At 40.0% G+C, this 60,948-nt stretch overlaps 2 protein-coding genes and 2 long non-coding RNA genes across 8 annotated transcripts; 3 read left to right on the forward strand and 1 right to left on the reverse strand.

The window, feature by feature from the left end:
- The first annotated feature begins 3,754 nt into the window (after nt 1–3,754).
- On the forward strand, nt 3,755–30,180 carry LOC105924265 (NACHT, LRR and PYD domains-containing protein 12-like). The gene is made up of 9 exons (XM_036125757.1): nt 3,755–3,833; nt 5,095–5,217; nt 6,166–6,285; nt 7,327–7,417; nt 8,394–10,177; nt 14,985–15,170; nt 18,723–18,896; nt 27,688–27,858; nt 28,520–30,180. The coding sequence occupies exons 2-9, from the start codon at nt 5,114–5,116 to the stop codon at nt 28,533–28,535; spliced, it is 2,646 nt and encodes an 881-aa protein (XP_035981650.1). The 5' UTR covers nt 3,755–3,833; nt 5,095–5,113; the 3' UTR covers nt 28,536–30,180.
- Nucleotides 30,181–34,916: 4,736 nt separating this feature from the next.
- LOC118556871 lies at nt 34,917–40,792 on the reverse strand. 5 transcript variants are annotated; one of them, XR_004927430.1, is made up of 7 exons: nt 40,452–40,786; nt 39,967–40,188; nt 39,603–39,611; nt 38,529–38,670; nt 36,333–36,382; nt 36,000–36,249; nt 34,917–35,073 (listed from the first exon to the last, which is right to left on the reverse strand). XR_004927430.1 is itself a non-coding variant. In XM_036125422.1 (6 exons), the coding sequence occupies exons 1-6, from the start codon at nt 40,706–40,708 to the stop codon at nt 35,025–35,027; spliced, it is 729 nt and encodes a 242-aa protein (XP_035981315.1). In that variant the 5' UTR covers nt 40,709–40,792; the 3' UTR covers nt 34,917–35,024. The 5 variants fall into 5 exon arrangements, 1 of the variants encoding a protein (XP_035981315.1); XR_004927432.1 differs by having other exon boundaries at nt 38,521–38,670; nt 40,452–40,522; XR_004927433.1 differs by lacking the exon at nt 36,000–36,249 and having other exon boundaries at nt 38,521–38,670; nt 40,452–40,522.
- LOC118556880 lies at nt 38,928–39,414 on the forward strand. The gene is made up of 3 exons (XR_004927445.1): nt 38,928–38,967; nt 39,062–39,210; nt 39,291–39,414. It is a non-coding gene; the product is annotated as an uncharacterized LOC118556880 (long non-coding RNA).
- A 12,400-nt stretch (nt 40,793–53,192) lies between the features above and the next one.
- Nucleotides 53,193–56,181, forward strand: LOC118556874. Its single transcript, XR_004927436.1, has 4 exons — nt 53,193–53,590; nt 53,717–53,949; nt 54,043–54,161; nt 55,614–56,181. It is a non-coding gene; the product is annotated as an uncharacterized LOC118556874 (long non-coding RNA).
- The last annotated feature ends 4,767 nt before the right edge of the window (nt 56,182–60,948 follow it).

The raw sequence follows: 60,948 nt of genomic DNA on the forward strand, positions 1-60,948 counted from the left end.
GTGGAAGACTTCAGAACCGGGTCCATGTTCTCTACGTTCTTAGTCTTAGTGAGGACTTCAGAACCGGGTCCATGTTCTCTACGTTCTTAGTCTTAGTGGAAGGACTTCAGAACCGGGTCCATGTTCTCTACGTTCTTAGTCTTAGTGAGGACTTCAGAACCGGGTCCATGTTCTCTACGTTCTTAGTCTAAGTGGAAGGACTTCAGAACCGGGTCCATGTTCTCTATGTTCTTAGTCTTAGTGAGGACTTCAGTACTGGGTCCATGTTCTCTACGTTCTTAGTCTTAGTGAGGACTTCAGAACCGGGTCCATGTTCTCTACGTTCTTAGTCTTAGTGGAAGGACTTCAGAACCGGGTCCATGTTCTCTACGTTCTTAGTCTTAGTGGAAGGACTTCAGAACCGGGTCCATGTTCTCTACGTTCTTAGTCTTAGTGGAAGGACTTCAGAACCGGGTCCATGTTCTCTACGTTCTTAGTCTTAGTGAGGACTTCAGAACCGGGTCCATGTTCTCTACGTTCTTAGTCTTAGTGGAAGGACTTCAGAACCAGGTCCATGTTCTCTACGTTCTTAGTCTTAGTGAGGACTTCAGTACTGGGTCCATGTTCTCTACGTTCTTAGTCTTAGTGGAAGGACTTCAGAACGGGTCCATGTTCTCTACGTTCTTAGTCTTAGTGAGGACTTCAGAACCGGGTCCATGTTCTCTACTTTCTTAGTCTTAGTGAGGACGCGGGCAGCAGGTTCTGGATCAGCTGCAGCTGTTTGATCCACTTTTTAGGCAGACCTGTGAAAACACCGTTGCAGCGATCAGTTCTACTAAAGATAAACATGGATTAGTTTTTCCAGATCCTGCTGAGACATCAGTCCTTTAATAATGGAAATTTTCTCCATGTTGTAGAAGGTCCACTTTGTAATTGTGACTTTGAAATTTAAAAACAGGAACAAACTTGTTAGGATTCCTAAGCTCTTAGCTCAAATGTTCCTGCAAATAACACCGCCCTTGTTATACCAAAAGAAAATAACATGTCTTCCTTATTTGATACATGCTAGTCTTAAATGTTTCAGATCATCTATTAATTTTAAGATAAAACCCGAATAAACCGAAAATATTGTTTTAAACAATGATTTCGGGGGTTAAGGGACTTGGTTATATCAAACCTAGATGTGATTATTGGCTGCTGTTAGATTAGTAAATCCCTCCAATAAAACCTGTAGATTAACATGAAGTTAGATAAAACAGCAAAAAAATCAACATTTCATCAGAATCAAGTTTAATCGCCAAGTAGGTTTGCACTTACAAGGAATTTGACTTGGTATTGATGGTGCAGACAAAAAATAAGAATACAGTAAAATAAGAAGTAAAAAGGATATATATACATTCAGTAAACTGTGCGTTAATGTAACGCAGAAGCTTGTAAGTCCTGAACGGGGGAGAAAGGCAGGGTCCAGATTCATGGGCGGCTCTTGGCCTTGTTCATAAGGCTGGTAGCAGATGGGAGAAATACCATCATCATAACATTATCTGAAGAAATTTGAGAACAGAAGAGAAACAAAGTCACAGAAGTCTGTCGGTCTGGAAAAGATTACAGATTAATTTCTAATGTTTTGGATCCACACATGGACTAAAGAATCAGAATTGACTTTAATAAGTAAGATTTTTTGGTTTCTCTATCGTTCACATCATAATCAACAGCTTAAACAACAAGCAACCTCATTGGGTAAAATGCAAGCTTTTAGATGGTAAGGATAAGATAACAGTAGTATACACCATATAGAAAATAGTGCAGAAAAGAATCTATCTACAGTTAAAATACTAAATATTAATTCAATTAAATTTTATTTATATAGCACCAATTAACACATCATCTCAAGGTTCTTTCCAAAGTCAGACTCCATCAGATCCTCCAGGTTGGTGAGAAAGTTTCCTCTCTAAGGAAACCCAGCAGGTTGCATCAAGTCTCTCCAAGCAGCATTCACTCCTCCTGAAAGAGCGTAGAGCCACAGTGGACAGTCGTCTGCATTGTTGATGGCTTTGCAGCAATCCCTCATACTGAGCATGCATGAAGCGACAGTGGAGAGGAAAACTCCCCTTTAACAGGGAGGAGAACCTCCAGCAGAACCAGAACCAGGCTCAGTGTGAACGCTCATCTGCCTCCACCCACTGGGGCTTAGAGAAGACAGAGCAGAGACACAGAAAGCTCAGAAGCTCACATTGATCCAGGAGTACTTTCTATGGTAGAGAAGACAGAGCAGAGACACAGAAAGCACAGAAGCTCACATTGACCCAGGAGTACTTTCTATGTTAGAGAAGACAGAGCAGAGACACAGAAAGCTCAGAAGCTCACATTGACCCAGGAGTACTTTCTATGGTAGAGAAGACAGAGCAGAGACACAGAAAGCACAGAAGCTCACATTGACCCAGGAGTACTTTCTATGGTAGAGAAGACAGAGCAGAGACACAGAAAGCTCAGAAGCTCACATTGACCCAGGAGTACTTTCTATGTTAGAGAAGACAGAGCAGAGACACAGAAAGCACAGAAGCTCACATTGACCCAGGAGTACTTTCTATGTTAGAGAAGACAGAGCAGAGACACAGAAAGCACAGAAGCTCACATTGACCCAGGAGTACTTTCTATGTTAGAGAAGACAGAGTAGAGCCACAGTAGACAGTGGGAGCAGCTGAAATAAAAGATAAAGAGGGAGACTGCTCCTCTGTGATCAGGGTGCTCTTCCTTTTAAACGGTTCATAAGGAGGTGTTTGGTCTAATCTGGTCATTTTGCTGGCCTGGTTAATAAGACAGCACAGTTTTTTTTTTTTTTTTTTATTTGATCATGAGGATGTTATACCAGGATAAAAAAAAGTCAAGAATTGGATGAAATCTATCAATGATTATATATCAGGGTTAAAATATTCATTAACATTAATAATCTTAGTTTTCTCAGCAGGTAGATGTAGATGTCAATGCCAACTTTATTTATATAGCACATTTGATACAGATACCTCTTTTCAAAGTGCTGAACACAACAAACCATATAAATAGATAAAATAACAAATAAACAACATGAAATAAGAACCTAATCAAAAATAATAAAAGTTAAAAGTCAAAATACTAAAAATAATAGAAAAAAAGATAATATTATCTGTTCAGCTTGAGTTAAAGGCAGTGCTAACAGGAGGGTTTTTAACATCCATCCATCTATCCATTTTCCGTCACGCTTGTCCCTAGTGGGTTTGTGAGGGAATGCTGGGTTTTTAACAAAGACTGAAAAATGCTAAGCAAGTGGGCTGTTCTAATATTCAACGGAAGACTGTTCCAGTGTCTCTGCGCAGCCTCAGCATATTGTCTATATTTACAATATTTCAAAAGTCAATATTGTTATAATAAACAAATACTTTAACTGGAAATACCAAGACTCGTGGTAGAAGAACGGAACAAACTTTAACTGAAGGACAAAATAAAATTATTCACCTCAGTAGTTCTAAAACCAGATACAGATGGTGATGCTTCTAATGTGTCTAATATTTCTAAAATGGCTTACAGATATTAAATAAACTAACTAGAAAAGTATCCCATTGTCTCCCTAAAAGGCTTCATGTTTTTTAAAGCTAAACTTGACCTCTAAATGCCATAAATATTACTGGATGTCTTTGAACACATCATGTTTGGTAACAAACTCACCTGATTTCCTGTAAATGAGTCTGGGAGGGGCAGGCTGCGCACTTCCTGGTTCTCATGTTTACCTGCAGCAGGTAGAGATCAGTAATCAGAAGCTCAGGCTCCATTTTGTCTCAGAAGAACAAGTGGATTAAAACAAGTCTGTGTCAGAATTAAAGGTAAAATCATATTATTCTAATTTTCTTCTGCTCAGTGAGTTTTTCTTTGGGAAGTCAGAGTTCAGTTTGCTCCTCTGTTAACACCCAGGTCTTTGTTACAGAGAGTACTTTATACCTGTATCAGCAGCTCTGTTTAGTGTTTTATTGTTAGCAGCCATAAATGTGTTTTATAATGCTGGTTTCTGGCTGTGGAGGAACAAGGACACTCAGATCTCTGCAGAAACAAAGGTTGTTATGGTGATTTCTGTCCTGACTCTGGTTCCAGCTGCCAACCATAAAACTGTTTATCAGAGTTCAGTTCCTGATAACTGGAACAGACTTGTTAGTGAGGATTTCTGATCGCTGAGCTATTACACTAATGTGGTACATGTCTTATACAAAAATAAAAACAATATTTCTTCCTTATATGACTCTTAATGAAGAGTGGTGATTAGAGGAGGGTGCTTGCACTCTGAGAAGGTCAAAAGTACCTGGTTTGATCCCTGCAGACTGCTACTATGGGCCCCTGAGGAAGACCCTTAACCCCAGACTGTTCCCGGGTGCTTTAATAGCTGCCCAATACTCCCTGTGGGATGGGTTAATGCAGAAGACAAATTTTGTTGGAATGTACAGTTGGAATGACAAATAATGATTTTTTTCTTCTAAATGTTTCAGATCATCTAACTAATATTAATATAAAACTAAAACTATTATAAAAAATATAGTTTTTAAAGCCATGATTTCAGATCAGGAAAAAACTATCCTTGCTATCTTGGTTCCATGAGGAAATACCGTTATTTGCTTTATAAAGATTGAATTAACTCACATTTAAAAACTTAATTTCTCATCAACTTCTTGTTTATACTCTTTTTAAATAAGTGGTGTAAAGTGTTAAAAAAGCTTAATCTTAAAATGTTGGTGAAGATTCTAAGTCATCCAGGTCATGATCCAACTAAAAAAAGCTTTCTCAAATCAAAATGTCTGGAGTAGTGAGGAGTTCCAAGCATCTCATGTAGGAGCTGGAGATTAAACACGATTTTTAGTTTTTCAGCAAAACATCCTGTTAGGACCTAGAGAACAGCTCGCTGCCTGTACTGCTAAAAAATACTGAAGTCAGCATTTAATTTGTGGCTTTCACACTAAATGGTGGCAGTGGCGAGAAATTTTGAAAAACATAAAATGTATAAAACTGTGCATTGCTAAATCCAGATGGAATAAGCTTTACAGGATATTTATTGGACCTGAATCACTGGAAACTGACTGGTTCTGGTTTCTCTCTCAGGCTGACTGAAGTCTAGAAGATGGAGGACAGAGCAGAACCTCCAGGATCCAGCAGTCCGTCTATGAGGAGTGACTGGTCCAAAGGAAGACCTCCAGTCTTCAGTGAAGAACCTGGACTCTCAGACTCAGAGTAAGAACCCAGTTTCTAACTGATCCATGTGACTCCACAGAGAGATAATATCTAGAATATTAACTGGTTAATCTACGGCATCTGAATCCAAAGTAACTTTATTTGTATTTGAGCTTAAAGTTAAAGTTAAACAATCCTGAAGGATGTCAGTCAGGGAACCATTAGTGTTGAACTGAAGGCCTGAGAATCAATGATGGAGGAAAATGTTGTACAAAAACAAAAACAACCAAGACTGAGAGGAGCAAAGAGATTGAGAGGTTGACTCTAAACCTCAGAAAGAGTGGACCACAGGAGGTTCTGTACTGAAACCACCGGGTCCAGTTTACATAAAGGGACCACCGGTTTAGGTAACCCCAGAAAGCTGATGACCTGGTCACTTCCACTTAGTGTTTGCAAGTTGGAACAAAGAGGTTAACAGGTAAAAGCAGAACAAGAGGACTCAGGTCATCCGAGTTGTTCTAAGGTTCTGTTTCATGGTCCGTTCATGGGTTCTGTTCTTTAATGAAGGCCACATCAGCTCCTCAGACCAGATCAACAGCTTTAGTTCTGGTATCAGGGACCAGATCCTCTACTCTCCATCTTCTCAGACTAGATGTGATCAATCGGACCGTGTCCAGAACTTTCTGGGCTTTGTAGTACTAGTAGTGTATACTGTAGAAGTACTTTGTAGAATAATTCATCTAAATCTGATCACATCAGCTCCATTAAACTATGACATGAGCCTGTAGTCCTGCAGGTGTTGGTTGGACCCATGTGATCCAGACCAGTAGAACCCGGTTATTAAGATAATGTTCAGTTTGGTCCAACAGAACCGTCTGAATGTTTCTGGATCTTTAAACTTTCTGCTTCTCTGCAGCAGTTTGTGTTCAGAGCTTCTTCTCTGGTTTTTCTCAGTTTCTCACTGATTGATGTGATCTGAATAACAACATGTTGGTGTTTCAGAGGTCAGAACCACAGACAGAGAGCAGAACCTCCAGGACCCAGCTGTCTGTCTATGAGGAGTGACTGGTCCAAAGGAAGACCTCCAGTCTTCAGTGAAGAACCTGGACCCTCAGACTCAGAGTAAGAACCCAGTTTCTAACTGATCCATGTGACTCTGCAGAGATCTAAAAAATACAGTATTCAGTCATCTGTAGGACTGGGTAATAATTCAAATTTCAAGAATCAATTTGATTCTGATTCTCAAGATTTATTCTTGATTCTTTTTGATTTGATTCGATGTAAACTCAAAATGGATTGCTTATATTAAAACTATTTTTTTAGCTGTCACTTGAATTTTATGTAGTTATGTGACATATTAATTCTAGTATCGTATTAACATTCAACAGCAAATTAATAAAGTAATGGTAGCGGCTATAAGGACCAAATTCTCTCCCTGAATGTTGAGACAATGGTTTTCACAAACATGCTGTGGGGCAGAAAACCCGAACAGATCCAGGGTAGAAAACAGAGACACCAGAGAAATCTACAGCTGCTATTTCTATTCAGTTCAAAAACACTTTATTAAGCCAAAGGGACACTAAATGTGGACAATGCGGCTCACACATTTAAGTTCACAGTGAAAGTTATTATTTTTAAATTGATCTTTGCTTATATGAACTGATCATTAGGAATTAAGATGAGAATTGATTCATAATTAACAAAATTTTTTACACAGCCCTAGTCATCAGCATATAAATTAAAGAAAAACTTATTTTTTATTTTAATTGAAAGTAAAGCTAAATAATCATAAGGGATGTTAATGAGTAAAGCAATTCAATTAAATTTTAAGGCATTTTACAAAGTCAAAATCAATCAGATTATACAGATTGGTCAAAAATGTCCTATATAAGGGAACCAGTTGATTGCTTCAAAGTCTCTCCAAGCAGCATTCACTCCTGGAGAAGCGTAGAGCCACAGTGGAGAGTCGTCTGCATTGTTGATGGCTTTGCAGCAATCCCTCATACTGAGCAAGCATAAAGCGTATATGAATATTGATTTATTTGTTTGAATCTTGACTTCAGAGCATTATAAACTCATGAGTAAAGTTAGGAAGATAGTGTATCTATGTTAAGAACTAAAGGAAGGAGAAGGGTTATAATGAAATAAGTTTTACTTCTTCAGACCAGGACCTGGACTGCTGGCAGCCAATCAGAGCAGCTGTGCTCCAGGTGAGACTGAACATCTCCAATCAGAACTTCCTTCTATCATCTCTGTTGAACTTATTCCTCATCTTTAGTTGGGATTTCAAGTGTTTAAAATCTTTCTGTGATCGATTATTTCCCCCAAATCTCTGGATTTCCAGCTGCTGTAAATGTAACGTCTGTGTTCAACCCAACAACCTTTTGGGTTTGCTTTGAAGTGCTTCTGATTTCAGCCCTTTGTGCTAAATACATTAAAACTGAACATCTCCTTAAAGCTGCAGCTTAGTTTGATGCATGGAAACAAAAAGGTGGAGAAAACAACCTGCTGCACTGCTGCTTTACAGAAAGAGGGAAGGAAAGTCTGAGAGACAGAAACCTTTATTTCCTCTAACAATAGATCCCAGATTACAGCAGATATATTTGTAGAAACATGGAATATTTCTATCTCCTATTTACTTCTAAAGGGCCAAATCAATCACATGTCATTTCTAATCTGTAATTATTCTCTAAAAACATCCAATCCAGTCTGTGAGGGAGAAAAGCATCTGAAATGTGAACACTAGCTGATCCAAGGAGCTGTTTCTCTGGCAGATTAGAGCATTTCCTCCAGATTTCCTTCATTAAGGCTGAAAATGCTGCCAGGAACCATTTTCTGTCTCTCTGCCTCTTCTGTAGCTGCTGTGTTTGTGGGAGAAGGTCAGATAGAAACAGAGAAATGAGGACAATGGTGACCTGATGCTAAAGAGTTGATGTTGCTGAAAGCTGCTGCATGTTTCTGTCAGCATTTCTTCATCTGATCTGCTTTGTGAATCAGATCCTGACAGTGAACAGATACTGGCCACAAAGCAGAGGCACAACTCTGCTGTCTGACCATCTAACAAGGTTCTGGTTCTAAGGATGGATCCCATTGGTTAGCATCACATCATGTGACCTAAGAGACCTTCTAATGATGACACCTTCTGATGTTCCAGATGTTTCTGCTCCAACTTCATCACTAAATCAGCTTTTTCCTTCAGTTGTCTTTTCTTCTCTGTTCCAGCAGATGTTAGTCTGCAGGAGGTTCTAGAGGAACATAAGATCAGTCTGAGGAGGAGATGTGAATGTGTGACTGAAGGAAGTGATGAACCAGGAAGTAGAACCCTCCTGAACAGGATCTACACTGATCTCTACATCACAGAGGGACAGAGTGAAGAGGTTAATAGCCAACATGAGGTGAAGCAGCTGGAGAGAGCTTCCAGGATCCAGAACCTTGATGACTCTCCAATCAGGTGCCACGACATCTTTAAAGCCTCACCTGGCCAACATGGAGTCATCAGAGTGGTTCTGACCAACGGCGTCGCTGGTGTTGGAAAAACCTTCTCAGTGCAGAAGTTCACTCTGGACTGGGCCGAGGGCTTGGAGAACCAAGATGTCCGTGTGGTGGTTCTGCTGTCGTTCAGGGAGCTGAACCTGATCAGAGGTGAGCAGCACAGTCTTCTCACGCTGCTCCATGTTTTCCATCCAACCCTCCAGAAGCTCCCAGCAGAGCAGCTGGCTGCCCACAAACTTCTCTTCATCTTTGACGGCCTGGATGAAAGCAGACTTTCTCTGGACTTCAGCCACAGTCGGCTGGTTTCTGACGTCACACAGAAGTCATCAGTCGACGTTCTGCTGACAAACCTCATCAAGGGGAACCTGCTTCCCTCGGCACTGGTCTGGATCACCTCCAGACCTGCAGCGGCCAATCAGATCCCTCCTGCATGTGTTGCCAGGGTAACAGAGGTACGAGGCTTCAGCGACGCCCAGAAGGAGGAGTACTTCAGGAGGAGGTTCAGTGATGAAGAGCTGTCCAGCAGAATCATCTCCCACATCAAGACCTCCAGGAGCCTCCACATCATGTGTGGAATCCCAGTCTTCTGCTGGATCACTGCTACGGTTCTGGAGAACATGTTGACCACAGAGCAGAGAGGAGAGCTGCCCAAGACCATGACTGACATGTACTCTCACTTCCTGCTGGTCCAGACCAGGAGGAAGAAGAACAAGTACCATGGAGGACATGGGAGGAGTCCACAGGAGCTGATGGAGGCTGACAGGGAAGTTCTCCTGAAGCTGGGGAGGCTGGCGTTAGAACATCTAGAGAAAGGAAACATCATGTTCTACCAAGAAGACCTGGAGCAGTGTGGTCTGGATGTCACAGAGGCCTCGGTGTACTCAGGAGTTTGTACAGAGATCTTCAAGAGAGAGAGCGTGATCTTCCAAGAAGCAGTCTACTGCTTTGTTCATCTGAGCATTCAGGAGTTTCTGGCTGCAGTCTACATGTTCCACTGCTTCACCAGCAGGAACACACAGGTGGTGGAGAACTTCCTGGGACAAAAATACAGTAAAACATCTCTGGATGACTTCCTGAAGAGAATCATGGAGAAATCCCTCAAAAGTAAAAATGGCCACCTGGACCTGTTTGCTCGCTTCCTTCATGGCCTCTCTGTGGAGTCCAACCAGAGACTCTTAGGAGCCCTGCTGGGTCAGACAGAGAACAGTCCAGGAACCATCCAGAGAGTCATCGACAACCTGAAGGAGATGAACACTGTTGATGAAATCTCTCCTGACAGAAGCATCAACATCTTCCACTGTCTGATGGAGATGAAGGACCTCTCAGTTTATCAGGAGATCCAGCAGTTCCTGAAATCAGAGAACAGATCAGAGAAGCTCTCTTTGTTCCAGTGCTCAGCTCTGGCCTACATGCTGCAGATGTCAGAGGAGGTTCTGGATGAGTTGGACCTGGAGAAGTACAACACATCAGAAGCAGGACGACGGAGACTGGTTCCAGCTGTGAGGAACTGCAGAAAGGCTCGGTGAGTCCAGATGTCTTCATTGACTGATGCTGATTCAGCATTATTGTCGTCCAGTTTATTCTTCATTATTCAGTCGGTTCTGGATGTTTTTGGACCTTTAACTACTTCCTTCATACTTTGGACTATTTCAACCATCAGATTTCTAAATCTTCAGCTCATTCAGGTCAGCTCTGCTGCAGCTTTTGGTATTTAGAGATTTTTATCTTTTAGAAAGATTCAATCATCCAGAGACACATTTTAAACTTTAAACAGCTCTTCACTCATTGGGCTGTTACCCATAATTCACCTCTTTAGAAAATCCCTCTTTAGGTCAGGGCTATTGAACTGATGATCTGTGGGCCACTTCCGCTGGTGATGGTAATCTGGGCCGTAATTGACTTCTTTGTAAAAACTAAATAAATCAGAGAAGATGAGAAACATTGTGTGAAAAACAGCCCAGATGAGCGGCATGGTTGTACAGCCTTGGTTTGTCTGCTGTTCAGTTCCTAACCTCTAAGTAATAGGTTAGCTTTCATTGTTCTCTGAAACAGTCCACAACTATGTTTGTCTGCCAGTGTCTACGACTGTCACTGACATCTTCAACCCTTTGAGTAAGCCCCCTCCCACTGTGTAAAGCCACATAGGTGAGCCCACAAGAAGATTTATTTGCACTTCAACCATTGGTTAACAAACAGTTGTCTGAAGGCAACAGAACACAGGATGTCACTAATCAGAATAGACACAGAACTCATGGAGCAGAACTGTCTCTGTCTAAATCCGCCTCTCCAGCAGCCCTACACCAAGAAACAGAAAAGGAACAACAGCTTCATTTTTATTTCTTATTTAACCAGGAAAAAGATAATTGAGATCAAGAACAATAGTGAACAAATGAACAGTGTCCTGCCTTTTGTTAAAAGACAGCAATAAATTCATGGTGTGAATAAATTACATACATTCATATTTTAAAATTAGTCCAAGTAAATCCAAGCTAAAAAGTAGTTTAAAAGGTTTTGGGTTTGATATTTAATCAGAGTGAGACATCCCGCCCTCGTCAGATTTGTACACGAATTATGTGAGGTAGTGAGTACTCGCACATTAAACTATCTTTGATGTAGTTTCTCCCATAGACATCATATACTCTTATATTATGTCTATGGTTTCTCCGGGGAAAGCAGCGTTTCAGTCCGTAAGCTAGAAAAACTGCTCATATTCAAGCTAAATATGTTCTACACGTTTCCACCTTGGAAACATTCGTCTTTGTCACGATTACTATGTTTTTAAACTATTTTGGGTAAAGAATAGAAAAATGTGTCACTGATATGTTTGTGTTGAAGGTAAGCTAGTTGAGTGTGAAACGTACTGGTGATTTTCAGACATGGGTATTGGTCAGTAATTAGTTATTTTCTTCTGAATATTTCATTTCCAATAAAACCTAATTTGTGAATATAGGTTCTGTATGATTGATAAAGAAGTTTATCTGCTCATTTCCTCTACAGTTTAGGGAAACTAATTAGTTTCAGTGCCCTGATGGGTTAAAGGCTAATCTCATTTTATTGAGTATAAATAAACACTGGCAAAATGTTGAATAATCATAAATAAACAGTGAAAAACTTTAACAAAGAATATTAAATAAAGAGGTGAGAAAGTGTCAGCAGGCTAAATGGTGATCTAGAAGTTTGCTTGTGTGATGCCATCTCCTCGATTGTGATTGCTGTACGGAGCGCTTCTCAGTTTCCAGGCGGTGCGTAAAATCACCAAGACATGCAGAGAAGATGTGATGATCTTTGCTTCAAAGTCGGCTTATTTACGCCGTGAATCAGGGACCAATTTACCTTTAAACACTCCCAGAGCTGTGGGACAGATGCACCTGTCCAGGTTGTTTTTCCACCTTTATTTTATGTCGGTGGTTTCACCAAATCCAGTAGCTTTGAACAAGAAGGCAATGCAAGTAAAATGCTGACAGGTGAGTGGCATTAATATCAAATAAATTAGTAAAATGACTGGAGAGTAAACAGAAGCAATCTAAATAATCATGAGGATGAAATAAGGTTCGTTCAAACATTTTGTTGCTGTGTGAATTTAGTTGAGTTTCATCATCATGACAGGTTTCTTAATCCAGTCTAATTGGTTAATTTCTTTGCTTTGATCACCAGGAGCACATTTGTGTGTTTTTTTTGTACTATCAACCAATCAGAGCTCTTAAAGACAGTGCCACACCTAGCAACGGGGTCAACCACACCTCCTCACTAAGATAAAACTTTTTGTCATTTCCTACCTCAGAGCGGCTCTCAGCAGCATCTGAATCCCTCTGAAGCTCAGACCCCTAGGTAGGAATCTTCAGGCTAAGAAAGGAGCTTTTTGAGAGACTCTGAGGATTTTTGTGAACACAGACACTGGTTTTTAGAAATTGATGCATTTCGCTCTGTCATCCGTCACAAACAGACTCCATCCATATTTCTGATGGACAAGGTGGAGGGTTCTCTGTCATGGCGTAGCTCCACGGAGCCTGTGGGAAATGCCCTTTTGACCAGAATGGCTTTAATTTGTGACAGATGAGGTGAGACATGTTCGTAATTTTAGGTGCGCTGCCACTACATCAGCGCCCATTTCACGTTAGCAGCCAAGCAAAAACTCACTGAGATTTCAAATGCTGAGGCGGTGATGTGAGGGTTGACTGCAGCCTCTCCTGTGCTTGGTAAGCATTGAATTGGCAGCTTCCATACGCCATAGAAAATTATGAACGCGTCTTCCCTGACGCAGCCTCCAGAATGTACGTGTCTCCTTGATTATTACGTTTTCAACCCGCACTACAACACCATGGATGTCTGTCTTATTTAGAAGATACAATATGTAGATTAAATGTTAAACTGGACACATACACTACTACAAAATCAGCCTCTTTACGATTGGTTAATTTGGTATAAATGTATTTATTCTGCCTACCTCAACTATAAAGTTTAGATCACATTTAGGTTTTATTTTGTCCATGTATGAGTTACACAAGAAAGTAAAAAGTACTGAATATAAACTGAAGACAAAAAAAGAGAAAACAAATGAGGATAGATGACAGATAGATAGATACAGAGCTGATTAAATAAGAGGATCACACTGAAATGGGGATGCATCGGTTTAAAGTGGAAGAAAAACAATAAAATGCTTTCCAGGTGAAAATGAACACAGGCGGCTCCAATGAGCCCATAGTGGTAACCATGACAACAAACATTGTACTGTTTAAAGTGTGTTTCTCTAAAAGAAAACAGATTTTATCAATGCACAATTCACGCTCCATACCAGGTGGTGGCAGTAACGCACACTGACAGTTATTTGCCATAAACCAGAGTAATAAAACTGAGATTAACTGTCTATATGGCGCTGCCATAAACTACAGGAACATAAAGTTATCAACACATATTTGGAGGTGGGGGGGGGGGTAATGTGATTGTGTGTAAGTCACTTCTCAAAGGTACACGTAACACAACAGTCTCTTTAGGCAGGTTATCCGTGGCACCATCCACTCACCACAGGTAGCAGCCTGGACCTTACCTGAAGCTGAGCCGGCCTTCTCCTTGGCCTCCATCTGCAGGTGTGAGTGGCTTTAATGCTCAGAGTGGCTCAGAGCTGATAGGTCTGGCTTTAAAACACAAGAGGCCTTTACTCCACAATTTTCTCATCCAGCACTATTTACTAGATAAAGTAATTGTTCAGTTACTTTATGTCATCTAAAATGTCAAAGCATTTGGATGACTTTCCTGTAGTGAAACTTTAAAAATTCTGAGTTCAAGTGTCAAATATAAAATGCATAATAATGGAGTATAAATCTGAAAACATTGTCTACTAATCTACCATTTTAGTGTGTGGTGGCACAAGTGAGTCAAGACATCTATCAATTGTAATATAATTATGTAGATATGATGAATATTATTATACTCAATGTTCATCATAGAAGAACAATAAAATAAACCAAATGTTTCTGAACTTGATAATTATTGCACATTAACAAGCTGCAACTAGCTATAAAATGGTTGTAACAAAATCTTCTCTTGCAGCAATATATCAAGCTAAAACAGACTTTGTAGTAAATGAAATAGGGGTCCCTCCACTGCAGACAGCAGCAGGTAGAATGTACTTCAGCTATTATACCACTGAAGAAGTAAAGTGCTAAACTAAGTCACCCACTGGTAAACTCCTGCAGCGGAGAGCATGCTCTGAAGAAAAGCTGCTTTATTGATGCAGTTGTAGTAACACACTGTGTTCTAGTGGAAGTAACGTAACGCCGTTATCTGTTACATTAAGTCATGACTTTCTTTACTAAATGAAAACTGGAGCCTCATGTTTTCTTTTTGATACATTACCAGTAATTTTACCCAGTTTGGTCACTTCCAGTAAAAGGAAGAGGCGTCACTTGTATGTATAGTTAGAGATGATTTGGAAGTGAGATGAAGCCAAAACAACCATAGTGTATTATCACTAGACTCACATATGTCTAGAGATAATCTGGTGATAATTTACATAGAGGAGACGGCCAAATGCTACCATGGACATCCAGATAGATTTAGTCAGTTCTGTTGTTTTACTCTAGATGATCTTTCTTCATCTTTGTGGTTAAATAAAGCTTTTAACCAAAGCAGAGACACAGCAGCTCTGCAGTAGAACCAAGACCTGAAGAGACTGAAGAGATTCTCTGTGTGGGTCAAACAGGACATTGATGTGAAGAGCAGATGTTCATCTGATGATGACATCACTGTTTACTCATCATCTTTTAGTCTGTTTATCAGTGTTTATTAGTCTGATTTAATTACAACTGATCTGATTCTTTCTCTCATCACAGACTAGTGGGCTGTTACCTCTCACGGACTGAATGTGAAGTTGTGACCTCAGCACTGAAGTCCAACCCCTCCCTGACTGACCTGGAAATAGATCAGATCTATGATGGAGGGAGAACCATTGGAGACTCTGAGATGAAGCGTCTCTGTGAGATCCTGGAGACTCCATTCTGTAAAGTAAAGAAGCTGAGGTTGGTTTTATCTTCACTGCTACTTTAAAACTTATTTTAATTAATAATTTAGTTTTGCCATATTTTCTTTACAGAAAACCTACTGTCCATCTGTTTTGCCTTGTCAATTATTTATTTTCTTATTTGATATTTTCAGTGTTGAACATTTCACACTTAAACTGTTTTGGACTGAAGAACAAAAATTCAGGGAAAAAAAGTCAAATAATGTAAATTAATGATGGAGATGTTTCAGTTTGATTCTGGAAAGATTGAGATGACAAGATAAGATAATTTAGCTTTATTTTTCAATTCTTAGTCACATCTTTACATCAAACATTTTTTGTTCTTAGAGGAATAGTGCCAGGACCACATACAGACACATTATTAAGTTAAATATAATAAAATAAAGAAGAGAAATGCTTCATGCCATTTTTTTCAGATGATAGAAGCTAACTGCTGAGAGATGCTCCTGAGCTCTGAAGGCAGGAGTTATGGTCAGAACCTCTGGTGAACAGAGCAGATGTGTCATGAGATGCTTGGTTAACCTGTGATACTGAGCTAAGCTGAAGGCTAAACTATGGAGCACAGTGGATACCAGACTGTTTCTGATCCAGTTGTTGGGCCCTGATGAAAATCCTGATTGTCCAGACATGTGTTTTGGGTTAAAGATGCTCTAAATATTTTCTTTGTTGGTTAATACATGAAGTGTAAAATGATTTCTTTCAGTTCATTGAGGCTGATTAAGACACAAATACCTACAGTAAATGACAGTGGTATAATTACAGTTCATAGGGTAATCCTGGGTGCGATTTGCTGGGGGGGGATGAGGGGGATTTCCCCCCCCCCTCCCTCTCTCTGGTCATTCATGTTTTATCCCTGGGGGGGGGGAGAGATACATTCCTCCCCCTTCTGATCTGAATAAGTAATATTATCAGGGGTTTAATGTTCTCCGTCGCTGTGAGGGACTTTCGTCATTTGGAAAATAAGCGCAAAATGTTCCGTGTAGACTTTTTATTCAAGATTTTAAACAGAAGCTGCGCTCAACAAATGAAATCTGGCAGAGCTAGGACATTAGCCAATCAGAAAGAGAGTAGGGCTGGTCTTTGCAATGCGGAAATCTACCAGTTTGAGGTTTATCGCTGTTCAATCATTTTGACTTTTGGAAGAAAATCTCAAACGGACCGCAGATGCATGAATGAAAGTTGTAGTGGTCAAAGGTTTTCTTTGGATTTATGCAAACCAGCAAGTCAGAAAGTTCAGTGCATAAAACAGCTGACAACAACTTCCCTCGGTAAGTGTGTCTGTCGCTGTTATGTTTTATTTAAAACTGAAAGAGTAACGCTGTAGCTCGGCTAATTTAGCATGACGCGCTTTTTTTTTTTTTTTTAAGAGGAAGAAGAAGGAGGGTCGGAATGTGAAACGATGTCCCGGTTTGACTGGGTCTGATTCGGAAAAAGTAAAAAAAAAAAAATCATAAATATTATTCCACCTGCGCTTTTCTGTAACAAAGAAGGCCGTGGAGGGGCTGTTGACCATCTCCAGCAGTCAATGAACGGGAGGTGGGGACACAGAGTATATAGGATTGATTTATATTGAATGTTACAGTAGAGTTAATGTACAGGTGTGAAGAAGATGCTGTAATGATGCAAGCTGCTGTCTTTTGAATTAGCTGCAGTTTATGGAGGGTTTTTCGGGGGACAAGGAGGGAAGGGTTTTGAAATTGTAAAGTGGAAAGGTGACTGGACTGTGGACCAGTTTGGCAAAGGTGCAAGGAAGAACTTGCTTGATGCTGTAAATATGAAAGTTAACCAGGTGATGTTATGGATGTGGAAAGTGAAGGAGATTATGCAGAGGGCTGTCCAGGATGGCGCCAAGGCTCTGAGGCTGGAAGGTGGGAGAGATACAGGAATTGTCAATGGAACTACCAGATTTGGTTAAAGTGGACTTGTTACAATAAGCAAATGAGGTTACTAAGGTGGCATGACGTCCACGGCCCGGGAATATATGGGCTGACTAGAAAATGTTTTCAGTCAAATTGATTATTTTTGCTTTAACCCCTGAATATTATGGATTTTTCAAAATTTATATTAAAACATGTCTTGTGTCCTTCACGTTTGTAAATTAATTTGTTGTATTATTACGTTTTCTGCTCAAAGGGGTTAAAGTAAACTAATACCCACTCCCGAGTCCCGACAGTAGATGGTGCAAGTTTAAAAACAAAAGTCTAACCTACTGGATCTAGCTAGCTACCTGAAAGAGCACCTGCTGGCTAACCATTATTAATAAAACTTTTATTCATTAATAAAACTTTTGAAATGATGCCCCCCTCTGGTTTTTTTGCAAATCGCACACTGGGGTAATCCATCAGAGGAGGAAATAGGTTTAAAACTGCTCCGAAACACCAGAAAACTGAAAATAGAGACAGTAATGTCATTGGTTATAATAGGGATGAGCAGCAGAAGGAAGCATGATGTGCTCCATAATGTTCTGGTAGATGGCTACGTTGACTGTGGACTTCAGGAAACCCAGTGGACCAGAACCAGCAGATGACATGGCTCCCTAAATAATCAGACTGTGGAAACTTCACTCTGCACTTCACGCAGCGTAGATTAACTCCACTCTTCCTCCAGACTCTGGGACCATGATTTCTAAATGAAATGCAAACTTTACTTTTATCTGCAACAGGACTTTGGACCACTGAGTAACGGTACGGTTATGATTAACCACGCTAGGACCTGCAGCCCATGTGTAGGATCGGTCTTGATGCTCTGACTCCAGCCTCGTCCAGTTCTGGTGTAGCTTCCCCAAATTATTGAGTGGATTTTGCTCAACAATCTTCTCCAGAGTTCAGTTTTTTTCAGAACCGTTACAACGACTGTGTCCTGGACCTCTGTCCAGTCACCTGCTGAGCCAGTATGATGGAGAACATGTGAGCCCATTAGCAGAACATGGGACCAATGTTCAGTGATCAGGGACTGAAGGAGCAGAACTTTAAGCAGACGCCATGTTTCCTTAGAGAAAAGCCTCCATGCAGGTTGCTGGTTTAGCTTGAAGATGAATCCAGATCAATCTGAGCTGGAACTCTGTTAAATAATCCATGTTTAGAACATTTTGGGTCTGAGAACCACTGTTCTAGCAGAACCCTGAGCCGGACTAGAAGACCGCAGAATTTTAAACAGACGTCAGAGCCATTCAGACTTAAATTTTCAGCAGCAGCAAGTGATCATGGATGGATTTATGTTCAAGGAGAGTTTATTGTTGGCTGCTAATCTCCAAGCTCTAGTCCCCCCCCCCCAACCCTAAGCCCAGAACATCTTCATAACCAGCCGCCACTGCTGAGAAACGTACCTTGATCTGGACCTTCACACATCATGATAACATGTTCTGGTTCTGCTGGCTTTAACTCTTTAAATCAGTTCTACTGGATCACATATCAGACATCAGTTCATCATTTTTCTGGGACTTTTACATTCAGGGACATTATTTTTCTACATTTGATCATTTATTTGTTCATGTTTCAGTTTTAACCTGCATCCTGTTGGCTTCAGCTCACATCTTTCATTCTTTATTCAGATTGATACGCTGCAGTTTGTCAGAGATCAGCTGTGAACATCTGTTCTCTGCCCTGAAGTCCAACCCGTCCCATCTGACAGACCTGGACCTGAGCGTCAACGACCTGAAAGATGGTGGAGTGAAGGAGCTCTGCGGTTTCCTCCAGACTCCCCTCTGCAAACTACAGGCACTGAGGTCAGACTCCATGTTTTAGTTCTGATATCTGTGATGTGAAAGTTGTGTTGACACTAAACTGCAGACATCTGGCTGGTATTCTACTGATCCACACTGAGGATCTTCATGGTAAAGTCTGCTTTCTTCTTCACTGCTTTGCTCCACTTAAAGTTTCTTTCTTTTTCTAACTTCCTGTCAGCATTTATTCAATAATCAGCAGAAAACATGAAACAATGAGCTGAATTTCAGTTTAGAATTGCAGCTTTTATCCAGAACCGAGGAAGAGGAAGAGAGAAGAAATAAAATCCTGATGTTTCATTTATTTGAAGGTTTTTAATCTCTTTAAACCTTCATCAGGTCAGTTTTTCTCCATTTTCTACAAGATGATTTTAAAATAATTGAATAAGTGGATGTAATTGAGCTGAAAAGCAAAGTTCATATCTTGTATTGTAATAAATCTTTGCTCAGTTTGTTCCTGGACCTGGAGCTAGTTTTTAACGTTGTCTCTCTGTGTAACTGAGTCTGAGCCCTGATCTCAGGTCAGAAGCGGACAGCATTGGGACCCCCAGTGTGTAGAAATGCCCCTCATGTGAAGCGGCTCAGAGGGGATTCAAGCCAGTTTAGAAAAGTGAATTTCAGCTTCTGCAATCTGTCTGACAGGAACAAATCTATAATCCCTGATTGATGCTTCAGCACTTTTAGAAGCTCTGCAAGGATTTTACTGACTAAAACACTCAGACACAACATGTCACAGTAGCAGGTTCTGCTTCTGGGAGCTTCATCTCCTAAAGTCAGTTTACATGGAATATTCTCCATCACATCATGTTTTTATGGCTGTGGAATAATTAAAATAGTTCATTAGGGGGGAGTGGTGGCCCAGTGGTTAGAGCACAGAGGTTCTGAGTTCAACTCCCACAAGCTGCCATTATGGGTACCTGAGCAAGTTCCTTAACCCCCAATTGCTCCCCAGGCGCCGCACAGTGGCAGCCCACTGCTCCCCAAGGGGATGGGTTAAGATGCAGAAGTGAATTTCCCCATTGTTACATCAATAAAGTTCAATTATTATTATTATTATTATTATTATTAATCTCCATTTATTCATATTTCCTCCACAATTGCTGCTGACTTGTTTGTTTTCTGTGAAACTTGAATAATTTGGCTGCAGAAGCTGAGTTTGTATTGATTGAGCTGCTGGTGGAGCTGACAGAGGTGAAGAGCTGAAGTCAGCAGGGCTGTCATTTAGAAAGCTTGCTGACACTAAATGGAGCTAAAATGTGCGTACGCCACTTTCCACCAGAAGTTAGGATCTCTAAAAATGAACTTGAAGAGAAAATGTGTGGTCCTCATGCCAGCTCTGACCCAGACGTACGCTCATTTTGGAGACGGGGAAACTGGAGACGCAGATGGTGAAGTGGTGAATTACAGCCAACCTGCATGAGGATTCCTCTCAGACGTTCACTTTCACTCCATATCAGACTTTAATCATAGATCATCTTGATCTGAAGCATTAAAACCTCAGTATTATTCATCTTAAATCCATCTGGGACATTTCAGATAAATCTAAATGCCCATAAGCCATCTTAAATCTTAAATCAAAGTCTGCTAGCATCCTCTCTGGGTTTTCTACCTTCACATTCCTCTCTCCAATGATCACCAGGGTAACGTGTTCCACAGATTATTGTGACCTGGTGAGCAGCAATCACTTTAATTGCTGCAAACAGTCAAACACACTCGTGCGTAATGCTGCTCCCTGGATGCATTGGCACTGCTGGAAGACCGTGCAGATGGAGAATGGCGTACCGCGAGCGAGCTATTTTTAGAAACGTAACGTCACGATGACGTCACATCACGTGGTACGCAGTAGGGCAAGCTTGCATAGTCCGCCGCTGTTTTGCTGTAAAAGAGACGTGCGTTGCCCTTGGTTTTACTGGGTAAATGACTGCTTTTTCCAAATCTAAGACCATGGTTTTTAAACATTGTTGCTATGGAACGTGCAACAGCGACTCGAGGTACGCTGATCGGCCGCATATGAAGGATGTTTTCTTCAAGACTGCCAAGGAGAAATGTGTGCGCTGGGTTCACCGGTGCGGTCGGCCTACATATGTAGCAAGCATTTTATCGGAGGAAAGGGCCCAACCGAAGAACATCCTGACCCAATTCCAGCGACATCAAGTAGTGAACAGGTAAGAGTATTTTGGTGGCCGACATGTTAATAAAGTAGCGCCTGCTACCATGATAGCATATATGGTATCATGGTAGCAGGCGCTAATTTGATACCCTGCTACCAGGATAGCTTACTCAAAAACATTTCAAATAAGACAAACATTAAACATATACCGATCCTTGGACGGTGATTACAAACAAAAAAACGGCCGACGACGCCATGATCGCCGCGCAGGAAAAAAAACAACAAAGCTTACCGTTCATCAACTCGGCCCGTTTTCCGGTTTTTTAAGTCCTCGAACCTCAAGCCATCGTTTGAGCTGAAGGTTGGTGTGTTCTTCGTCAGTTCGACCAGTAAACTGTGTGCCTGGGACATCGTCTTGGGAAAGTTTAACGGCTGTAAAGTCGGTCATATCGCTGGTTCTGTTGCGCGTGTAATAGCTGGTTGCTATGGGCGTTCTCTACCTGTATGTCCTACCTAAGCGGCAAAAGGGGCGTTGCTCTTGAGTCTGTGACGTCACGTGCGCGGTATGCCATTGAGGAAACGCGCTTTCAGGGGGTTCCGGCAAGATGGCGGAGTGAATACCCGTAAACTAACGAGCTCTCGGCATCAAACTGATTTTAATGCACACATTGGTCACCAGTTTCTGCAAATGCAGTTGAAATAATTTACTATAATATATTAACACAAACTCTCAGCGAAAGACGAAACCAACACGCCTATAATGCCTAGAAAATCCGGACAGAAGCGTCCATGCCCGACGCGAAGGGGGCTAGCTGCCTAGCTAGCGACCACGATTATATCAACAACGGAAAGGATTGCAACCAGCAAACAAGCCCTGCAGAAGAATTCCCTCCCTTGCCCATAACGCCAAGTAAGCCTCCGCTCCATAAGAAACCAACTTTTACTAGAGAAGTCGGGCTCGGCTCAGACGACGCAGTGCGCTCCTTGGCGGATCTTATTAACAACAGGAGCGACACCCTCGAAAAAATGGTGGAATCTCTAAGCGGCGACATTAAAGTTTTAAATGCAAAAGTGGTTTACATTGAGAAGAGGGTGCAAAGGAACGAGGAGTCTGCTGTGAAAACCATGAATCGGGTCGGTGAGCTGGAACGATACAGCCGCCGGTGGAACCTGCGGCTCCGAGGGCTGACGGAGGACAGGGAGGAGGATGTGCGGGCTCGAGTAATCAGCGTGTGTCAGGCGATTCTACCGGAGGAAAAGGAAAGTCTCCCTGCTGCTTTAGACGTCGCGCACCGAGTAGGAAAACCTCAACAAGATCAGTCGAAACCTTGAGGCATTATCTTGAGATTTATCTCTCGAAGATACAGGGATGCTGTTTGGAAAGCAGCAAAAAACAACTCTTTTCTCCAAAACAACGGTCTTCGCTTCTCAGAGGACTTAACCCAAGAAGACAGAGAGAACAGACAAAAACTGTGGCCGCACATAAAGAAAGCTCGGGATGAAGGAAAAACGGCCTATTTTGTGGGTGGAAGAGGATTCGTGAACGGGTCAGAAATTCATCTGTGATCTATCAAGCTTCGATCAAAGGGTTTTCTTTTTTATCTGAGAGTTATATGTTGCTTGGATGGCAGGTGTAGTTCCTGATGGTTAAAAAGAAATAATGTTTATTCGTTTCTTACTTTTATGGTTATATGTTTGAATATTATTCCTCTTTTTGGGAGTGATGTTAAGTTTTTATCATGGTGCTGAGTTATAATACTAATTAAGATGCCGATCTCGACAATCTACTACTACTTTTCAACACTAGTAGTATTTAACCAAGGTTTTCTAAGGATAAGTTCTTTATCTTTTATAGTTCTTATCTCTGTTCTTATTAATGTTGTCAATTGTCTCACTAAATGTCAGGGGTCTTCGTAATAGTATTAAGAGAAAAGCTTTATTTTTGTTCGCCAAACAATTCAAATCAGACTTTACCTACTTTCAAGAATCTCACTCTAACGAGGACGATTCTAACTTTTGGAGGACTCAATGGGGAAATACTATATGGCTGTCCCACGGAACGGTGCGGTCAGCTGGGGTAGCCTCTTTAAATAACAGGTTTAATGGAAATGTCTTGACCACACAATGTGACCCCGATGGTCATTTTATCTGCCAAGTTATTGAACAAAATGACTCAACCTACTTAGTTTCAAATATTTATGGGTACAATACAAAGAAAGAAAATGTTAACCTTCTGTTGTCAATTGAAAACATTCTCACAGGTTGGTTGATTAGATTCCCAAATGCATTTATAGTGTTAGGAGGTGATTTTAACATTATTCTAGATGGGTCTATTGATAAAAGTCCCCCTTCTATTCATAATAGCTCAGACTCATACTTGACTGACTTCTTAAGAAGATTCAAACTCATAGATATATGGAGAGAGAAGAATCCTAATAGCAGATTTTACACCTGGAGCAATAAATCAGGCTCTAGGCAATCACGACTTGACTATTGGCTCATATCTGACAGTTTAAATAAGGATTATGTTGATGTTAGTATCTGCCCTACTCCCTTAACTGATCATAAAGCCATATGCATATCTATTAATACTTCAGCTGGTTATACTTCTGCCACACGCTCAAGCTATTGGAAGCTCAATTGTTCTGCACTGCAGAATGAGGTAGTCCAATATAAGATTAGGGACATGATATCACTTATTTGGTCTAAAGCAAATAAAGAAAACTGTTTTGGTATCAATTGGGATCTGCTCAAATATGAGATAGGAAAGTATTTAAGAAAGTTTGGTACTGAAACAGTCAAAGCCAGGAAAGCGGAGGAATTAAAGATTATCTCTATTATAACAAAATTATCCTGCAAAGATTTTGACTCCCTGACAAAGGAAGAAAAAGAACAGTTATCCTACTCACAAATCAAACTTGATGAAATGTATCAGCAAAAAGCAAAGGGTGCTTTTATCAGGTCTCGCTCTAAATGGTTAGAAGAAGGTGAACAAAACTCTCGTTATTTCTTTAGTCTAGAGAAATCTTGTTCCATCAACAACAGTATTAGTAAGTTAAATATTAATGGAGTCATCACTGAAGATCATCGCAAAATTTCAGTTTTGTTAAAAAATTTTATAAGGACTTGTATAGCTCTCAATTTAGCCCCACGGCGTCTGATAATTTTTTAAACTCCCTGTCAGTGAAGATGATAAGCGAAACTGATAGAGAGCACTGTGACATGTCTATATCACTTGAAGAAGTACAGCAAGCTATAAACCAACTAAAAAATAACAAATCGCCGGGGTGTGATGGGCTATCATCAGAATTTTACAAATCTTTTGCTGCTGAACTGTCCCCTTTCTTAATGAAAGTCTTCATAGAATCCATTGAAAACCAATGCCTTTCCACCTCTCTGACCCAGGGAATAACAGTTCTGATTCCTAAACCAAACAAGGATAAATTATTTCTCGTTAACTGGCGCCCAATTTGTTTACTCAACGACTATAAAATTTTAGCTCTCATATTGGCTAAAAGATTACGTTCTGTCTTGGACTCCATCATAGATGAAACACAATCAGGCTTCATGAACAAAAGGCATATAGGAAATAACATTAGGCTCATTTTAGATATTTTGGATTACCCAGAATTGGTTAAGGATGGTGGGCTCATGCTGTTTGTAAATTTTTACAAAGCATTTGACACCGTTGAACATCCATTCATTTTACAGTCCCTTAAAAAATTCGGATTTGGTGAGTTTTTTTCCTCAGCGATTATAAGTCTATATAACAATAGTAATAGCTCAATCAGACTATCAGGTGGTATGTCTTCCAGGTTCAACGTCTCTAGAGGCATCCGACAAGGCTGCCCGGCTTCGCCTTACCTCTTTCTGTTGGTAGCCCAGCTTTTATCTGATCATATTAAATCGAGTGAGATAAACGGCATCGATATATTAGGCTTATTATATCTCAACTGGCGGACGATACCACTCTCTTTCTTAAAAATGAAAAGCAAGTCTCTATTGCAATAAATACCATGGAAAAATTTCAATGGCCTCTGGCCTAAGGCTGATTATTAATAAATGTGAAATCATGTCTATAAAGGACTGCATGAAATCCTCCATTTGTGTAATATCCCAGTTAAAAGTGAACTTGTTCACTTAGGTATCACAATTACTAAGGACCAAAAAAAAAGAACTTCATTGAATTTTGACCCCATTATTCAAAAAAACAGAAAAACGCTGAACCAGTGGCTTTTACGGGATCTCTCCCTCAGAGGCAGAACCCTACTATCTAAGGCAGAAGGTTTGTCACGATTAACGTATCCAGCTCTTTCTCTCCATGTGGACAAAAAACATATTACTGAGATTGACAAGCTCCTAATTAATTTCTTATGGAAAAATAGAACTCATCATGTAAAGAAGTCTGTTCTAGCAAATCCCTATGAAAAGGGTGGATTAAACTTTATCGATTTCTGTACTCTCAATAATACCTTTTAAAATAAATTGGTTGAAAAACTTCTTTAAAAACCCTAACTCTATTTGGAATGTCATACCATGTCACTTGCTGTCAAAACTGGGTGGTTTGAGCTTTTTCTTAACCTGTAATTATAATATCGATAAAGTCCCAAAAAAATGTCAGCCTTTCACCGCCAGGCCTTCCTTTCATGGTCTCTTATTTTCAAACACAATTTTTCACCCAACAAATATTTCATTTGGAACAACAAAGACATATTGTTTAAACACAAATCTTTATTGATTACTGGTTTAATAATAAGATTATTTTTGTTGACCAATTATTTAACAAGGAGGGTCTTCTTTACTCTTATAAAGAGTTTCTAGAAGAATACAAAATTCCTGTGTCTCCTGCAGATTATGCAAAAGTCTTTGGAGCAATTTCTTCAGGTGTTTGCATGTTATATAGAACTCAACCAAGATTGGACTCACAACAATTAACCTTACCATTATTGACTGACACTCCAGTTGGTAAGATTTGTTTTTCTCATAACAATGGTAAGAACAATAAATTAATTAGATCTCTGTTTCAAACAGATTCTATTACAGTCCCATATGTAGTTCCATACTGGAATAAATTTGTGCAAAACATTGACTGGAGGAAGGTCTGGATCTTACCAAACCGATATTTGCTGACCAATAAAATTAAAGAAATATAATTTAAAATAATTCATAGGTTTTACCCATCTAACGATCATATTGTCAAAAAATTTAAAAAAGACATTGATGTTATGTGCACTTTCTGTTCTATGAGTGTTGAAACAGTAACACGTTTGTTTTGGCATTGCCCTTTTGTCCAAAATCTCTGGTCTAACATTTGTAATTTTATTGCAGAAAAAATTGAGAAAGATTTCAAGTTATTTTGGAAGGATGTCCTTTTTGGTTTTTATGACCTCAACAGAACTAGGCCAAATGAAACTTTCATTATTAATTTGATTATTCTCTTGGCAAAGTTTTACATTCATAAATGTAAGTTTGCGCATTCCAAAACATCTTTTATTGCTTTTAACAATGAGGTCAAGCAATATGTCAACACGATTAAATATTCTCTTAATCAAAAGGCAATAAAAACTGTGAATGTGTGTAAACAATTTAATATATTTTTGTAAACTTGTACTTCCCCTGGCAAAATGTGATGATGTAAATCTTCATTTTTGTTTTTTGCTATAACACCCGCAATGGTGGAAACTGCACATTGTATTATTCTTTCATTGGAAAGGAATTTTCATGTAAACTGTGCAATTGTTGAATTAAAAAAAAAAAAATCGCGCTTTCAGGGATCAAAGATTTCCTGGCCAATAATGAGGACTGGCCAATATCCTGCTTCTGACTCCCAGCATGCATTGTGCTGTTCCCCACAGGGGAAAGTGGCTCCACCTCCCTCTGAGGAGCTGAAAGGCAGCTCCCCCCCCCCCCAGAGAAGGAGGCTTTCTGCTCACACCCAGACAGTGATCACCTTTTTGGGGGGGGGGGGGGGGGGGTGGGACCTCTCTCCTCTGAATGTGGATCTGAACCCACAGCCACAGAGGAATTTCAACACGGAGCACAGTGTGGTTTACTTTTTAACAATTTCTTTTAACAGCTTCTTAACTTGTTTTAATGTGGACAACATCTGAGCTTTTACCTCTGATTTCCACATTTAATAAACGCCTCTCTGGGAAATTTTCCCAACGTTTCTTTGCTTTCTCTCCATGGCTGCTATGTCACCATGATGAAAAAATGATCAGCTGACACATTTTCTACACATTAACATTCATGAGTTGCTTTGCATCGAGCGTTTCTGCTTGAATCTGGGCGTGTAGAGGGCAGAACCTGAGCCAGAACCTGGTACCAAATGTATCGCTACAGCTGGGATCTAGAAAGGAAAATGGCTGCTGCTGTGTCTGAGCATGGTTTTATTAATCTGAATATTTTTACCATACTCCATTTTCTTTTTCTTGGCATTCATTTTTAGTACGAATTCCACACAAAGTTTCTAAATGAGAGTCAGGACTGTAAAAACTGCTAAACAAGTTTTAACTGTTGAAAGTTCTGATATTGTTGATTGTTGAAGAGCTGAAGTCAGCAGGTCTTTATTGAAGCAGCAGCTTGTTGTCATTAATATTAATGAGAGTTCTTTAACTGGTTCTGTTGGACTTTTAGAACCTGCATCCTGGTGGCTTCAGCTCACATCTTTTATTCTTTTCTCAGTTTGTGGGAATGCAGGTTGTCAAAGATCAGCTGTGATCATCTGGTAATGGCGCTGAAGTCCAACCCGTCCCATCTGACAGAACTGGACCTGAGATACAACAACCTGGAGGATTCAGATGTTCAGCAGCTGCAGGATCTTGTAAAGAGTCCAAACTACAAACTGAAATCTGTGTAAGTAGATGGTTGGAGTGAGTCCAGCTGCTGTCAGCAGAACTGTTCTGAACCCAGTTGGTACCAAAGCAAAGATCCAGTGTTTCCAGTAAAGCTGCAGCTTCTCAGTGGGAGGAGAATGGTGACAGGCTTCCTGATTGGACACAAAGACAACAATGAGCCAATCAGAGGAGCCAGCAGCTTGTTGTGTTCCTGTCTTTGTGTCCATGTGAAGATGACTGTTGTTGTTGTGTTCATGTCTTCCAGCTGACAGCCTTCCACCATGTCTAGAGACAGTGGTCCTCATTCATCAAGCTGTGGAGCATCAGATCTGATCTCACACTCTTTGTTCTCTCATTTCAACAGCAAACAGCTGATCAGTTTCATCTTAGTCACAGCTCTGAGATCAGTCTGACTGCAGCCTGCAAATCACTGATTTCACAGCCCATCATTCCATTTAGTCACCATGTGGTCTTTCTACAGAGCAGAAGCTCTGCTGAAGTCCACTCTGCACGTCTGGACATGTGTCCTTCTCTCATTAGTTTCATCCAGATGTGTTCAGGGACAGCCTCCATGTTTCTTAGTCAGCTGATGTTTCAGGAACAGATGAGATGTTCATGTTCAGCTTCCAGAGGCTGAAACACTCACTGATCTCCTCTGTTGCTCCTTCTTCTCTCTGCAGGGAGTGGTGGCCCTGATGATCTTAGTAGAGGAGAGAAGCCGAGCTGTCCTGATGATCCAGAGGTTGAAGCTGCAGCAGTTTGAGTTTAAAGAGACTCTGACTGGATCCTGATGATGAACTCTGAGTTTAGAGATTTTGATCCTGTTCATCTGATCATGTCTGTCATTTAGTGTCTGATATTGTTTGTAGTAGTTTAGTTTAATCGATCTTCAACACAAAATGTTATAGTCAACCACCGGTCAACAGTCAGAGTTCAATTGCCTCAATTTAATTTGAATTCAAATCAAAAGTTTTATAAAGATCATAAAGATGTGGAGTGAAGCCATTCAGGTTATGAGTGCCAACACTTTAATCCTTAATTTTTGGTAACAATTAAAGCTCTTTAAAATTTCAATGTAACAGATACTTACAGATACCACTTTCTATTAATGTATACATGAAATGGATACATACACACTTTTCATTCACTCTTTTTCTTTTTTCTCCTTCCCGCTAATTTTACCTTGTTTTCTGAGGACCAATAATCAAGTTTTCTGTAATTCTCTATAAAGTTAAATTAGCACATTTAAAAAATATATATAATTATTTTATAACACTTAAGTTGATCATCAAGGGAATTCGTCTGCTGGATTTACATCTTTTTAAACTTGTCCCCAGCTTTGTGTCAAATACGAGTACGTCTGAGACTGGAACTGGATTTTTTAGTCTGAACAACTGTTTGATACAGCAGGGAAAGGTGGCCCTGTCTATATCAACGACATTATTGATTGGTTGTTCTGATAATTACTACAATTACAATAATTTCCTTTCTTAAACAATATTTATGAAAAAGAGCTGTTATTTTTGAGCAGTCTATTATCCAATACATTTTTATTACTTGGTTGTGCAGTTTAAATTTTAAATTTCATTTATTTTGAAATAAATCATTTTTTTAAAATTTTGTGACAAAGTAGGCCAAGCACTGACAAGGAAGGTGTTTAATGTATCATTTATTGCCTCAGTTTCAGCAATAATGTGGTTATCAGTAAATTCATTTGGACATTCATTCTTTTTTGTCCCATTTCTAATGAAACCATTTAATACTTTCAAGGCACCTTTGATGTTGCGCTTGTTCTGCTTCAGCATTTTATGGTAATAGGAGCATTTATTAAATCTTATTATTTGAGTTAAGTTTTTATAAATATTGTACCTTGTTGTTTGTTCTTCTTTTTAAAATATAATCTGTATAGATATTTCTTTCTGCAGGCCTTACCTCTACTCTTAGAAATCCATGGTTTGCTGGTCTAGTTGCATCTTTGATTTATTTTGCATATGTTATATATTTTTATGCTTCTCATATAGTACAATAAAGAGTTACACCCCCCCACGTTTGGGCATCCATGTCAGCCTTAAGCAAAGCAATAGCTTATCAGAGTATCCTGTGCTAATTCCCTAATTGATTTGTGAATATATCTATTAAGGTAGATGGGTTGGCTGTAAATTAAGTAGATTTAACAATAAGTTTGTCTCTTTGGACCAATGAAGATGAAAACTAAAACTAAGCTGCATTTAGTGGCTACGTGTAGATTTGACCTAAAATTGATGAAAATGTAAAGTTCATCTATCTCTGTGATTCATTTTCAGCCTGTAACAAAAAAAAACAGAAATAAAGCTCTTATTCAGTTTTTTGGCTGCATGTTTGCTTCATTGTGATGCAGTTTCTGGATTTTTTTGTGATATTTTGATGTTTTCTGCAAATGTTTGGGCAGCTCTGGTCCTTTTTATTTGTTGCTGCAAACACCTCAGTGAATAAATTATGGTTTCTTCAGTCAGAGGATGAAGATTTCTTGATGATGCAGAAAGATGGAAAATATTTTTTAGATGTATTGAGTTATAAAGTTAAATTTGGGTTAAAATGAGGAGTTATTAAAATGATTCATGCATCAAACAGGGATTACTAGATTTAGTCAGAACTGAGTTTAAAAGCATACGTTTAACAAGCTATCTGGATCCTTTGGTTCAGTTTCTAGCTTTAAAACATCCATTAGAATCAAACATCAGCAGGTTGTGTCTCACTTGATTACCACTAAAAATCCCTGAGTGGAAATGAAAAGCTGGACTGTCAGTGTGGTTCAGTCAGAGCAGCTTTAGAGACCATTCATCTGATGGAAACCTTAGAGGAACATTTCTCTGTTTATTTGTTCTGAAACATTTGTTCTCTGGATGTTTCCTCTGGTTTCCAGACTTCATTCTGTCTCCATCAGGATAGGAGACCAGCAGGTGGTGCTGCTGAAAAGCTTCTGTTCTCTGAGGAGCCACATCAGCAGAACCTTAAATGGATCCAAACTGTTGGGCCAGATCCAGGCAGCCTTCGTGTTCTCTACATGATCTGGGATGAAGAGAAAAGCTCTGAGAACTTTGTTGGAAACCGTGTGTAACCCAGGGTAAAAACTGCCCTAAATCCCGCCATTACTGCTCCATTGGTTAGCGTGACAATTGGTCACATGGTGCATTCAGCCAATGGGGTACCGCGCATGTGACGTCACCGTCTCAAGAGGAACGCCCCTTTTGCCGCTTAGGTAGGACATACAGGAGAGAACGCACGGATAACCCAGCTATTACAAGCGCAACAGAACCAGCGATATGACCGACTTTACAGCCGTTAAACTTTCCCAAGACGATGTCCCAGGCGCACGGTTTACTGGTCGCACTGTGGAAGAACACACCAACCTTCAGCTCAAACGATGGCTTGAGGTTCGAGGGCTTAAAAAGACTGGAAAACGGGCCGAGTTGATGAACGGTAAGCTTTGTTTTTTTTTCCTGCGCAGCGATCATGGCAGCGTCGGCCGTTTTTTTTTTTTTTGTTGTTGTTTGCAATCACCGTCCAGGAATGGGTATATGTTTAATGTTTGTCTCATTTGAAATGTTTTTGAGTAAGCTATCCTGGTAGCAGGCTATCATGTTAGCGCCTGCTACCATGATAGCCTATATGCTGTCATGGTAGCAGGCACTTCATTATTAACATGTCGGCCACCAAAATACTCTTACCTTGACTTGATGTCGCTGGAATTGGGTCAGGATGTTCTTCGGTTGGGCCCTTTCCTCCGACAAAATGCTTGCTACATATGTACGTGAATTTGGTAACTTTTTCCGGGTTGAACTGTTGTGTAGGCCGACCGCACCGGTGTACCCAGCGCACACATTTCTCCTTGGCAGTCTTGAAGAAAACATCCTTCATATGCGGCCGATCAGCGTAACTCGAGTCACTGTTGCACGTTCCATAGCAACAATGTTTAAAAACCATGGTCTTAGATTTGGAAAAAGCAGTCGTTTTAACGAGTAAAACCAAGGGTAACACACGTCTCTTTTACAGCAAAACAGCGGCGGGTTTCCGGAGTTTGCCCCACTGCGTACCACGTGATGTGACGTCATCGTGACGTTGTGTTTCTAAAAATAGCTCGCGCGCGGTACCCCATTAGTGCATCTGGAGTGATTATTCAGGCCTGCTCCAGCTTTCTTAGTCAGGTGTGAGGGGGAGAGCTGGAGACAAAGGAGGTACAGGTGTGTGCTTCAAAACAATTAGTTAATCTCTATGTTTATTCTGCACTTTTAAACTCACAATAAAAAATCATGTAAATCTGAATACCCAGTGAGCTTGGAGCCATGAAGTTGTCATGCACTGAACTATATATGGAATTGGTGAGTAATGAACACAATGTTGTTTGTTTGTTTAGCATGTTGGTGGTGGTAGCCAATGCTAATTGTTTTATCAATTGTCACACAATTTAACTTCTGAAATTCAATGTATGTGTTTAAGATTAGATAAATGCTTATATGTTTATTTTGTCTGAAAGACTAGTTGGTGGATATAATTGCATTTATTTCTGTAACTGAAACAAGTCTAGTTAACAAGCAGGCTGGTAATTTACTGGTCCTGTTTATTCCAATACAGGCCAAGGGTCTGTTTTTCATATGTCGCTAACTCAGTTAGCTGGATTTGATTGTTGACGGTTTGGCATGATCCTGGATCGTTTGGTTCTTCGAAAGACACCCTGCACTTGTTGTCATAGCAACATGTGCGCAAGCTTAAAGGTCAAATACAAAGGAGTGCGCCTAGAGCAGTTTTATTGTGTATGATGATGATAGACTATCGTTTTTTTTATCTATGTGGCTGGTCGAAATCGCGTTAAAAATGCTACATGTAATAAAAATCGAGAGAGTTTCACAGTATGCTGCGCGCCTCCAGGATCCGAGAATCCGGCGAGAGCAGTCACGTGACGAAAACAGCTGTGATGTCACGGTAGTCAAACGCATAGACATATATAAAGAGTAGACCCCGCATCGACCGCTCTCGCCTATAGGCGCTGACGAGATTTAGGGGCGCCATCTTGGGGCGGTCGACAACTCCGCTCAGTCTAATGTGTTAACCAGGTGCAGAATCAATTTTAATCAACTATAACTCGTTTAATGTTGAACTAATTTTCACATTTGTTTTGCTAAAAACGTTAAAACTATAGCTATTATAACAAATGGTCCAGTGCGTTTAAATAATCTTAGTGGGGTTAAAAGTAATAGAATATTCTGACATAATGTATGTATGTTTCAAAACACAGCCACTCACACATTTTAATAAGTTTTTTATTACTATATAAACAAACACATTTGTACATGTACACACACATACATACATACATATGTATGTATGTATGTATGTGTGTTCCAAAAAAGAACCCGTGATAGGCGAATTTATTTTATTTATTTTTTTAACAATTATTATACAATGAAATATAGTACATTGAAACCAAAGAACAAAATCTTTTTACAGGCCCAAGCATTTGTTTAACAAATAAAAGTACTATATAAACTTTTTTTAATTATTATTGACAAATAACTACTGTGCTGTAAAATAATAATTTTAATCATTACGAACTGAAGGCTTCCAATTGCGGAGATCAGTGACGCCCCACCGCGACCCAAGTCATTGGATTAGAACGGGAGAAAATGAAAAATGATTATGAAAAAAAAAAAATACAAAGTACAGTAGGACAAATAGTGACTCACGTGTATTTCACTGCTCTTCTGACTGAGCCGCTGCATCCTGACTCCGCTCTGTAGCGTTTTTTTCTTCTAAAGCCCGCGCGGTGCAGGTGTGTTTTTTTTCGGCAGAAGAACATAGTTATCGGTAGTTGTTGTCGCTCTTCTGGGCAAAAAGATTTATAAACCGACATGCCAACACCGATTATTTTTGAGAACTGTACGAACGGCAGCGGCTCATCAATGCAAGTCTGTGAAGCAGCGAGACCGTAAAAGGTGAACCGCGATATAGCGAGGGCTCTGTATATATATATATATATATATATATATATATATATATATATATATATATATATATATATATATATATATATATATAAAAATTCACCAATGTCTAAAGCTCTGATGCCTTCACGGAGTAGATGCAATTTTGGAGAGACTAAGTCACAAAAACTTGGACGTGTAGACCTGTATCTCTGTACCTAATATTATAAAAATCACATTATAATATAAACAATATCTTTTAATCTTACTTGTGAAAAGTTATTCCTCGAGCCCAGACGTCAATAGTCCCTCGATTTAAACAAAAATAAGCCGCACAGTGCTGAGGCATCATTAGTGTGTTCATCTAGAATCAGCAGGTTAGGGTAGCAGGTCGACCGCCCCAAGATGGTGGCCGTAATTCCTGCGCCGCGACAGTCAATGCGGGGTCTACTCTTATATTATGTCTATGGTCAAACGTCCTCAAGCGGCTATCAAAAACCACTACTTCACGCATTGTTAAGTAGTCTAAAAGGATCGTTAAAAAGTCATTACAATGGTGTATTGTACTGCTGCCAATTGTAGAAATGGCTTTGGATCGGGAAAAGCAATGTTTAATTATCCGAAGGACCCGGTTTTGCTTTAAATTTGGACCCGAAAAGTAAATAGATTAGACAGACATCAACCGGACAATCTGTGGCGTCCAAGCCGATACAGCAAACTGTGTGCTGATCACTTCACGGCAGATTCTTTTGTCGTCAATCCTGATCTCGCAGCATCAATCGGATTCAATATATCAAAATTACATCTTAAACCAGATGCCATTCCTACCCTGAAAATGGGGCACCCCGAGCCCACGGACACGGTGAAAAAACGTCGAACGTCGGCCTATGAAAAACGTCAACGAGCTGAGGTAAACATTAAAATATATAAATTTTAAAATTAAAAATATATAAAAAAATCTAAATTAAATATATTAACATTAATATAGCTAGCAAGTATGTATTTGTTGAAGCTTTACCTTTCCATCAAGTCTCTACACCTGCTTTTCCATGCTAGAGAGAAAGAGGGGGTTGCTAGCAGGTTGCTAGTTCATCCCAGTGACAAATGCACACAAACACAATTAAGAGTAACCCGTTTATTTGGACTATTGGAAGAATCAGGAGTAGCTGATTTATTTTTATTATTTTGTCCTCCAGTTCTCCAGTTTTCTTGAACATAACATTGCTGGTCAAGGACTGTAGGGCCGCCTTCTGGGGCTCGAGGTCCACGGACAGGTTCTACAGAAACAGAGGGATTAGATGTCAATTCATGTAGGCACTGCCAAATAAAGACAAACTTTTAAAACCAAATCCTTTGCGCATATATATATATATATATATATATATATATATATATATATATATATATATATATATATATTATCCACTGTAATCTCTTCCATTACATATATTTCAGACAGTTAGCTGTGCTCTACAAGCTTATGAGGCAAGTGTATATCAAATGGAGTCGTCGGATGATGCAGAGGCTTGCTATGAAACCGACATCTCAACGAATGCCAAGCCTAATGAGTCTTTTGAACTACCTCTGACCACCCATGCATGTGTACAGACAATGTCAACTGGAATGGTATGTAGGACTGGGTCCAATATAAATTTTAAAATTCCTTCCATAAAACTTAATTTTCTCTACAAAAGAATTGGGAATTAGAATTTTATAAATCCCGACCCAAAGATCTTTTGAAAACTTATTTTCAGAATTGTAAACATTTCATTTTTTATTCATTTTCAGCATAAAATGTCACAGACTGAAACAGTTGTGAAATGCACTAGATCATGTCAAACTCCAAAATCCTGGCATGTCACTCCAGTTGCCAAATGTCATCGTGAGACCCAAAGCCTGCTTTCAAGAGCAAAGGATTTTTCCTGCCAGGTTAAGCTCGGCAACTCGGTTGAAAAGAACCGTTCTTCAATGGAAGTGGATTTTTCAGACGACAGTAGTGCTGCTGCTGCTGATAATGATGATGGTGATGATGATGATGGTGATTTAGACTACATTCCTGAGGAAGATGAAGACTCTGACCGAGATTTTGAAATGCAAATGAGCGATGAGTAAGTAAAAACATCAAATAACACAATGGATTAATTTAAAATTGTGATCATTAAATTTTGTATTTATCTTTTTTTTGTTTAGGGAATATACTCACACCCCTATGAGAGAGAGGAAGTTCATAGTCTTCGAATCGTGTCTTCAGTCCCTCCTAGCCTTGTGTTTTTTATGTGGGAATGCCTGCAAAATAATATCTACAAAGGTATCGGGCACCATGGTGACCTTGACATCACAGTGTAGTGTTGACCCCTCTCATGTGAAGACCTGGAAAAGTCAGCCATCACATGGCACCATGCCACTTGGCAACTTACAGCTAGCCGCTTCCATAATGTTTAGTGGATGTAGTACTGTGAAGGCAGTCAATTGTTTTAAATTTATGAGGATTTTAACATTCTGCGTCAGTACTTATTATAACATACAGAAGGCATACCTTATTCCAGCTGTGAATAGTCTCTGGTCAAAAAAGCAAGAGCTGCTCATCTGTGATGTCAAAAAAAAGAGCAAAGTCAGATTAGGTGGAGATGCCAGATGCTGCTCACCAGGGCACACTGCCAAGTACGGTAGCTACTCCCTTATGGACATGGACACCTCCAAAGTGTTGGACATGCAGCTTGTACAGGTAAGGTTGTGCTGTTAAAATACCTAGATTCTTATTTGATACCATGGTTTTTGTGAGCAAACCAACATCTGAGTCCACAAAAGTTAAAGGTATACTATGTAACCGGGGTTGATTTTCCAGCGAGGCTCCCCCCAGAGGGCGAAAGTAAAAGTGCACTGTCGTAAAGATGCTCAGCTGTTCTGGTTTCTCCGTCAAACCAGGCGCGGTTGTTTTGAGCTTAGCAGACAGGCGAACGCAACGAAAAGTGGAAAAAACGGCAGTACAAACAATGACTAACACAGTGAAGGTATGAACATCAAGCTTCCCGCAGCGCTATCTTGGCGAGGCGGCTGCCTCGCCAAGCCGCGGCCGCCGCCTCGCCAGTTTTATTAGGCGCCCGCCTATGCATTGAAAATGCATGGCAGAGGCCTTATACTGTGCACCTAATAAGGGTTTCTTTATTCCTTATCTTCCGTCACCGTTAATACAGCCCGAACCGTAGGGTCTACCCCCACATACTATATATCGAAACGTTGGTCTCGACGCCGCGATGAGGGCTTTTTGTACTTGATGCCATTTCGGCTTACGGTTAAAACATAATTCACCAAAAACCACTTCTTCAACACAGTTGACCTCTCAAAAATGCACGGCTGAGCACGGCACTGGTGTTTTGGTCGAGTGGGTTAGGCCTCGGGCTGGCAAGCAGAAGATCCCAGGTTCGAATCCAAGCTGTGCCAATTGAATGAAGACAAATCCTTTTCACTCAGGAGGTTTAATTTAAAATCCCCAAGCGATGAGAGCCTACGACCAAGGAACTCGGAAGCTTTGCCTTTGACGGTTACGCGCACCACCAGGCGGGCGCCTTCTTCAACTTCTTCAGAAGTTGAACGATTCTAGTTATTATTATTATTATTATTATGTTTTTATGTTGGCGAGACGCTACTGCCACTGCCAAGCCGCGGCGGCGGCGGCCGCCTCACCAGTTTTATTATTATTATTATTATTTTTTTTATGTTGGCGAGACGCTACCGCCACCGCCTCGCCAAGCCGCAGCCGCCGCCTCGGCAGCATCTCGCCAACATAAAAAATAATAATAATAATAACAATAATAATAAAACTCGATATGCTTGCATGTTTATTTGATGTTAACACGCGGTTCTTTGTTGTTGCTTTCGCGCGTGCATATAGTGAATGGCAGGGCAAAAACACACGGAGTTCTCACCGTAAAGCGAGACTTCTGTGTGTGCGGGCCGTGACCTCTTGCAATTGCAAGTGCGGTATTTCCCCCACAGACCCCCAGGGCGGCCGAGAAAACCTTTGTTCGACCTGAAATGACTCATTTAATCATCCAAAACGGTATGGAACACATTAACTAACTGAAAAATGTTGCATAGTATGCCTTTAACAAACAATATATATTGGATTTAGTGAACATCATGTTAGCGTGGTTTTTAATTGAGTACTCTTTCAATTACAGGATTATAGATTAACTAATATTATACTTAACCATTTTTTCAGTGTACAGAAGTGAAAAACTCATATGCAATGGAGTTGGAAGGCCTAAAGAGGTCACTTCAATTCCTAGAAGAAGCTGGAGTCACTGTTACTGACTTGACAACCGACCGTCATTCCAGTGTTAAAAAGTTTATGCGCAAGATTTATCCCTCAATTAATCACTGGTTTGATGCCTGGCATATAGCAAAAGGTAGGCAGAATGACTTGAATTATATCAATCATGGCAAAAAAAAGTATGTTTACAATGATTATATATACATATTTCTAACCTTACATAACTATATATATATATATATATATATATATATATATATATATATATATATATATATATATATATATATATATATATGTGTGTGTATGTGTATATGTATGTATATATATATATGTTATGTAAGGTTAGAAATATGGATATTATATATGGATAATTATATAATACACATTTACATCTTCCAGGTATTACAAAAAAGCTTGACGCATCATCAAAGAAAAAGTTATGTCACACCATCTCACCGTGGATCCACAGCATCTCCAACCATGTATATTGGTGTGGGGCAAGCAGTGATGGAAATGCTGAGCTGGTTGTGGCCAAGTGGAAGTTGGTGATGAACCACATTGTAGACATCCATGAACACCCATTTGAGAACTTTCCAACCTGTGCACATGATGAGTTGGTAGAGGACAGAGAGTGGATTGCAGAAGGTGAAAAATTATTTTCAGCTTTCTCAAAAGTCAATCTCCTAAGGGCTTTTCATAATACTTCCTTCACAATCACTGCAGGTTCAAGGGCCCATGTTGAGGTGAAATCAATTGTCACTAACCGTACTCTGCTTGCCGACATTGGTAAATTGTCACCTCATGTGCAGACATCAAGTGTTGAAAGCTACCACAAGGTGGTGTGCTTCTTTGCAGCAAAGTTCTTGCACTTCTTCTACCACAGTATGAATGCCAGGTAGGTTGCTTAAATCCTGAATGGATAATAACTTAACTGACATATTGTCATCCTAATTCCAAGTATTATTTCATCATGAAAATCTCTGTTACAGATTGATGCTTGCCATTCTCCATTTCAATGAGAATTCCAACAGACAGCAGGCTAAGAACAAAGCTGGAAAAGAAATGTGGCAGCTCTCATTTCCAAAGGCAAAAAAAGGAGAACCAGTAGCCAAACAAGTTAAAGTCCCTTGTACTTATGGTGTGTACTTGGTATAATGTTCAGTTTCACACTTGGCTTTTCAACTTTCATGCATGAAATGCTTATTGTTTCTATGTCAGCATACATTGATGAGTTGTTGGAGGAAGTAATGGCTTGTCGGGAGGCCATACCTTCTTATGAAGTTGCAAGGCAAGATTTAGAAGCCCAAATTGCTCCTGATAGGTGAAAGACCAATATGACAAGGTCGATAAACTCACAGTTGTGGCAACAAGGAAGTCAAGGTTCACACAGTTGGGTATTTAAAACCAGTGTAGTCTGCTGACTCCCAGGTCTCTCTTATTTTATTCACTGCACAGGATGGAAGAACTTTCCTATTTCCTTTTCCAATGCGTCCCCAAATCCATCTGATCATTCTTCTACATGCAATGTACCTGTAAATCCTAAAATAGAAAGAAAATATGATGCAAAAAGTGTTTAGACCTGTAATAAAATTTCAAAATTATTGTAATGCTGTTTTAAACTAGGCCCTACTTAAGTGATATGTTCTGAATGTAATTGATGTTATATTTGTTTGCTATGTACATGTAAATGATTGTTTTTGTGTTTTTATTAAAGCAATGTAGTTATATTTCAATGTTTTTTGCTGTTTCCAAATAAAATATAAAGGCCTAAGGTGCAGAAACAACTGCATTTAATTTACAGTAAAATAACTACATCACAGGTGCATACAGTGTAGGACTAGAATTTAGCACTAATACATGTATTTTCAATAAACAATTTTTCAACTATACTTACTCGTTTACTGGTTCATCATTTCCAAGAGGACCATGTCCCTCCAAAAATTCAACAAAAGATGCCTTGAGGACATACTGGTTGAGGCAGTTTCCCTGAAAGCCTTCATGTAAGGTTATACATTGCAGCCCAGCTGACTCGACTTCCTGATCAACAAGGTGCGTTTCTGTGCAGCACTTGCATTCATCCACTGTGGGCATAATCACACAGTTGCCACATTTGCACCTGTAAAATATAAACAATCCCGATTCATAATCACCCACCTAAAAATATGAATTAGTAATGGTCAAATGGCTAATGTTAGTTTTTGTCTACTATGCCTACAGTACAAGGTTGCTTAAAAATTCAAATCAAAAACACGAAAGAAGTAGCTTAGCATTAGCATCAATTTGAATTTAATTAGACATAAAAGCAATTAAATCGACATCACTCTCAGAGGGGTCACTACTCAAAAGTAAAAAAAAAAATCGTAGAATCAAAAAACATACCAGTCAGTATTTGTCAGTCGATGGGAACGGTCGTCAATATACTCTTCACTGGCAGATTCTGAGTCGGACGACGACGATGTCAGCCTACTAGCGTGGCCATCATCGCTACTCCTACTTTCTCCACTTTCCTCGGTGTTGACCCGTAATTCACGCCTAACTAACGGCTCAAACGCATATGGCTGGACACAGCACTCCTCGTTTTTAACATTAAGTTGGCTCGCTTCGTATTTGTCCTCGTTTAAACATACAAACTCCATCGCAAAGGTGAAAAAATACTGACACGCTATGTAAAATGACCGCTTCCCGACTACCTCCTGACTAGTGTGACGTCACGGAATTCTACAGCGGCTACTCGTGGGTCACGTGACTGAATGAGGAATTTTGCGTTGTCTGCTATTTCAGTGAATTATTTTGTGCTATAAACAAAAAAAGTTACAATTTATTATTTTTTTCACTTGTGATGTTTTTAATTTTGTACATACTATAAAATGAGAAACTATAAGTATGTGGTTTTCTATTTGAACTTTAAACCTGCTCACTAGCAGGCTTATTTGATGTAAACAGGATTAGATCGCAGCTTTATAAGCGGAGGAGATAGGGAAGTCTGTCGTAGCCATGTCCATTTTTACGACTGCAACCTGTTGCGGAAGGTGCAAGAATAATTTCAGAGCTTTATGAATTAATCGTGTATTGCGCAATAGACAGGATCCTTGAGCGCAGCGCGACTGTAAAATTTTAGAGAGATTTTTCCTGGTGGCTGTTATAAACAGATAAAAATAAGTATAGGGAAAAAAAAGAAAGACTTCCGTACGGCTTTAAAGCGATTCTGGTCCACTATCCGGCGTCTCAGGAGGGGGAAGCAGTGCGGTACCAACACTGTTTACAGTGGGGGTGGTGTGCTGCTGACCTCGACTCGGGACGTCATGGGTCGGTGGGCGGAATACTTCGAAGACCTCCTTAATCCCACCAACACGTCTTCCATTGCGGAAGCAGAGCCTGAGGACTCTGGGTCGGGTTCTCCCATCTGCGGTGCTGAGGTTGCCGAGGTTGTTAAAAAGCTCCTCGGTGGCAAGGCCCCGGGGGTGGATGAGATTCGCCCTGAGTACCTTAAGGCTCTGGATGTTGTGGGGCTGTGTTGGTTACTGCGGCTCTGCAGCATCGGGTGGACATCGGGGGCAGTTCCCCTGGATTGGCAGACTGGGGTGGTGGTCCCCCTATTTAAAAAGGGGGACCAGAGGGTGTGTTCCAACTACAGAGGAATCACACTCTTAAGCCTCCCTGGTAAGGTCTATTCAGGGGTTCTGGAAAGGAGGGTCCGTCGGAGAGTCGAATCTCGGATTCAGGAAGAGCAGTGTGGTTTTGGTCCTGGCCGTGGAACACTGGACCAGCTCTACACCCTCAGCAGGATCCTGGAGGGGGCATGGGAGTTTGCCCAACCAGTCTACATGTGCTTTGTGGATCTGGAGAAGGCATTCGACCGTGTCCCCCGAGGGATCCTGTGGGGGGTACTCCGGGAGTATGGAGTACCGGACCCTTTAATAAGGGCTGTCAGGTCTCTGTACGACCGGTGTCAGAGTCTGGTCCGCATTGCCGGCAGTAAGTCGGACTCGTTTCCGGTGAGAGTTGGACTCCGCCAAGGTTGCCCTTTGTCACCGATTCTGTTCATAACTTTTATGGACAGAATTTCTAGGCGCAGCCAAGGTGTTGAGGGGATCCGTTTTGGTGGCCTTAGGATTGCGTCTCTGCTATTCGTGGATGACGTGGTCCTATTGGCTTCATCAGGGCGTGATCTACAGCTCTCACTGGAGCGGTTCACAGCCGAGTGCGAAGCGGCCGGGATGAAAATCAGTGCCTCCAAATCCGAGACCATGGTCTTGAACCGGAAAAGGGTAGAGTGCCTTCTCCGGGTTGGGGAGGATGTGCTGCCCCTAGTGGAGGAGTTCAAGTATCTTGGGGTCTTGTTCAGGAATGAGGGGAAGATGGAGCGGGAGATCGACAGGCGGATTGGTGCAGCGTCTGCTGTGAAGCGGGCGCTGTACCGGTGAAGAGAGAGCTGAGCCAAAAGGCGAAGCTCTCGATTTACCGGTCGATCTACGTTCCTACCCTCATCTATGGTCACGAGCTTTGGGTCGTGACCGAAAGAACGAGATCCCGGATACAAGCGGCTGAAATGAGTTTTCTCCGTAGTGTGTCTGGGCTCTCCCTTAGAGATAGGGTGAGGAGCTCAGTCATCTGGGAAGGACTCAGAGTAGAGCCGCTGCTCCTCCACGTCCAGAGGAGCCAGTTGAGGTGGCTCGGGCATCTGGTCAGGATGCCTCCTGGACACCTCCCTGGTGAGGTGTTCCGGGCACGTCCCACCGGGAGGAGGCCCAGGGGAAGACCCAGGACACGCTGGAGGGACTATGTCTCTCTGCTGGGAACGCCTTGGGATTCCTCCTGAGGAGCTGGCCCAAGTGGCTGGAGAGAGGGACGTCTGGGCCTCCCTACTAAAGCTGCTACCCCCGCCACCCGACCCCGGATAAGAGGAAGAAGATGGATGGATGGATGGATGGATGGATGGAAGCCATATCATAAATAATATAAGTTGTATGAGTGCCGCACGTGTTTGAATGCGACGTAGGGTCATTACTGAACTTTTATTTGTATTTGCTAAAGCGAGAGCTTTAGCTTTGCAATGGCCGCCCCTAGCTTCCCCTAGACACGTTGAACTTTCTTCCAATCATAACAATGAGTACTTTTGAGTAGTTTTGATAAATATTACTTTTGTTTTATTTTGTAATACGGAGCCCTTCTGGTGACATGGACATTTTCTTTTTTTTTTTTACACGATGTGAAGTAGTGGCCATGCATTAATAACGCGTGGCCACAAGATGGATAACTCAAATAATGCCTCCGGGCTTGATGTTCAGCAGACGTGAGTTGAAACAGGGATGCAATGATTAACTGTACATCCTCCTTTTTCACTAATTAACGGTGGAAATAAACACTTTTTTGGTAACGTCTGGTATCAGCATAATTTAGAGGGTGAGGTGAGCGGAATTTCCCCCGGTTGATGCGCTGCGTGGTGGGATAAATGCATAAATAAAACTCTAAAGGTCTCCTTAGAGAGAACAGGAAGAATTACGGATCTGAGCTGAAGCCACATCTGTTACAAATTCCTTAATATTACTCTTAAAAGTGCGCACAAAATTTACATGTAACATAATTTTGCGCACCTGAATTCAAGCGCAAGGCAGCAAGCCTATTTATAAGAACGAAACTTATAAACAGAATAAGAGGCTATTTAAACTGGATCTGGTTAGCAGAACTGTTTTCTGATCCAGCGTGGAGCCATGACTGGTTCTGAATGAAGGATTCCTGTGGCAGTTGCTCTCCACACTTCCGTCCTGCGTTACTGGACGGTACCGGCTTACTGTCACCACTGGTTAAGAACAAAATTATTTATACCTCTGATTGCTCTTCTTGCTGCTCTGTTAACATAAACTGCAGCAGGAATTCCTGATGAACACAAACTGGGAAATAAGTTGAAACAACCATTATAGTTCATTCCTAGGTTGAAATAAAAATGTCATCAAGTCTATGTTTCTTTGTGTTTCTTGAATGTGTGCTACACCACCATAAAGGAGCTCCTTCACAAATAATTTGTGGACGCAACTTATCTAGTTCAATCCCACGCATTAGTAACGCATGGCCACTAACATCGTGTAAAAAAAATACTTCTGTCCATGTCACCAGACGGTCTACGTATTCTAATCCCTCTTTACATTTTAAAAAATAACAAATTCAATTCAATTCAATTCAATTTTATTTATATAGCGCCAAATCATGAAACATGTCATCTCAAGGCACTTTACAAAGTCAAGTTCAATCATATTATACAGATTGGGTCAGATTATACAGATTGGTCAAAAATGTCCTATATAAGGAAACCAGTTGATTGCATCAAAGTCCCGACAAGCAGCATTCACTCCTGGGGAACCGTAGAGCCACAGGGAGAGTCGTCTGCATTGTACATGGCTTTGCTGCAATCCCTCATACTGAGCAAGCATGAAGCGACAGTGGGAAGAAAAACCACCCATTAACGGGAAGGAAAAACCTCCGGCAGAACCGGGCTCAGTATGACCGGTCATCTGCCTCGACCGACTGGGGTTACGGAAGACAGAGCAGAGACACAACAAGAGAGACAAAAAAGCACAGAAGCACACATTGATCTAGTAATCTGTTCTACATTAGATGGTAGTAGCGGGTGAGCCGTCTTCTCTGGATGATGTCACAGTTACAGTTTTTATTGGTTGCTTTGACCTGTTTGAAGAAACTGGCAACCTCTCAGTTTTCAGCATCACCATCTCTGCAGAGCAAAAGACACCTCTTGCAAATCAGTTAACCCATTCTCATTGGTTTGACTCATTTTCTCCACTCTTTTGCAAAACAGTTAACGCAGATGTCATTCATGCAGTCCAAACTCCATTGCTTTAACTGTGGTAGCAAAACAGAAACCATTTGTTCCAAGCTCTTAGAAACTTCTTGATCAGAATGAAATCACTGAGGCACCTGATTGACACTTCTTTACACAATTTTTCAATTTGCAGTCAGTTTGTAGGCTTTATGTAAAATGTGCCATGTTGTGTATTGTTCTTTGCAAGCATGAATGGTCAACGTAAGGCAGATGAGAGTCAGAGTAAGAGGTAAATGGGTCAGGGGAAGAAGATTATGAGGAAGAGGAATCCATGTGTGAGGTGGCGGTGTAGCTGGAAGGGCTGAAGTTACAGATAAAATTTGGGCAACTATGATTGATCATGTGGTAAATCACGGCCTTTCACTTAGAAGTGCAGGACAAAGATTCCAAACTTTTCTCAATAGAAACAAGGTTGCATCCATGGTAAGAGTTTTTTGATGGGACAGCAGGTATTGCTGCTATACAGTATATACATCTCTATCTATTCCTACAGAGGAATTCTTCAGTGCATGGAGATGGAAAGTATATGATCACTGCCCCTATGAGCAGATGCCCTCGCTCAATGCAATGACTGCTGCTGCCCATGATCTAGATGCAGAGGCATGTCAAGGATGGATCAGGCATGCAAGAAGATTTTTCCCTAGGTGCAAGGGAAAATATTGAATGTGACGTAGATGAGGCCGTGTGGCCTATTCGTCAGGACAGAATGGACTAGAAGGAACAAACAGCCCTAGTATTTTCTGTTGGAATCTTTCATTTTTTGGAATATTTCATTTGTTTATATGGAAAAAAGAATGAAGAATCAATAAAATTTGCGTCACAACATATTTGCTTCTGGATCCATTTTTTGCAAAAAGGCAAATTTGATTACAAATGACACTGCCATGTAAGCTGTGTAGAGTCTTTGGCTACAATGACCAGCAATGCTCCACTGATTCACATTGAGTGTGGTGTTTTGTATTTTGTTGCCCTTTGTGTAATGAATGACTGGAAGGGCTCAAACATTTGCGTGCAAGTTGTGTTGTTTGAGGGCAAAATGTGCTTTTGGATCATATGTTAAATGTTTTGGCAGAGTTGGAGCCTTTTGCAAACAAAATGTTTAATTTTGACCATTGGCGCCACTGTTTAGACCTCTGCGTTAACTGTTTTGAAAAATGTGGGTTTTGAGTTGACTGCTGCGTCAAAGCAACCAATAAAAACTGTAACAGAACGCCAGACCAGGTGTACCTACTATGAAGAGAAAAGGGAGAGAACAGAAAGTTAAAGTAGAAATGACAACACATAATGCATAATTGAAGAACAGTAGAACTCAATAGAGTGAGAAAATTATATCCTGATATACTCCTGTAGCCTAAGCCTATAGCAGTAAAACTATAAAGGTAGCTGAGAGTAACATGAGCCACTAGTTATAATTTTTGTCAAAAAGAAAAGTTTCAAGCCTAATCTTAAAAGTAGACAGGGTGTCTGCCTCACGGACCAAAACTGGGAGTTGGTTCCACAGGAGAGGAGCCTGATAGCTAAAGGATCTGCCTCCCCTTTTAGAGATTCTAAAAGTAGAATCTATCATGTTATTAAAAGAAAGTATTTATGAAATCTAAATGTTAATGCGCGTTTTAGATTGATCACGTTCTTCTTTAACAGTAGCTGCATGCGACCCATTCTAGAATATTAACAGTGACAAAAGAAAAAACAGTCATATTCAAAAATAAATGTAGAGTTAACACCATTAGGTTCATATAATTATCATCACATAACTAATAACAGTTTAATTTAGATGTTTATGTGTTGTGGGAGTTTTGGGTGGAATTCTAAACAATAGTAACTGAGTTCCCATCTTTACTAAATGACGAGACGGTGGTATAACGTTCCAGCACTTTTATTGAGAAACAGAGCAAAGAATCGTATAGTTGGAAAGTAATCGCACCCCACGGTTCCGCTGCAGTCTCTGTCTGCCCTGTCTCTGTCTGTGTCACTTTTCGGGCTTCCCCTAATACTGCACCGTGGCCTTCCCATGAGACAAAACAAAGACAGTCTATCGTAAACAATCAGTATCCCTCAGCAGCTGCAGCATTTGGCCTTGCAATCAGAAAACAGTGGATCTTATACACACACATCAGGTCTCCAGGCCTCCTCTGTCCGAGTGGTGTGAGGCCATAGTGACTTCAGAATAATAATTCTTATAACATTCCTCTCTTTTTTTTTTTGATGATGGCGTCGTCAGCATCAAGACAAAACAAGATGACCCACCACTTGAAAATGTGAACAAAACACAGAGGAACCATTTCTGTAAACTCGTAAAGTGGGACCCAAAGGGTTCCCGTGTTGGAACCGGGTAGTGCTGGAACCTTTAATACAGATCAACATGAATGCTTCATAGAGCTTTAACACACAAGATCAAAGATTTAGCTTTTGTCCACAATTTAGGATTCATCTAATTAGGTAAGGCCTGTTTTAGGTACCTATGCGCACATTATTTTAAAATTACATTAGACTATGGTAAGCTAAACCCTGTTCAGTAACCAAGGTCGAATCCGTCTACTCTGACCCACCCTGAATACCCTCCTACTCCTTTCTCCACTCACCCCTACGATGGACAATAATCCACCACTCCAAACTTACAACACCAGGAGCAAAGGCAGGAGAGGTTCAGTGCGGGCAGGGGAAACACCAGAAAAAGCTACCCCTAGGGGGCAGTAAAAACTGGCAAGCCCCCCTCCCAGGGAAATCTGCTCTCGGCCAATCTGAGCCTGAAAACCCTGTATTGAATCTAAGTGTTATCATTACCAGCTAATATTAAAGGATCTTTAGAGCCAATCCGATCCTGGTTCTTCCTATATCAAATCAAAAGGTGCATAAACCATAGATCCTTGTGTGTCTGAAGCAAACAGTTTCCATTTTTTACCATAAAACCATATTGATCAACATGATGTAATATTAAAGTGTAGATCTCATAACACAAAAAAATCAAACATGTGAGTCAGTGGAACAGAGCAGTTAAACAAACAGCAACAGAATATGAGAAGAGTTCTAAACGTCAAGAACGCAAAGTTAAGAAAGCCTTCAGGCCATTCAGGCACAAGGCTTAAAATAATCTAATCGCGCTTAGGGTCTCTTCAGGCAACTCCTCCCGTTGAAGAATAAGGAATCAGAGTTCTCTGGCTTCTTCATCCCCAGTCCTCTTCTTGGTTCCTCCTCGTAGGCTGGACGATTGAGCTGGATGGTAATAAGTGTTCAGTTCTGGATGGGCACTGAGCATTTTATTTTGCATTTCTCTCTAATAAAACACTTTGTGAAGATGGTCTGCAGACACGAGTCCTTGTTCCCACTAGAGAACAGAAACAAGGTGTAATTAGTGTTCTTATCAAAACCCCTTTCATGTGTCATTTATTAAAACATCCTCCAAGCACTTTCACATTCAAGATATTTCTGTGCACAATTATTTAGCTTTCAGAATTCTGCAATTTAATTATTAATTAAAATAGTAATCTTTAAGTTCAAATGTATATGCAGTAAATTCTTAACAGAATGCTTTCAATGTGTGTCTTAACTGTTGTTGTCTGACAGTTGAAGTTCTCTGCAACATAATTTCATCAACATATTCGTTTCATGTCATTTCCCAATTATTTTGAAAACCCAACTGAGAAAAATAAAGCCTTTCCATGTGAAAGCCTTTTCCCTCTCTCTCTCTCCTTTTTTTTTTTTTTTTTTTTTTTTTTTTTTAAAGAAAGCGAGGTGCTGTTCTGCACAGAAAAGACAAAATATTTATACCATGCTGCTACTGTTCAAGGATGCCAAGGTTCTACAACACAAAACAAAGCAGAGAGCAGGAGAGAACAGAAGTTTTTTGAAAATGTTCTAACATTGTTGAACAACTAAAGCTACTTAAGCAAATCAGAATTAGTTCCCAAATTAATCCTAAAATACAGTAAACCTTACATTGTGTACATTGTGATTATTTATTTATTTATCTTCTTGAACTGAGGATTGAGGACTTTAATTAAGAAGTTCTTGGATGAAAGCGTCTCTGCATTCCTATTAGTCTAGGCCTCTGCAATCTGATCTATGATCTATGTATTCTGAGTGCCTGGTCAGGAAAGGCTAAGGTTCTCCGAAGCTTTCTGTTTTCAGCAACCTTGAAAACCCAGAACCCTTTACAGTCAGTGTAAGGTGTCAGGTGACCTGTGGGACCACCTCGTCGTCCCTCTGGTTCCACCAGCTGTGTCAAGTCCACAGCAGCTCGTCCTGGGTGCCATGCCCCAGGGGTCTCCACACCCCCCTGTGTGGAACGTCTCTCATTGTAAGGATCTCACCTTATGTCCCGTTCAAAACAGGAGTTCCAATGTGGGGTGTCTTTGCTGCTTTAATGTTCCTCAGAGAAAACCTTCATTCATTGATATCACCTTCAAGCTGTTACCCTTTTATCATCACAGCCCCCCAACCATCCTGACCAGATCCAAAATGTCCCCATAATTTAATCTAATTAAATTAATCTTACTTATTTTTTGTATGTAAGACGATAACCATTAAATTATCCTGATCTAAAAGCTGTCAGGTTAAAGGTTTGCTAAACTCAGTGTTGTGTTTTTTCCCTTAGGATGTTTAACTGGTTAATAAGACTATTGAGATATTTGTGTTCTAGTTGAAAGAAATTAAATCTCCATAAATATTGTAACCATTGTACCCTGATGCTTTAATCCTAAATTTACCCATGTTAGTTAGTAGGATGTGTCATTATGCTAATTTTATTGCAACCTTATCCATTTTAGCCAGTAACCTTTTCTTTGCGTTTTATTGATGCCTGCCGGATTGGCAGAAATCAGCTTACACTAAGATGTTTATTAAATAAAATGCTATTTAAAAGTTCACATCACTCTACTTATATAGTGAAAACTAATTAATTAATTTATTTATTTAACTGTTGATATAATACCCACTTAATTTATTAAGTTGCTCCATGATTCCATCAAGGTGCTTCTATAAAAGTTTTCACCTTTACATAATCTTTATGTGTTTTGTAATGTGTGTTTTGTTTTAATTGTGTACAACAAAATCTGAAGTGAAATGCATGAAGTCGTGTCTGCAGAACTCATCTGTTTGTTGTCGAAGGTTGTCCGATGCCTCAGTCATAGTCCTTCAATGTCCATTTTCAGTCCAATGTCTGAGATCAGCAGCCAAACATTCTCCTTCTCATCAAGAGTCCATCCTCCAGTCCTCACGCCTGCAAACAGAATGAATTCTGCCAGCATTTTTTGCCAAAGAAAACGCTCCATAGGTTGAAAAGAAATTACAGCAAAGCAGTCACAAACATTTTAACTACAGTGTTCCCTCTAACATGACAAACATAAAAGAAACAAAAGGATAAAAAAAAAAAATCAAACTTTGTCTCTGACAAAATAAAACTCAAACTGGATCAGGCTGAAGTCAATGACATCACCTTAAGTCCTTGTCCCAAGGATCAGCCCCCATGGCAGAACACACAGACCCAGCCTCGCCATAAACATTCAGATGTTTACATCATGGTCAGATTTGTTTATCATATATTGTCCTTCTCAGGTTATGCTGTCCGTCTGAGGTTCACCTCAGTTCAGCATAACTAATAACATCAGATGATTTTGTAACTGATGACGCGTGTAACGTGGCCTTCTGATATTTTGACACTTTTCAAAATTTCTCATTAGTTGCATTCAAATTCCAAGTAAAAAATAAATAAAATAAATGAATAGAAAACCCTTAGAAAAGCAATTCATATTTAGTTCCATACAGGTTTGTTCAAAGCACAGTTTTTCCTCATCTATTTAAATCAAAAATCTTGTATATCTAAACTTCTTTCAACTGGACTGGTTTGTGATGAATCATTATTATTATAAGAAATGAGATCTCAGTAATTTTAAATTACTTTAGGGCTAAAAAACAAGTGATAGGATCTCAGCCTAAATTTGTAAAACAGTAAACTTAACAAGCTTATGTAAAGCTTATTTCCAATTTCTAACAAAGCTGAAATATTTCCGTTCAAGCCATGTTAATCTCTCCGTGTATCAATTTAATTTGGTCCTGATATTTAATGTTAAAAAAACAAACTTTGTTATTTAAATCTCTCTTTTTCCCAAAACAAATGAACATTCTGAAACCATGAACATTACTTTTACCCCGAATTAATTCACACAGACGAACGTTTAGTTACATAGATACATACACACGTACGGTTACATACAAACGATGACATTCAGACAGACAAACACGTGCAGGCCTTCTTTTTCACCATCTTAAATAGTTTTTCATAATTTTTAAACGTCAACGCCGAAAGATGTTTTCAACGCGTTAAGTTCCCGCTTAGTTTAAAAGGTGGAGAGCGTGCGCTGGTTACGACCCCCCGATGCTTCGTCCACACGCGGTTTTACGCTTCAGTCCCGCTATGAAGGTAGATTTGTGTCTTTATTATTCAATCAAAAAAAAGGTTGCTTCAATCAAAAAATATATTTTCAATTAAAAAAAAATTCACTTCAATTAAAAAAAAACTTTTCAATCAAAGAAAAAAAGTATTTGAATCCAAAAATATATTTGAGACTCAAAAAAATACATTTGAACACTGATTTTCTTTGATTGAAAATGTTTTCTTTGATAGAAGTCAGTTTTTTTTTGTTTGAAGCAATGTTTTTAATTGAAGTAGCATTGTTTTTTGATTGGACCATATAATGGGTAGGACATTTGTGTCTTTATCATTCAATCAAAAAATAAATTGCTTCAAACAAACAAACAAGGGAATCAATAAAAAAAGTCACTTCAATCAAAAGATAAACGTTTTCAATCATAGAAAATAGTTTTGAATGCAAATAAAATATTTGAGACTCCAAAAATTGCATTTGAACACTTTTTTTTTTAATTGAAAATGTTTTCTTTGATTGAAGTAATCTTTTTTTGCGTTTGGGGTATACATGGGTAGGACATTTGTGTCTTAATCATTCAATTCCAAAAAAGTTGCTTCAATCAAAAAAAATATTTTCAATTAAAAAAAAAAAAAATTAAATGCAAAAAAAAATTACCCGTCAATAAAAAGGTTTTTTTTTTATTGTTGTTTTTTTTTTTTTTTTTTTTGAAGAAAAAAAAATTTTGAAGTTCAACATTTTTTGATTAAATAACTTTTTTTTTTGAAGAGAAAAAAGTTTTAAAGTTCAATTTTTTTTGATTGAATCATTTTTTTTTTAAGTGAAAAAAGTTTTGAAGTTCAGATTTTTTCGTTTGAATCACTTTTTTTTTTTGAAGCTCAAAAAGTTTTGAAGTTCAAATTTTTTCGATTGAATCATTTTGGAACAAACGTACCGTGGTGGGCGGGTGCTTCTCTATTGGTCAGACATGTTTGATTGACAAGTGTCTACACCAACGACGGGCACTCCCCAGGCCAGACAGCTTTTTACCAGCAAGAGGGAACAGCGGTGAAGTTATCGGTAAGTAGATAAAACAGGTTGAAAATAATTGTTGTCATGTTATTAGCCTATTCTGTTGATATTTACAATAAATTGTACGCTTACTAACTTTGTTCACGTTGAGGAATGTTTGTAATGGTGTGAGGTTAGATGTCTAAATATTTTCAGACAGGCAAGCAAAGTGGGCGAACCTATGGCCCCCACGCAGCAGCTTGCTATGTGCTAAAGAGCTACTGTGTTGAGTAAAGTGGCCACAGTGCTGCCTGTTTAGTAGATGCTTTTATCTTGAGAGCGGGATATAGGCTGCTTAAGCTGCTGTTAGTCGAGGTGCATGCGTCTCTCTTCCCCCTTCCCCCCATACATTTACCGCTGGGTCCGGTGTCGGCCAAGTGCCATGTACTGTGCAGGGTATGGCAGGCCGTTTTAACATTTATTAGCTTGACTGAATATGTATACCAGACATCTCAAATACGGAATAAGATTTTTGCACTTAAAATAATAACAGTTCATCTACATCATCTTATTTCAAGTGCAGAATAGCTAATAACCTTCTTTTAGGGGTAAGAATACTCATTCCATTGGCAAATAGTCTTATTTAGCTGCTCAAATCAAGGAAGAATACACTGATTTCAAGAAAGTTTTACTCACTTTTAGTTCCCTTTTTGCAGTGCTAAAGTCTTGACTTAATGTGTATTTCAGATATCTCCAACAGAATTCTTGCTATCTAAAGTGGAAACTTTAGATATCTTAAATATAATTATTTATAGTAGAAATTACATCACTTTTCCCATTTATGTGTAGTGGGATTTTACTTTCGGATATCTAAAATAACTTTCTTCCTATCTAAAATAAACTTTCTGGATGTCTGAAAACTAACCCTGGATCTCCATAATCCATTTTTTACCGGTCATAGTTTTTATTTCAGATATCAAAAATCAATGATCAAAAGTTTTGAAACCAATATGTAAGACATCCAACTTTGTAAATTCCGCTTTCTGTCCGTCAATTTGCGTTGGTAGTAATTGACAGAATTGCAAGAAAAGGGCATGAAACTGAGCGAGCCCTTAGCCAGGGAATGTGTAGCGACAGAGAGCGACGTTCAATAGAAAGTTGTGTAAGAAACCTTCACAGAATTGAACATTTATTGTCTACAGAAACCTACAATGAACAGTAAAGCAGTTTGACTGAGGTTGGAGTGCTAGCAATAGCTCATTTCCATCGAACCGAGGATCGTCGTTTCTTCATAAGGCGGGTTAGTTCAGGTAAGTCCTCACAAACAAAATTTCTTTTCTTTTTTTTTTATTAATTGATTTCTATTTTATTTTTTTGCTGTTAAAGATTGGGTTGTCTTCTGTATAAAATGTAATACTTAACATTTGTTTTCCTAGGGCGGAGTGGCAGACCATCTATTGTTACCAGAGAGCACATAGACGTCCTTATGAAGCAAGGACATACAATCAAAAAAAAGGCAAAAATGATGGGATGTTCCTCGTCGTTTTTGAACAACAAATCAAAGCTGGTGGACCTACACATAAGAGGAAGACTGTCTGCCTTAGATGACAATCAGCTGCAAGAGCGTGTGAGCACATTGCAGGACCAGTATCCAAACTCTGGGAATGAGGTTTGTCTTTTCTACAGAAAATTGATATTTAAGTTGGATCCGCTTGTGAGAGTATTTTTTAATCATTAATGCTTTCATGTTTGTATTTTTCAGATGATGAGGGTGCTGCTTCGTGCTCAAGATGTGATTGTCACACGGGCCAGGGTACGCTAAATGTTGGGAAGGACAAACCTGACATCTGCTGCAAGAAGGTGGAGTCGGACTGTTGCAAGGTGGGCTTACCATATGCCGTACCCCAACAGTTTGTGGCATATATATATATATATATATATATATATATATATATATATATATATATATGAGAGTGAGACAGGCTGCTTGATTTGCTGTACTGAATCATGGAGAGTGAGCAGAGTTATGCTGGTAGTTACGCCACGTTTCGGTCTTTTGAGTTGGAGGATTTTTCACCCTCCTCATCCCCGGCGGTGTAGGAAGGTTTTTGTGGAGCCAAGCAGGCCAGACTCTGATCAATTTGACCTGCTGGCTCAAGGCCCTGACTCAGTGAAGCCACAACCTGGCGCTGCAGAGTCAAATGGTGGACAGAATTGGTCCTGTTATATATTATCATATATCAGAATCAACATATATTTTCTGCTTTGTAACCCAGGCGGGATCACCGGCAGCTTTGTGCATCATGATTCATTTGTAATGTGGACACGTCAGCCCCAGATCACCCTCTCTGTATCGTCTCAAACAGCAGGCAGATACCGCAGATCGCCCATGTCCAATGTCCAACCTAGAACCAACATCACAGTCTCTCAGCAGCCCCTTGCCGGCCGCCTCAAGACACTAACTGCAGAACAATTGATTGCTTTCACATACACTCCCCAACAACACATAAAAAGTTGGTAAATTTGTTTTTTGAAGATAAAAAAGGTCGCTAGAGAGTTTGAAAAGTGCAATAGTGCTCTCTATGGAGGCACAAGAAGATGCTCTATTTTTTGTTTTGTTTTTTAAGACTGAGCTGGCTTTTATAGTCCTGAGCAGCCAGGGGACCAATGTCACACACTCAGAATTACGTTGCACGTGCAGAAACTAATGTTAATTTGAAATTCAATGCAAGAAGTTTGACCCTAGGAAGGCGCCATACTGAGTTTTGGACACAAAAGCCGGATTTCAACAAATATGCATTATAATTTTTCAAAAATAATGACCAGGATATGTAGATAGTACTATAAAACAACCATGTTAAGAGTTTATTGACAACAAACAGCTGATTTGGGGAAGAGTTACACTTTAACAGAATTTAGCAACCTAGAAACCAGGCTTTTCCATATTTGTTAAGCCTCCTATCTGGGATACCCTCCAGGTTGATATCAGTAGCTCTTTAAGTTCTATTGTTGAGTTATTGTGCTCTGAATTGCTTTTTACAGAAAATTATCAAATGAAACAATATAGTGACCTTGAGTGTTTTTCCAGCAATGAATATATAACTTTGTCTTTTTGAAGATTGATAATGTTGATTTTTAGCACTAGGTGATAACGTGTTTCAAATATTTGCTGATATACTAATTCAATTATTCATAATTTCAGCAAAAAATGTTGAAACCATTGATTTATTTGTAATACGGGTTTTCTTATCATTATCGTATATTGTCTCCAGGTAGGGGGTTGTATCCTTATTTTAAGTACTAATTTTATTTTGTGTTGTTTCAACTTTCTAGATGGGGCTTTGTGATACTTGGTGCCATCGAAGGACACCCGTGTGGGATTACCTCAGCTGCAGTACAAACAATAGGGCAACAACAGTACTCTGTCAGTTTTTGAAAGCAACATCTTACTATGGACTACCATCAAGAGTCAGATCAGACCATGGGGATGAAAACATGCTGCTTGCTTTATGCATGCATCTAGTTCAAGGGCTGGAACACAGAGGCTTCATAACAGGAGAATCAGTTCATAATCAGCGCATAGAACACCTTTGGCAGGATGTATTTTTGCTTGTGCTGCAGCATTTCTACCATACATTCTACTGTCTGGAGGACGCAGAGAATCTTAACCCAGATAGTGATATCTACAGACTTTCTTTACATATTGTATATCCACCTGAGATTCAAAGGAGGCTGGAACAGTTCAGACAGGCTTGGTACCACCATGGTTTGCCCACAGAAAGTAATCACACAGCAGCTCGTCTGTAATTCTGATGCAGAATACATTTGACAATTATTGACATTTAATCATTCTTTTGCACATTGCCATTATCACTTTATTTTAGATCTGTAAATATATATATATATATATATATATATATATATATATATATATATATATATCTTTCTTTCTTTTGTGGGGAATGTTGTATTTATATAATTATGTTGTTTTTATATCTGCAGCTTGTAACGAAAATAATTTCCCACTGAGATTATTAAAGTATTTCTGATTCTGAAATAACTGTTGGGTGCGGTTCGATGAAACCTTGCCGTCAGGCCGCTGTGAGGAACTTGTAAACTTTAGTTCAGAAAAAAGGAAGAAGCATGAATACCGTCACTGTATCCCTAACCTAACCTTCGGATGTTTGCGTTTCTACCACATTTTAATTGTGCTCTGAGCGAAAGATTCCGTTTTGCAAATTTAGATGCCCAACTAAGTCAAGACGACAGACGCTCACAACATCTCTTCTATAAGAACTCCAAAGGACTGTACACATTATGCACAAACACATCAGATAGACTAGGTAATATAAAACAGCTTCTTTATTGACTCTAATGGGAAATTCTATATAGTTTGCATATCTTATGTTTCAACCTCTCCCTTACATCTGGAGCTGCTGTCTTACAGGAGTTGTCTGGACCAACATGATCTCACATATAGAACCTTCTGAAAGTATTTAGCCCCCTTGAACTTTTCAACCTTTGGCCAAATTTCAGGCTTCAAACATAAAGATATAAAACTGCATGTTTTCGTGAAGAATCAACAAGTGGGACACAATCATTAAGTGGGACGAAATTTATTCATTCTCTTTCTTTTAAGAAACACATTTTTATTTTGGCCCTCTTCTTGTGTTAAACTTCTCCCTCCTTTTGGCAAAAATATCTGTTTATTTATTTTTTCTTTGTCATTAGTGGCCATGATAAGTTCAGTTTAATATTTTTTTATGTATCAAACTTTAATTTTGAGTATTTTCTTTATTGCCATAAAGACAAACCTAGAAGAGAACATATGATGGTCTTGGATAACAATTTGTCAACTTCCTGAAAGTTGTTAAAATCTAAAACCATTTCACAAGTTTAATGACAGAACCTGAATCATCTGGCACAGTCTTCTGATATTTTATCCTCAGGACCAGCTAAAGGCTTTTAGTAAAAAACATATGAACAGTATTTTTTAAACACTGGTACACTTTTCAGACTTGTAAAACCACGTTTACCTTAAAATTAAGTAAAACATTAACAACAGCTGGACAAACATGCAAACCCGTCATCACCTTACAGCGTAACCTTTCATAGTCACATTCGTGATCATTTAAGAAACTCCAAAGGTCGGAGCTTGCAAAATTCCCTCCATCATGTATATTCTAACAGCCTTGTAGGAGGAGTGCAGCGACAGATACAACAGGACAACAACACTAGTATTGGCTTCTGGGTCAATTGTCTTGGTGTCATGCAGAAACTGGATTTCAGGCTGGCAGGAAAAGCCAAGTGGAGGGATGGCAGAGGCTCCAGAGGTGAACATCGAGAGAGAGGGTGGACCATCCTCCTCTTCTATAAGACAAAACAATAGAAGAATATGACTGTTAGACATGGAAAAAATACCCCTGATGTATTGTACAAAGTAATTTTAAATTTATGGAAATTGACTAAAATGCAAAAACAGACCTTCAATGTCAATCAGCCAGTCTCTCCAAAAGCAGACCAACTGGTTCTCCAGAACGCGCTGATTGCTGCCCTGAGCAGAATAGGCCACTGTGGCTCATGTCCCTGGCAGTGAGGGCTTTCTCCTCACACACGGACATGTCAGAAACAACCGCTGGGTTTTTCTGGAGCTCTTTCAGTAGCCCCAGAATCTTGAAGCCCTCTGCAAACCTAAGAGGCAAGGCAAGTTTATTTCTAAAGCACATCTAATGTACAAGACAATTTCTACAAAAACCTTAAAGCAAGGTACAGAGGACATTAAAAAAGTACATATAAAAAAACAAACATGATTAACAAACAATTTATTAAAGGAACAATAAGCATTATTTTGACACAAGGTTGTGCTTTAGCACTGTCTGTAGACCAAAACAATTATGGGTGCTTTCAAAGGCTGCCTGCACCGCGGCGTGGTGACCACTCTGCATTTCTCAGCGTATTATTAGCATGGTGGACCGCCAGGCTAATATTAACTATAGACCTGAGAACAGGTGGGTCTTTAATCTGGATTTACATAAAAATGTTTTAGCTGAGTCTGGGAGTTTGTTCCAGACATGTGGAGCATAGAAGCTGAATGCAGCTTCTTTAGGTCTGCTTCTGACTATGGGAACCGGTCCAGATTGCATCCAGATGACCTGAGAGGTCTTATGGATTTATGTTGGATCAGAAGGCCACTGATGGATCCTGGTCCTAAAACAATCAGAGCTTTATAGACCAGCAGCATAACTCAAAAGTCTGTCTTCTGACAGTGAGGGAGCCAATGGAAAGACCTCAGAACCAGACTGATGTGGTCCAAGGGTTTGTTTTTAGCTAGGGCTGAATGAGCTGCAGTTGTCTATTACAGGGGTTGGACAATGAAACTGAAACACCTCTTATTTTAGTGTGGTAGCTTTCATGGTCAAATTGGACCAGCCTGGTGGCCAATCTTCATTAATTGCACATTGAACCAATAAGAGCAGAGTGTAAAGGTCCAATTAGCAGGGTAAGAGCACAGTTTTGCTCAAAATATTGCACTGCACACAACATTATGGGTGACATACCAGAGTTCAAAAGAGGACAAATTGGATGCACATGGTCCTCCAGAATGGAGGACCATGTGCATCCAATGGTTCAAACTAGTGATGGGTCCGGCAACACCGATGCGTCGGCGCATGTGTCGAGCTCATAGAGCAAAACCTGGGTCGATGCGCGTATCGACATGGGAAAGTCACGTGACCGATACAGGAACTGTTTTGAACTGACTGACACGCCAAACTGTTTCTGTTCCCTCTAAGCTGCACGCGTGTGCATTTGCGCACAGCAAAGCTATGCTGCGCAGTAAATAAAATCCAAGTTGAACTGTAAACAAAGTAACGGTTAATAATGGTTCATTTTTAACCATGTTGCAACTCTGGTGTGATGGTGTTGTACTACAGTCTCGCTCTGTGAGCAGCAGGTGCTGATCGGAGCGCGCCACTGATGGATAGGTTGGGCAGACGCCTTTATGGTTGGGCGGCATTGAAAGGTCATGTAGCAAAAAAAATTTAATAAATAAATAAATATAAAAGCCAGTCCACAAGCATCCTCGTTCACATTATTTATTGACTGTATCTAAAAAAAAAAAAAAAATCAAATATATGTTTAATTCAAATGAAAATATAAAATAATGCAATGCAACATACAATGATTTAAATTGTATTGTGTATACTTGGTCATCAAATCAGTGTCAGTTAACTCTGTCAACCAGGTTGGCTGTAGGGATTTTTAAGGTCCAGCAGGTGTCAGTATTCAGTGGCACAGTATTAATACAGTTTGGTAATGTGTTGAAACGCTTCATGACGCCTCATCGACCCATCACTAGTTCAAACATTGTATCCTGAAGGAGGTGCCGTGTATCAGGATGAAAATGCACCAATACACACAGCAAGACTGGTGAAAGATTGGTTTGATGAACATGAAAGTGAAGTTGAACATCTCCCATGGCCTGCAGTCACCAGATCTAAATATTATTGAGCCACTTTGGGCAGTTTTGGAGGAGCGAGTCAGGAAACATTTTCCTCCACCAGCATCACGTCGTGACCTGGCCACTATCCTGCAAGAAGAATGGCTTAAAATCCCTCTGACCACTGTGCAGGACTTGTTTATGTCATTCCCAAGACGAATTGACACTGTATTGGCCGCAATAGGAGGCCCTAAACCATACTAATAAATGATTGTGGTCTAAAACCAGGTGTTTCAGTTTGATTGTCCAACCCCTGTATATTTAAATGGTAGATCTGTAAACATGCTGTTACAATAATTAGGCTGCCTGCAGATGAATGAAGGACTAGTTTCTCCAGGTCCTGCAAAGTAATCACACATTTCATCTGATATTCTTAAGGCTGATTTTGTAATTGCCTTAACTTGTTTCTTAAAATTTAGGTCTGAATCTGTCACTAAATCCAGATTTCTGGCCTGGTTGGTGGTTTTTAGAAGTATAGATTGTCATGGTTGAGTTTTGGTTTGGCTTTGTTTTTCTGTTATTTTCATTTTTTCATCTCTTTTGGGTTAGGTTTGACTTTATTTATTGTTAGTTTTCAGTCATCAGTTATTTTCTGTCAATTTTCACCTCACCTCCTCAGCAGTCAGTCACACCTGAGATCATTTGCTGGTTAATTAGTCAGACCCTGGTGTCACCTGTCAGTTCTCTATTTAAACCTCCCTCTGTCTTTAGTTCAGCACTGGGCCGTCATCATCACTCCACACCTCTCCATGCCAGTCCCCGTTTGCCTTGGAAGCTTTGTTTTTGCTCCTGTTAAGGTTAGTCCAGTCAGTCACTCTAAAGACTGTTTGTTCTCTGTTTGTCCCTGGAGAGGTTCTGCTCTGTGCCCTGTTGTCTCTCAGTTCTGCTAACCTGACTAGCCGCCCTGGAGAAGTTCAGCTCTGAGCCTCGGTGTCTCTCTAGTTCTGCTAACCTGACTAGCCGCCCTGGAGAAGCTCAGCTCTGAGCCCTGGTGTCTCTCAAGTTTTGCTAACCTGACTAGCCGCCCTGGTGAAGCTCAGCTCTGTGCCCTGGTGTCTTCTATGAACTGCTAACCTGAGTGCTACGAGGCCTACTAGCCGAGCAACACCAAGCAAGGGTGGACTCTCTGTCTCCGGTCCGTCAGCTCCTGCCATCACCTTCTCTCCGTTC

Source organism: Fundulus heteroclitus, chromosome 21 (genome assembly GCF_011125445.2).
Source record: "Fundulus heteroclitus isolate FHET01 chromosome 21, MU-UCD_Fhet_4.1, whole genome shotgun sequence".
NCBI lineage: Eukaryota > Metazoa > Chordata > Actinopteri > Cyprinodontiformes > Fundulidae > Fundulus > Fundulus heteroclitus.

Excerpts from the sequence above, each read along its gene's own strand:
- LOC118556871 (XM_036125422.1), bottom strand. The coding sequence starts at position 40,708 with ATGGAGTTTGTATGTTTAAACGAGGACAAATACGAAGCGAGCCAACTT. Across the intron at positions 40,189-40,451 it reads CGACTGACAAATACTGACTG|GTGCAAATGTGGCAACTGTG; the intron begins GTATGTTTTTTG and ends TATATTTTACAG. Across the intron at positions 36,383-38,528 it reads GGAGATGCTGTGGATCCACG|ATGAGCAGCTCTTGCTTTTT; the intron begins GTGAGATGGTGT and ends TTGACATCACAG.
- LOC105924265 (XM_036125757.1), top strand. The coding sequence starts at position 5,114 with ATGGAGGACAGAGCAGAACCTCCAGGATCCAGCAGTCCGTCTATGAGG. Across the intron at positions 10,178-14,984 it reads AGGAACTGCAGAAAGGCTCG|ACTAGTGGGCTGTTACCTCT; the intron begins GTGAGTCCAGAT and ends CTCTCATCACAG. Across the intron at positions 15,171-18,722 it reads TGTAAAGTAAAGAAGCTGAG|ATTGATACGCTGCAGTTTGT; the intron begins GTTGGTTTTATC and ends TTCTTTATTCAG.